The 67407-nt window shown below is 58.8% G+C and overlaps 4 protein-coding genes across 11 annotated transcripts; 1 reads left to right on the top strand and 3 right to left on the bottom strand.

Moving 5' to 3' along the window:
- Window positions 1-8623: 8623 nt before the first annotated feature.
- Window positions 8624-43749, bottom strand: LOC311516864 (uncharacterized protein). 4 transcript variants are annotated; one of them, XM_084621232.1, is made up of 5 exons: window positions 19384-20677; window positions 17708-17821; window positions 17291-17416; window positions 15046-15158; window positions 8624-9039 (listed from the first exon to the last, which is right to left on the bottom strand). In XM_084621232.1, exons 2-5 carry the CDS (start codon window positions 17751-17753, stop codon window positions 8902-8904), a joined length of 423 nt encoding a protein of 140 aa, XP_084477358.1. In that variant the 5' UTR covers window positions 17754-17821; window positions 19384-20677; the 3' UTR covers window positions 8624-8901. The 4 variants fall into 4 exon arrangements, 1 of the variants encoding a protein (XP_084477358.1); XR_014710518.1 differs by lacking the exons at window positions 17291-17416; window positions 17708-17821; window positions 19384-20677 and adding exons at window positions 13543-13954; window positions 43618-43749; XR_014710519.1 differs by lacking the exons at window positions 17291-17416; window positions 17708-17821; window positions 19384-20677 and adding exons at window positions 13543-13954; window positions 16629-16875.
- On the bottom strand, window positions 21606-28248 carry LOC311516863 (uncharacterized protein). Of its 4 annotated transcripts, none has more exons than XM_084621228.1 (3): window positions 28107-28248; window positions 23704-23951; window positions 21606-22746 (listed from the first exon to the last, which is right to left on the bottom strand). In XM_084621228.1, the coding sequence occupies exons 2-3, from the start codon at window positions 23804-23806 to the stop codon at window positions 21755-21757; spliced, it is 1095 nt and encodes a 364-aa protein (XP_084477354.1). In that variant the 5' UTR covers window positions 23807-23951; window positions 28107-28248; the 3' UTR covers window positions 21606-21754. The 4 variants fall into 4 exon arrangements, with proteins under 4 accessions (XP_084477354.1, XP_084477355.1, XP_084477356.1 ...); XM_084621229.1 differs by having other exon boundaries at window positions 27971-28110; XM_084621230.1 differs by lacking the exon at window positions 28107-28248 and adding an exon at window positions 27209-27240.
- Window positions 43750-47740: 3991 nt separating the features above from the next.
- Window positions 47741-59472, bottom strand: LOC311515610 (tigger transposable element-derived protein 3-like). Its single transcript, XM_084618820.1, has 4 exons — window positions 59270-59472; window positions 57500-57626; window positions 56659-56772; window positions 47741-49511 (listed from the first exon to the last, which is right to left on the bottom strand). Exons 1-4 carry the CDS (start codon window positions 59291-59293, stop codon window positions 47914-47916), a joined length of 1863 nt encoding a protein of 620 aa, XP_084474946.1. The 5' UTR covers window positions 59294-59472; the 3' UTR covers window positions 47741-47913.
- A 2986-nt stretch (window positions 59473-62458) lies between these two features.
- Window positions 62459-67197, top strand: LOC311515612 (uncharacterized protein). Of its 2 annotated transcripts, XM_084618822.1 has the most exons (3): window positions 62459-62483; window positions 64396-65929; window positions 66518-67197. In XM_084618822.1, exons 2-3 carry the CDS (start codon window positions 65347-65349, stop codon window positions 67057-67059), a joined length of 1125 nt encoding a protein of 374 aa, XP_084474948.1. In that variant the 5' UTR covers window positions 62459-62483; window positions 64396-65346; the 3' UTR covers window positions 67060-67197. The 2 variants fall into 2 exon arrangements, with proteins under 2 accessions (XP_084474948.1, XP_084474947.1); XM_084618821.1 differs by lacking the exon at window positions 62459-62483 and having other exon boundaries at window positions 62546-65929.
- Window positions 67198-67407: the final 210 nt, after the last annotated feature.

Below are 67407 nucleotides of genomic sequence, written 5' to 3'. Positions count from 1 at the left end.
AGCAGGGCAGTTACTGCCCAAAGCTTGGTTTTTTCCACCTCTAAGGCAAACCAAACCACCCAGACAGAGAGGACTTCGATCTCACCCCACTGGCTAACCAGAAGTCATACAAGCAATTTCCTTAGACACTCCCGTTCCCCAGTATCCCCACCAGGGCCACTCATTATGGGGACGAAAGGTTATGAAAACCAACACCCCAGTAAAAGAACAAAGGTTCTCTCTATCCCAAAGGACCAAGCCCCAGACCCCGGTCAATACACAAGTCAGATCTTACCCACAAATCACGCTGTTGCCAATCCTTTAGAATCTAAAATCTAAAGATTTATTCATAAAAGGAAAAAGATAGATATGAGACCTAGAATTGGTTAAATGGAATCAATGACATCCAGGAATGGCAAAGTTCTTGGTTCAGGCTTGTAGCAGTGAAGGAATAAACTGCAGGTTCAAATCAAGTCTCTGGAGTAAATCCACAGCTGGGATGGGTGTAGCAAAGTCCAGAGGTCAGAAGCAGGACTTAAGACAAGATGGAGGGGTTTATATTCTCTGCCAGGTGGAAGGCCACCCCTTTGTTCTTATTGTGGAAAATCACAGCAGCAAGATGGAGTCTGGAGTCACATGGGCAAGTCACAAGTCCATGCATGACTCAGTTTGCAGGCCGACGCCATTCATAGAATCATACAATATCAGGGTTGGAAGGGACCTCAGGAGGTCATCTAGTCCAACCCCCTGCTCAAAGCAGGACCAATCCCCAACTAAATCATCCCAGCCAGGGCTTTGTCAAGCCTGACCTTACAAACTTCTAAGGAAGGAGATTCCACCGCCTCCCTAGGTAACCCATTCCAGTGTTTCACCACCCTCCGAGTGAAAAAGTTTTTCCTAATATCCAACCTAAATCTCCCCCACTGCAACTTGAGACCATTACTCCTTGTTCTGTCATCTGCTACCACTGAGAACAGTCTAGAGCCATCCTCTTTGGAACCCCCTTTCAGGTAGTTGAAAGCAGCTATCAAATCCCCCCTCATTCTTCTCTTCTGCAGACCAAACATCCCGAGTTCCCTCAGCCTCTCCTCATAACTCATGTGTTCCAGTCCCCTCATCATTTTTGTTGCCCTCCACTGGACTCTTTCCAATTTTTCCACATCCTTCTTGTAGTGTGGGGCCCAAAACTGGACACAGTACTCCAGATGAGGCCTCACCAATGTCCAATAGAGGGGAACGATCACGTCCCTCGATCTGCTGGTAATGCCCCTACTTATACAGCCCAAAATGCCATTGGCCTTCTTGGCAACAAGGGCACACTGTTGACTCATATCCAGCTTCTCGTCCACTATAACCACTAGATCCTTTTCTGCAGAACTGCTGCCGAGACATTCGGTCCCTAGTCTGTAGCGGTGCATGGGATTCTTCCGTCCTAAGTGCAGGACTCTGCACTTCTCCTTGTTGAACTTCATCAGATTTCTTTTGGCCCAATCCTCCAATTTGTCTGGGTCCCTCTGTATCCTATCCCTACCCTCCACCTTATGTACCTCTCCTCCCAGTTTAGTGTCATCTGCAAATTTGCTGAGGGTGCAATCCACACCATCCTCCAGATCATTTATGAAGATATTGAACAAAACCGGCCCCAGAACCGACCCTTGGGGCACTCCACTTGATACCGGCTGCTAACTAGACTTAGAGCCATTGATCAACACCTGTTGAGCCCGACAATCTAGCCAGCTTTCTATTCACCTTCTAGTCCATTCATCCAGCCCATACTTCTTTAACTTGCCGGCAAGAACACTGTGGGAGACTGTCAAAAGCTTTGCTAAAGTCAAGGAACAAAACGTTCACTGCTTTCCCCTCATCCACAGAGCCACTTATCTCAACATAGAAGGCAATTAGGTTAGTCAGGCATGACTTGCCCTTGGTGAATCCATGCTGACTGTTCCTGATCACTTTCCTCTCCTCTAAGTGCTTCAGAATTGATTCCTTGAGGACCCGCTCCATGATGGCACTGAGGTGAGGCTGACTGGCCTGTAGTTCCCAGGATCCTCCTCCTTCCTTTTTTTTAAAGATGGGCACTTCATTAGTCCTTTTCCAGTTGTCTGGGACTTCCCCCAATTGCCATGAGTTTTCAAAGATCATGGCCAATGGCTCTGCAATCACATCCGCCAACTCCTTTAGCACTCTCGGATGCAGCGCATCCGGCCCCATGGACTTGTGCTCGTCCATCTTTTCTAAATAGTCCCGAACCACTTCTTTCTCCACAGAGGGCTGGTCATCTCCTCCCCATGCTGTGCTGCCCGGTGCAGTAGTCTGGGAGCTGACCTTGTTCGTGAAGACAGAGGCAAAAAAAGCATTGAGTACATTAGCTTTTTCCACATCCTCTGTCACTAGGTTGCCTCCCTCCTTCAGTAAGGGTCCCACCCTTTCCTTGACTTTCTTCTTGTTGCTAACATACCTGAAGAAACCCTTCTTGTTACTCTTAACATCTCTTGCTAGCTGCAACTCCAGGTGTGATTTGGCCTTCCTGATTTCACTCCTGCATCCCCGAGCAATATTTTTATACTCTTCCCTGGTCATTTGTCCAATCTTCCACTTCTTGTAAGCGTCTTTTTTGTGTTTAAGATCAGCAAGGATTTCACTGTTAAGCCAAGTTGGTCACCTGCCATATTTACTATTCTTTCTACACATCGGGATGGTTTGTCCCTGTAACCTCAATGAGGATTCTTTAAAATCCAGCCAGCTCTTCTGGACTCCTTTCCCCCTCATGTTATTCTCCCATGGGATCCTGCCCATCAGTTCCCTGAGGAAGTCAAAGTCTGCTTTTCTGAAGTCCAGGGTCCGTATTCTGCTGCTCTCCTTTCTTCCCTGTGTCAGGATCCTGAACTCGACCATCTCATGGTCACTGCCTCCCTGGTTCCCATCCACTTTTGCTTCCCCTACTATACATTGTTTACATGTTAGTTTGAAGGTTCCCAGGAAAGCTCAGATGTGGATTGGCGTCTCCCAAAGTCCATTGTGCGTTAAGTGTTTCTTGACTGGGCACTTACTGAGAAAAGGAGGACTAGTGGCACCTTAGAGACTAACCAATTTATTTGAGCATGAGCTTTCGTGAGCTACAGCTCACTTCATCGGATGCATTCAGTCCCTTCTCAAGAAGCTGACCAAATGCTTCACTGAGGTTACTTGGAATCAAATACATTTGAGATACAAGGACATAGCCAATATTATTAACTTCAACTACAGAAATGATTCACCCATACAGACAGCATAATCATAATCAGCAAACCATAACCTTTCCATAGACACCTCACACGACAACCTTTGTAACATCACAAATGGTCAGCCAGCAAAGGCTCCAAGTGCACGGCCGTGGGCTCCATGGCCCCCAACAAATGCCGTCGGCTCGCAGGGTGGGGCAGGAATCCAGGTTTCCGCTGCGTGTTCCCCCAGTGATAGAAAACTGGGGCCATCTTCAAAGCAGCCTTTTCCTACCTCTGAGCAGCACTACTGAGCAGCCAGCAGCTATGTGCCAGGGGCCGCTCTCCAGCCTACGGGCCCATTCGAGTTGGTTGGAGGGCCCATGCGCTGGGGCTGACCTACAAGGCCTAGATCAGCCCGGAGAAAGTAGAAACATGAGGGTGGGCCAGAGAAGGGGGGGTCTGACATCCCTGCAGGTAAAAGCCTGAACCCCACACGGGTGCCCACGGGGCAGGGCCAGGGAGGGATTGCCAAGATTGCGGAGGGGCAGGGCTGGAGGGCAGCATGCTCCCTGACTAAACCATGGTCCTGTAATAGCTGCAGTGTGCTGAGTGCTGCGCCTTTGGGGGCGGGGGTAACCGGGATGTCCTTGCACACTGGATGGGGGCTGAATTAACTGGAGCAGCCCCAGCCAGGGACCTGGAGACCCTCGTGCAGCCACAGGCCAAGGGACAACTTGATGTTGGGCACCTGCGACAAAGGGGGCATTGTTTGTAATAGTTTTATGAGGCCCATGTGTGCCTCGGTTTCCCCTATACTGTGCCTGGCTGCCCAGCAGGGGAAAAAGAACCAAGTTTTCTCTCAGGGCAGACTAAGAGATGTGGGGAAGGGGGTTGCTGAGCAGGCTGAGCCAACTGGACGGACCCTTACAAAGGACTGGCCGAGGCCGACCCAGATCAATGGAAAACGGGAGCAGACAACAGCAGCCCCAGCTCCTGGACGTGGGCACCGAGCGTGAGGAGGATCCCCTGCCCCCCACAGGGAAGCAGGCACCGACCCAGCTCCAGAGCCAGGGGCTGGCTGCGGGAAGGACCTTGGAGCTCTCTCACCGGGGAGCTGAGCAAGGAAGGAGTTGGCGAGGGACAGAGCCTAGCCATGGGGTCACAGCACCTGAGCTGGAAGACGGGCTCTGCGTTAACTGTCCTTTCTCCAGGGGTCTAGGCCAGGGGGGCTCAAGCAGGAGTGCGTGTGTGCAAGGGTCTCGGGATACACCCCTGCATTTTCAGTTTAAACCAAGTTTTACCAAAAATGTCCTGGATTTTACAAAACGTATTACTCCGTTTTTTCATATTTACACCCTACTTCTGTGTCATTCAAACATATTAAAAACAACTTGTTTTGTTAGGAAAATGCAACCCCTGGCCTGAGCTAGATGCATTGGGATAATACGCTAGTCTGTGCGGCTGCCTCTTGAAGTCAGACTCTGCGTTAGTCAGACGAGACTCACAATGGCCAGGCCTGCAGCAAGCTCGGCCGTGCGTGTGCATCCGAACGTACCGATGAATCTCACGCCCAACCCCGTGCACGTTTCAAGCTGTTAGCAGGGGCTGGTTTAAAGATGTGATCCACTAAACTGGGAATAAAACAAAAATCTGTCTCCGAACGCGCTTCAGACCACAAGGAAGCATTCAAAAGGTTAAAAAACAAATCAGGAGACAAGGAGGAAGTTGAGCGTCTGCGCTGCAAATGGGGCTGCCCACTTCTTGAATGTAAATATTTATAGGCTAATAATTCTGAGTCTACAACAGGCAACTGGTTATTCAAATGAAAAGTTTCATTTGGGGAGTGGAGATCTAATGGTTTCCTAAGCTCAGCGGTGGCCTTGCGGGTTCAGTTCAGTTTTAGCTCTGCAGCAAACCACGTCGATGAATGGAATTCAAAGCATTAATTTACTGACTACTTCCCCCCGTGTCTTTACACCCACCAAATAAAATCCTGATATTTACCCAGAAGAATTATTTAGTTTTTTGCACCAGTTTTCACCCGGTTTTGTTGTTGTAGTAAACACCGATCCATTCCCAGGGAACATTAAACAAAACAAAGCCTGAAAAGGAAGGGCCCTGTTGCTGTACTATCCCTGACATGTAAGTGCGATATTTCTATTCCAAGGGATTTATTTTATAATTATAGGGTAAAAATACAGGAGTCAGCCATTGCTCAGTAACAGCGCCGTGCCCCTTTGCAGTTGGAGGCCTGAGTTTGTTAGCAAGTAGCTTGTAAGTGATACTCGGGGTACACAGACCAAGCAGCCTCCTGCAAGTGGTGCAGCTGGTTGGGAACGGTGGGCTTGGGGCTTCCCTCGGCTGTGGCCGAGCAACGGACAAACCCGCCTGCGGGGCCCGTGCGGAGGGTCGCTGCAGGTCCGGGCTGGTGCCTGGGGAGCAACCAAGGCTCCCCCAGAGCCCGGCTCAGTGCGACTCGACTCGCTGGCGGGGGAAGCTGGGGCTGAGGCTGCCTCTTGGAGGTGGGGCAGCTGCGTGGCAGGCCTGGAGCGGGATCGGGCGCACTGCAGAGCTGGGGGTGTGGCCCCACCCCCGTGTGCAGCTGTCATGGGGTCCCTGGGCGATGCTCTGGACCTGCTCCCTACGAAGCCAGGCAGGACTCTGGGGAAGTCTCCTCTCGGGGAGCAGCCTGTCTGCAGGACACACAGCTCACCCGGCTTCCCCCTTCCTGGGTCTGACCTCGGAGCATTCAGCCTCCTCTGCCCCTCCGTGCGCTTCCCACAGCGAGTCCGCCCAGGCGGGGTCCTGGGGAAGCCAGAGGGTCCTGCCCCACAACTTCGTGTCAGACGGGACTCTCAGCCGGCCAGTAAAACAGAGGTTTATTAGACAGGAACATGGTCTAAAACAGAGGGTATAGGTGCAGAGAATGGGACCCCTCAGCTGGGTCCATTTTGGGGGGCAGTGAGCCAGACAACCCTGTCTGCCCTTCACTCCTTGTCCCCAGCCAGCCCCAAACTGAAACTCCCTCCAGCCCCTCCTCCTCTGGGCTTTGTCCCTTTCCCGGGCCGGGCCAGGAGGTCACCTGATTCCTTTGTTCTCCAACCCTTTAGCTCTCACCTTGCAGGGGGGAAGGGCCCAGGCCATCAGTTGCCAGGAGACAGTGTCGGCCATTTACGTACCCCGGGCCCTTTGCTCTGCAACAATTACACCCCCTTATCCCACCCCTTAGAGACTTAAGAAATGCCTAAGGGAAACTGAGGCACCCCTACAGTATTCAGAGAGAACATTCAGAACAGTCCCACTTCATCACAGCGGCACTGGGCTCCCAACCTGAGACAGGCGGGTGCAGAGCTCGCGTGGTCAGAGGAGGGGGATCGAAAGCCTGGAAAAGCCCAGTGAAGAGCGGCTGGGATCATGACCTTACACAGCAGATGACAGGAGGGGACAGGCCAAGGGCTGTTCAGTAAAAACTGGGCTAGTGCAGGCAGGTCAGGGCCGGCTCCTCGTCCTGCTGCCGAACACACCAACAAGGGGACACGCAGGGACACTACACAGTGGGAAACTCACAACTGAAAAAAAGGAACATTTTCATACACTGATTAGCCTGGGGAACTCTCTGCCGCAGGAAGTTGCTGAGGCCAGGGGCTTAGCAAGATGCAAGAAGGGCTGGGCGTTTGTGTTGCTGCCAACAATAGAGTCAGCTGCTCATTGACTCGAAGGCAGCAGGGACCATTAGTGCAGCCAGGTCGACCTCCGGCACATCACAGGCCAGGGCATTTCCCCCCGGTACCCCTGGGCTGAGCCCAGCCATGTGCGTCTGGCCAACGGACCCCCCGCCCCAGGCACCAAGCTGGATTTAAAGAGGGGGCTGGCTGACCCCTCCAGTGTCAACATGGGTGCCAGCAGGGCTGGGGGCATCCCCTTGCCCAGGCCTGGTGGGAGTGGGGCTGCAGGTACCAGCCGCTAGGGTCCCAGCAGAGGGGGATGCAGACAGCTGAGCTGACAGGAGGGAATGAGCCCCCACGCATGGCCCAGCCCAGCTCAGAGCTCCCCACCCAAATCCCACCCTGCCAAGGAGGGAGGGGGCCCCCCCGGCCTACCCTAGGGGCCAGGGTGAGAGTGATCAGACGCGGCTCAGGCATGGCGGGGGGCAGGGGTCTCTGGGTGCCCAGCAGGTCCATGGCCCCAGTGAGGAACCTCTCTGGAGGGCATTTCTGATTGGGCAGAGCTGTGGAGACACCCCGTAAGGCCCACTCTGGCCCGGGTGGGGAGCCGGGACCTCCCAGCTCTGCCAGGGACCGTGAGGAGCGACCCAGGTGCAAACGGCCTGCAGGCGTCAGGGGGCCCCTCCCTAGAGCTTCAGGGCAGCAGGGACCGTTCCAACAGCTAGTCTGAGCCCCCGCCTGGTACCAGCCTAGAATCCCTCACGGCCCCAGCCCTTTGGCCCTGGTTTGTCCCCTCCCCAGGAACACATGGGGCCTTTGCTCCCATTGCAACAGGGCTGGTTCAGCCTTGAGCCCGGGGGCTGGGCCAGCCCCACTCCCCCAGCAGCAGCTGGCCCTGTCTACCCGGAGGGCCCCCCCAGCCCCTCGCCCGGCCCCCTCGCTCTGCTGCGAGCTGGAGCTGCTCCCGGCCAGGCGCCTCCCCCAACGACAACGCACCTTGGGGCAGGGCTGCAGCCACGGTGTCTGGCACCAGCAGAGACAGGACCCCGAGTTCCAGCGACCCCGTGGCTGAGCCAGCCGGGCCACTCCCAGGGCATGGCCCTGCCGCGTCCAGCACTGGGAAAGCAGGGGCCCTGCGGCCCAGCCCCACAACCCCTCTCAGCAGGAGCCTGCTGCCCCGCCACGTGCTAAGTCTCTGGAGCGCAGCCCCCCATGGCCGCCCTGACCCCAGGGAGGCCTGGAGGATTCAGCCCAGGGAGGCAGTGTCCTTGGGGACGAGGAGCCCTGCCCACAGCTCATGGATGCCCACCGAGGGATGGGGGCAGCCCCCGTCCCGACCAGGCCCAGAGCTGGCTGGGCACCAGCAATCAGTGGCCTCTGCTCAGCAGCAGCTGCCAGCCCCAGGGGGTGCCCGCAGGGGAACACTCCAAGCTCTCGGTGATCCCACCGCTGCCAGAATAGGCCCCAGCCTGACAGCCACGGCCCTGCCCAAGCCCTGTGTTACGGGGCCAGGCCAGCCCCTGCCCCTCACTCGATACAGGTGACCCCACCAGGGCACACAGCTGCCACAGCACCCGCAGGGCAGCTGCCACTTGATTTATTAAGAAAATTTAAATAAAAATTCAGAAGCCCCCAGTGCCCCAGCAGAGTGGAGGGTCCCAGCCCACGTCCCCATCCCCACCAGCCCCCCGCAGGGTGCCCCTCCTGGGTGGGTCCCCAGCCCACAACCCCATCCATGCCATCCCTCCCCCGCCCCCAGCATGCCCCGCCCATGGCCCCATCCCCCCAAGCTCCGGCCCTGGCAAGAGGAACCTGGCCAAGGGGCTGGGATGCCTTGTGGGGCAGCTGCTATGGGGCATATCTCCGCCAGCGGCTGGGACACCCCCACATTACATCACACCCCGCCAGACAATCAGCACACCCACGTGGCAGCCCCTCCCAGCTCAGGGTAGTCCTGCCCAGGGCAGGGCTGAGGGTCTGTGTTCGAATGGCGCCGTCTCCTCACGGGCCAGGCACGGGGCTAGGCGCAGGGCAGTGCCCCCGCCCACCCCTCAGCAGTTCCGCTGGCCCCACTCCTCGTTGCTGACAAATACCAGGCTGCTCTGGCCACCCCCTGGCCGAGGGGCCGAGCCAGGTGAGCTCCGGAACGTCTTCATGCAGCTCCCGGCAGCTGGCACCCGCCCAGCACCCTGCAGCCACAACAGAAGGAGGCATCAGGCCCTGCCCTGAGCAGGCCCCTGCCCCATTGCTCCAGGCACTGGGGCAGGGGAGCTTCCCCCGAGCCCAGACTCCCCCCCCCACGCCTGCCCCAGGGGGGTGGTGCTGACTCAGCACAGGGCTCCCCAGTGCCAGAGCTGGTGCCAGGCCCCTGCCCAGGGCTCACCCCACCCGCACTCACCAGGCTCAGCCTGTCCCCGCAGCAGGGATGTACCCAGCTCCCCAGGCTGAGCTCTGGGATCTCCACCTCCTCCAGGGGCCGCGGGGGCGCACCCGGGGCAGGCTCAGCTGCTGGGGCTGGAAGGGCGGCACGACCGGCTCTGCCAGGCTGGGGCTCTGTGCCGGGGCCCTGGCTCTCCTGAGAGGAGAAGGGGGTTACCAGGCCAGCTGCCCCCGCCATGAACCCCATCCATCCCCCAGCCTTCCCAGGCCCAGGCCAGAGACCCCAGCCACCTCTGGGGGCCCTCCCACCACAGAGCGGGGGGGCGGCCTGAGGAGGGCAGGGGCAGGAGAATCTGCCCCAGCCCGTGGCCCCGGGCCAACGGTGGTGTCAGCACAGGGCACCGCACCCCTGGAGCAACGGCGCCAGCCAGTCCGAAGTGCTCAGCCCCCAGGGCCCTGCACCCCCACCCACATGCCCCCTACCCTGCCCCAATCACCCCCAAGGACAGCCCCCCACTCGGGCTCTGCCCCCAAGTACCCCCCAACCCCCGACGCCACCCTGCACCCCCACGCCCAAGTCTCTCCCCCCCCACACCCCCATGCTCTGAGCAAGGTGGCGGGGGGGGGCAGCCTCACCCCAGGACAGGAGTCAGGCTGCGCCTTGGCCTAGGGGCTGGTGCCCTCTAGTGGCTGCTCCACACCAGAGCCAGCCGCTCTCCCAGCGCTTGGCGGGTGGGGGGAGGGACCGGTGCCAATTCAGCTACTGCTGGGGGAGGGGGGGCCAATTCCATCCCCCCAAGCAGGGTCCTGGCTTGTCCCCCCTACAGCTCTGCCGGTGCCCCTCACTCCCGACCCACAGCCCTGGCTCCCCCCGCACAGGTGGGGAGGGAGGGGCACCTGTCTGCCCCTGCATCAGGGGGTGTTTGCACGGCAGCCGCCTTACCCCAGGCCAGCAGCAGGCCGCTCCCCGCGCAGGACCCCCCGACCAGCGGCAGCAGGAAGAGAGCTGTCAGCAGAGCTGTCAGGGCCGGCGCCCGCCGTAGGGCTGCCCCCCAGCACCATGCGCTGCCCTGGGCCCGGGCCCAAGTAGAGACCCCGCACCGTACCCCCCCTCCAGCCCCGTGGGCCATGCAGGCTGGTGTGAGCCCCCCAAACCCAAGGGTAACCCACCCACTGCCCCATATACAGGGAGAACTGAGGCCCCGGGGTGGCACCGGCTCCCCCGATGAGGGGCTCAGCCAGGAGCCGATGCCCTCAGCTGCACGGCCCCAGTGAACGCACACGCGCTGCTCCCAGGGCATGGGCGCTCCCCCGGCGGCGAGCAGCCTCCCGTGGGACCCCAGGGCTCACCCGGCACAGACGCCATCCTGCAGCCAGAACCCGCTGCCGCAGGCTGCAGGCAGAGACACAGTGAGATGTCTGCAGGCCAGGTAAGGCCCTGGCTGCTCCCCGGACACAGCCCGGCCTTGGCACGCAGCCTCGGGTCTGTGCAGGGGGCACAGCTGGGGACAGCCTGGCGCTGGGACCAAGACCACAGCACCAGGGCAGCACCCCCTGCACCCTGCCCGTACCCCATCCCCCCAGCCTGGCACTAGTAGGGTTTCCATATTTGAACATTTAAAAAAAAAAAAGAGGACACACCCGGGGGGGGATTTGCTTGTGCCCCCTGCCCCAACTCCGCCCCCGCTCTATTGGACCCCTTCCCCAAATCCCTGCCCCAGCCCCGCCTCCTCCCCTGAGCGTGCCGCGTTCCCCCTCCTCCCTCTCCCTCCCAGTCACGCTAAACAGCTGTTTCGTGGCGCACGCGCTGGCAGCCGAGGGGAAAAGCGGGCACGGTCTCAAGTGATCACTGTTCACTCTCCTTCTCGAATGATCAACTCTTCTCTGGGGAAAAATAATGGCGGCAAAATCCTGGACGTTTTCAAATATTTAAAAATTCCTCCTGGACGGCGATTTAAGAACCCAAAAGCCGGACGTGTCCGGGAAAATGCGGGCGTATGGTAACCCTAGGCGCTAGGGACACTGTGCGGGGGGCTGTGAGGATGCTGGGCGTGTTGCTGCCCGGGTCAACAGGGCTCCGGCCTGGGGGCAGCCTGGCTCATGCTGCCCATTCCCGTAGCAGATCAGCCTGGAGCCGCTGGGCCGGGCAGGGCAGCTCGGGGGGAGCACAGGGAAGCTGCTTTCCGGGGCGACCCGACCGCACAGGAGGAGTTTCCTGGGTGCTGAGCTCTGCAAGCTGCTCCCTGCCCAGCCCCTGGCACCCTGGCCCTTGGCGGGGCTTGGGCCACTGGGGGGGCAAGTGCCATCTTCCCACCCCTGCTGAAAGCCTTCCCCTCCCCCACCCAGCCCCCTCCACCCCACAGCCGGCCCCATGGAGCCTCCTGCCCCACCTGTGCAGGCCCGGCCCATGCCATGTCCCGTCCTGGAACATGCAGGCTATGGAGACGGGGTTGCAGGGCTGCAGCTCACAGACATTCAGGCCCGGGGGGGGCAGGGGCAGGAGGGAGAAAGAGAGAGAGAGAGAGAGAGAACACAGCCTGGTCAGAGTCCCCCCCCACCCGAGACCTCCTGGCCCCATCACAGCCACCTCTCACCCATGCCCAGCCTGAGACACCCCCCAACCTGGCCTGAGCTCCTCCAGAGACACCCTGCCCAGCTCCGTACCAGCCACCACCACCACCCCGGTCAGAGCCTGCCGTAAAGTGGGGAATTTTCTTGATGCTTTGTATGAGAGCTGTGCGCCCCTCAGTTTCCCTGTGTGCTGTGTGGGTAAAGAGGGGGTGGGAGGGGGGTTTGCTGTTGCAGGGGACCAGGTGTGACCTCAAAGAGCAGCCAGGACCCCCGACAATGGCCTGGAGATGGGGGACCCAGCAACTGGTGACAGGGAGCAGCCGGTTCTGGCCAGTGAGAGGACAAAAGGCTGAGGAGAGAGGGGCCGAGTGACCTGATCAGCTGGTTGTGACTTGATCAGCTGGTTCCGGGGAGGGGGAGGGGGAAGGGGGGACAAAGGACAGAAGAGAGAGGGGGCTCCAGTGGCCCTGGGACTGAAGACAAAGGGGGGAGGGGATACAGGATCGGCTGGATAGAATCATAGAATATCAGGGTTGGAAGGGACCTCAGGAGGTCATCTAGTCCAACCCCCTGCTCAAAGTAGGACCAACCCCCAACTAAATCATCCCAGCCAGGGCTATGTCAAGCCTGACCTTACAAACTTCTAAGGAAGGAGATTCTACCACCTCCCTAGGTAACGCATTCCAGTGTTTCACCACCCTCCTAGTGAAAAAGTTTTTCCTAATATCCAACCTAAACCTCCCCCACTGCAACTTGAGACCATTATTCCTCGTTCTGTCATCAGCTACCACTGAGAACAGTCTAGTCCTCTTTGGAACCCCCTTTCAGGTAGCTGAAAGCAGCTATCAAATCCCCCCTCATTCTTCTCTTCCACAAGCTAAACAATCCCAGTTCCCTCAGCCTCTCCTCATAAGTCATGTGTTCCAGCCCCCTAATCATTTTTGTTGCCCTCCGCTGGACTCTCTCCAATTTTTCCACATCCTTCTTGTAGTGTGGGGCCCAAAGCTGGACACAGTACTCCAAATGAGGCCTCACCAATGTCCAATAGAGGGGAACAATCACGTACCTCAATCTGCTGGCAATGCCCCTACTTATACAGCCCAAAATGCCATTGGCCTTCTTGGCAACAAGGGCACACTGTTGACTCATATCCAGCTTCTCGTCCACTGTCACCCCTAGGTCCTTCTCTGCACAACTGCTGCCGAGCCATTCGGTCCCTAGTCTGTAGCGGTGCATGGGATTCTTCCGTCCTAAGTGCAGGACTCTGCACTTCTCCTTGTTGAACCTCATCAGATTTCTTTTGGCCCAATCCTTTCATTTGTCTAGGGCCCTCTGTATCCTATCCCTACCCTCCACTGTATCTACCTCTCCTCCCAGTTTAGTGTCATCTGCAAACTTGCTGAGGGTGCAATCCACACCATCCTCCAGATCATTTATGAAGATATTGAACAAAACCAGCCCCAGGACCGACCCTTGGGGCACTCCACTTGATACCGGCTGCCAACTAGACATGGAGCCATTGATCACTACCCATTGAGCCCGACAATCTAGCCAGCTTTCTATCTACCTTCTAGTCCATTCATCCAGCCCATACTTCTTTAACTTGCTGGCAAGAATACTGTGGGAGACCGTGTCAAAAGCTTTGCTAAAGTCAAGGAAAAACACACCCACTGCTTTCCCCTCATCCACAGAGCCACTTATCTCATCATAGAAGGCAATTAGGTTAGTCAGGCATGACTTGCCCTTGGTGAATCCATGCTGACTGTTCCTGATCACTTTCCTCTCCTCTAAGTGCTTCAGAATTGATTCCTTGAGGACTTGCTCCATGATTTTTCCAGGGACTGAGGTGAAGCTGACTGGCCTGTAGTTCCCAGGATCCTCCTTCTTCCCTTTTTTAAAGATGGGCACTCCATTAGCCTTTTTCCAGTCGTCTGGGACTTTCCCGTATCGCCATGAGTTTTCAAAGATAACGGCCAATGGCTCTGCAATCACATCCGCCAACTGCTTTAGCACTCTCGGATGCAACGCGTCCGGCCCCATGGACTTGTGCATGTCCAGCTTTTCTAAATAGTCCCGAACCACTTCTTTCTCCACAGAGGGCTGGTCACCTCCTCCTTATGCTGTGCTGCCCAGTGCAGCAGTCTGGGAGCTGACCTTGTTCGTGAAGACAGAGGCAAAAAAAGCATTGAGTACATTAGCTTTTTCCACATCCTCTGTCACTAGGTTGCCTCCCTCCTTCAGTAAGGGGCCCACACTTTCCTTGACTTTCTTCTTGTTGCTAACATATCTGAAGAAACCCTTCTTGTTACTCTTAACATCTCTTGCTAGCTGCAACTCCAGGTGTGATTTGGCCTTCCTGATTTCACTCCTGCATGCCCGAACAATATTTTTATACTCATCTCTGGTCATTTGTCCAATCTTCCACTTCTTGTAAGCTTCTTTTTTGTATTTAAGAGCTGCAAGGATTTCACTGTGAAGCCAAGCTGGTAGCCTGCCATATTTACTATTCTTTCTACACATCGGGATGGTTTGTCCCTGTAACCTCAATAAGGATTCTTTAAAATACAGCCAGCTCTCCTGGACTCCTTTCCCCCTCATGGATGGAGGGGGCTGGGCTGGGACAGGGAGCAGCCTGGGCCTATGGGGACGGGGACAGACCCAGCTGGATGGGGTGAGACTGGCCAGGCCGAGGGCCCGGAGAACGGCCCAGGCTGGGTCCAGACGCTCCATAAGCTTCCGGTGTGAGGCTGGCCGAGAGACGCTCCCTCTGGCGTGGGGAGATTGGGGGGGGGGGCTGTGTGGGGGCACAGCTGGGTCCCTCCTGTCCCAGGCTGCAGGGAGAGGAGGGAGCGGAGCGGGGATTTGGGTCCCTCACTCCCCAGGCACATCTCTTTGGGGGCAGGGATCGGCCCCCCCTTCCTGCCCCGGGCCCCGCCCAGGAGAGCCCCCCCTGCTCCCTCTGATAGGAGATGGCGTCCTGCAGGAAGCTGCAGGCGGGGTTGCTGGCCTGGCACCGCACCCAGAACCCCACGATGGCCCCGTCCACCTGCCGGGCCAGGACGGACGAGAGCGCCGAGAAGCTGTGCAGGACGGTCATTGCCTGGCTGTGTGGCCTGGGGGGGACCCACGTCTCCGGTCAGTGCCCAGGGCAGGCAGCGCCCCGGGCGAGCAGGACTCCCCGGGCACAACCGCCTGCAAACCCAGCGCCCCGTTCCCACCATCCCCGACAGCCCTTCCCAGCTTACCCGTACCCCGCTCTGGCAAGGTCCAGTCCCCTTCCGACCAGCCCCGGCACTCACTGCAGGTCCAGGATGGACAAGGACAGATAGGCGTCCAGTTGCCCCAGGATACGCTGGAACTGGGGGCAGACAGAGCGCTGGGTGAGGGGCTGGTGTGAGGAGTCCCCCGGCCCTGCCCGGGCAGCTGAGAAGAGAAACCAGAGCCAGGGGGCTGCACAGAGCACGGCCCCGTAGGGCAGAGAGGGGGCTCCTGGGCCAGGCCTGCCTTGGACCCCCCTCCCCTATGCACATGCCTGGGGCCTGGCAGAGGAGCCCAGAGCCAGGGCCCAGGTTGTGGGCAGGGAGCCCTCAGGGTCGGGTTGCCAACTTTCTACTGGCACAAAACCGAACACCCTGCCCCTGCCCCTTCCCCCTCCCTCTGTTGCTCCCTCTCCCCACCAGGCTGGCTGAGGGCTCCAGCTGGGGCTGCAGGCTCTGGGGTGGGGCCAGGGATGAGTTCAGGGTGCAGGAGGGGGCTCCGGGCTGAGGCAGTGCATTGGGATGCAGATGGGTAGGGCTGAAGGGAGGGGGTGCCAGCTGCTCCCCAAGGAGTTACCCTTCCCACCGCAGCTCATCTACCCAGGGGTCAGCAGGGCCCACCCCCCACCCTCAGGTCATCAGCAGGGCCCCACTCTCAGCACCCACTGCCCACCAGCGGGTGTCAGCCGGGCCCCCCACCCATACCAGGCTCTCCAGCTGGGCAACGATCCTGAGCAGGTCTGCAGGTGGCAGGGGGCCTGGGGGGCCCGGGCCGGGGGCCCGCAGGGAGAGGCACCCTGGGAACATCCTGGCTTCAAACATGCAGGAGGCAGGGGAAAGACGGGCCAAGGGGTCTCAGAGCTGGTAGGGCCAGGGGCTGCCCACAGGGGTCTCACAGCCAGACTCCATCCCTGCCCTGAACGGAGCCCAGGTGCAAGGACCCCTCCCTTCCCCCACATACTATACGCTCCCCCTCTCCTCCAGCCCAGCCACCCCCACCCCAGAGAACCTGCCCCCCCACTGCCCCAGCCCATGCTGCACCCTCAGCACCAGCCCGAGGGGGTGTCACGGGGTCCCCGGGGGATGCTCCGGAACTGCTCCCTACGAAGCCAGGCAGGACTCTGGGGCAGTCTCCTCTCGGGGAGCAGCCTGTCTGCAGGACACACAGCTCACCCGGCTCCACCTTCCTGGGTCTGACCTCGGAGCATTCAGCCTCCTCTGCCCCTCCCGGCGCTTCCCACAGCGAGTCCGCCCAGGCGGGGTCCTGGGGAAGCCAGAGGGTCCTGCCCCCCAGCTCCGCAGTCAGACGGGACTCTCAGCCAGCCAGTAAAACAGAGGTTTGTTAGACAGGAACATGGTCTAAAACACAGGATACAGGTGCAGAGAACGGGACCCCTCAGCTGGGTCCATTTTGGGGGGCCATGAGCCAGACAACCACGTCTGCCCTTCACTCCATGTCCCAGCCAGCCCCAAACTGAAACTCCCTCCAGCCCCTCCTCCTCTGGGCTTTGTCCCTTTCCGGGGCCAGGAGGTCACCTGATTCCTTTGTTCTCCAACCCTTTAGCTCTCACCTTGTAGGGGGGAAGGGCCCAGGCCATCAGTGGCCAGGAAACAGGGTGTCAGCCATTCTCTGTGTCCAGACCCCTGCACACACCTGCCCTCTAGAGCTCTGCAACGATCATACACCCTTATCCCACCCCCTAGATACTTAAGAACTGCATAGGGGAAACTGAGGCACCCCCACACTATTCAGAGGAAACATTAAGAACAGTCCCACTCCATCACAGGGGGCTCCAGTCAGGCAGCTGCTCCCTTGTCCCAGAGCCCCCCTCTGCCAGCAGGGGCCCAAATGGGGGTCAGTGTGGGACATGGGGGGGGGGGGGAGTCACAGGCAGAACGGAAACTGGAGCCCCAGTGGGAGCAGAGGGCTCAGCCCAGCAAGGCGGGGGCCACATGGCAGCGTGTGACACAGGGACCTCCCCTCCCCCCACCAAGCTGTGGGGCCAGCCTCGCCAGCAGCATCCTGGCTATGGGGTGAGAGGGACACAGGCAGCCAGCGCCAGCCCTGGCCCCTCCCCCTCACCAGGCATTGCCAGGGCCCGGCAGGCCTGGGGGCAAAGTAGAGAGAGACAGAGCCCTAAGGGTGAGGGGGCAGGTACCCCCATGCAGCAATGGCAGGGGACCGGGGCATGGGACCCCCCTTCCCCCAGGCCCAGGGGAGCAGCCCCCTTACCTGGCACACAGCCCATGGTCCAGCTGAGATAGAAGCCCAGGGTGCAGCGGCAGGAGAGGTGCCCAGCCCAGGACACGCAGGTGCTCCAAGGGGGGCAGGGCTGCCCCCTGCCACAGCTGGGCACATCTGGGGGAACAGCCCCCCTCCCGAGTGAGAAAACCTGAGCTGAGACTCCGACCCAGGAGGAACCTGGACAGCAGGTACCCAGGGCAGGAGGAGTGACCCAGCACCGGCAGAGCAGGGGCTGCGGGTTGGGAGTGAGGGGCACTGGCAGAGCTGGTGGGGGGCAGGGCTGGGCTAGCGGGGGGCCGTGGCTCGGGAGTGAGGGGCACTGGCAGACCAGGGCAGGGCAGGGGGTTGGAAGAGTGATTGAGGGGCCAGGGCTGAACTGGGCCCTGCAGCTGAGTTGGGCCATACCTGGTGCGGTGGCCCCCTCTGTGGGGGTGCCAGTCCCTGCTGGCATCTCAGCGCTTGTAGCCCAGGTGTGAGGGGTGAGGCCAGATGCTGCCAGCCAGGGGTGTGTGCTGGACCCTAGAATACAAGGGGGTTGGGCAGCCAGAGGGTCACCCCCATTGGAGCAATTGACTGGCGATGCTGGAGGGGCAGTCAGCTCTGCTCTGGCTCAGCTGGCCAGGTGCAAGTCCCTGGGCACGTCCCTGGCAGTGCCGGCCCCTGGGGCCTCATCTTCTCTGCTCGCAGCTTTGACCTCTGTGGCTAACAGAGGAGCCCCCGGCGAACAGCTGCTCTTGAGTTCTGCCACCCGGGGGGCGCCGCACCTCCACATGGGGCCACCCCAGCGTGGTCATCACCCAGCAGACCTGGAGCCAGTCGGGGGGGGGGGGGAGGGCAGCACCCAGAACCCCACCTTTGCTACAGACAGCACCTCTGCTGGGGCATCCCCTAGGCCAGGCCAGGAGGGGAAAGAGGAGGCACCTGCATCTCCCCCTTTGTTTGCTCCTAGCTGGGGCACAGGGGAGCCCGGCACATTGGCTGGGAGCATGGGGAGAGGCAGCCGTGAACTCACCTACCCCCCCTAGCCTGCCCGGCACAGGAAGCCTGGAGCTGCAGCAGGAGCCCAAGGAGGAGAAGGAGGCAGCCCCTCCCCATCCTGCCAGGCCTGGGCTGGGCCTGGGCCCCAGCTGCTCTCAGCCTCCAAGGGGCAGGGGCTGGGCTCCCCCTGCGCTGGGTTAAGGGCGATCCAGGGGCTTGTTAATGATTCCTGGGTGGGGGCAGCTGTCAAGAGTCCAGGCAGCCACTGAGGAGCCCCTGTGCTGGGGTGGCTCTGACGTGCCCAGCTGCCACTCGTTACCCCAGGCAGGGCTGGTCTGGCCAAGGAGGACAAAATCCGAAGTGCAGCAGGGAGGTGGGGCTGTTCCCAGGACTCTGGGCAGCTGGACCCACACCAGGGGCTGCTCAGAGCTGAGCAGCAACAGAACAGCCCTGCTCAGGCCAGGCTGTCGACAGAGGCTGCCCCAGGGCTGAGATCTGCCCCGCTGGGCTGGGCTGGATGTGGGAATTCTTTGTAATATTTTCATGAAGCCTGGTGTGCCTCAGTTTCCCCTACATGCTGCCTTGTTACCTGGGGGGTGGGAAAGGTCTGTCTGCTCTCTGGGCAGGCTAAGACACAGGTGCGAATGGCACCTACCTGCCTTGGGCCTTAGGCCCCTTATCGACGGAGCTGTTGAGAAGATCATGGTGAACTCAGTAGCTGGGACTTTCACATCCAGCAACCCTTGACCAGAGAGATCTGGACCCCCTGACCCCCTGCTCTGCATCTCCCCAGCTCGGGAACAAAGGACTGTGGGAGGCAGTCGGGGCTCACCTGGGAGTCTGACAAAAGACAGCAGATGGACGGACAGACAGACCCGTATAGTCTGAGGCCTTTCTCTGCAGCCACATTAGGACAGCAGCACCACGTGCTAAGAATCCTTTACATCCTCATGTGCCACCTAAATTGCATTAAACCCAGGTAATACTGGGCCGTTGAAAGCGATCCTGTGCTAACGGCACCCACCACCACCAGAGAAAGAAACAGCTTCACTGGTTACCGCGGACCTTGGTTGGTTGAATCTGTCTGGCAAGAAATCACTTACCAACAGTCGTGGGTGTGAAATCTTGACTTCTATTGTTGTGTCTTTATGGTCCCCACTTCTCCACGGTTTATCTGTCTGGTCTCTGTCGGGTTCTTTGATTGTTTCTGTTACATCACTAATTTTGCTGGGTGTAAATCAATTAAGGTGGTGGGCTCTGATTGGTTAAAGAATTGTTTTACAATACGTTAGGATGGGTTAGAGAATTGTTTAGTAATAATTTAGTAAAATGATAGGTGAAGATACAGCTAAGCAGGACTCAAGTTGCACTATATAAACTGGGGTCCAAAGGGAAGTTCTTTGGGAACCGACTCCAGGACCCAGCCCCAAGATCAGAGCTGCCAGACCTCAACACCCTGCCAACCACACCGTGCGGAAGCTGGAGTCCCCCAGATGACCTGATCCCGACTGGCCAGCAGGAAGATTGTCCATCTTCTTGGGAGTGGGGAGCATTGTAGGCTTAGTGTGTGCTTTCTGGTTTTGGTGATTGTTAATAGAGGCTCAGAATATTATTGTGTAAGGCTCTTTCACTGGGGAAAGGCCCTGCAGACCTTGGGAGGGCGTCATGGGGAGGTTGGAGCCTCAGCTGCTGAGGCTGCAGGACATGCAGGTGGGGCTGCGGTGACACCACTTCCTCCGGTGTCAGCCCTTCCCACCCAGCTTTGGCCAGGTCAGTTCCCCACTGGCAGGGCGGGGCCTCGGGGGAAGGGGCAGGGCAGGGCATTCGGAAGTCAGTCGCCCTCGCCAGGCTTCATGGGGACGGGACGGGCCACCATGCCCATACCGGGACCTGCAGAGGGCAGGCAGGGCAGCTCCTGGCAATACAACAGGCAGGGGAAACCCACGCCTGGCCGGGAACAGCGGCCAAGGCAGCACCACGGTCCCGGCTGCCCGGGTTCAGCGTGGGGCTGGAACAACTCGTGCCCACCCCTTTGATCCTGGGAGGGCTCTCCCCCGCAGTGGAACGGCTACCATGCACCCCCTTGCAGGGAGCCCGCCCCGCAGGCCTTTCTCCTCCCCACCCCCAGTATGTTTTGCCTTGGCTCCCACTCATGGGTTTCTTGCTTCTTGATTAACCCCACCTCCTACCGCCCCCTGTGCCAATGAGCTGCTGCCACCTCCCATTGGTACTCGCCCACCCGGGCATTCAGGAAGGGGCAAGCAGAGACCTCCAACCAGGAGGCACTGAGGCAGTAGCTCACCCTGTGTAGGAGGGGATCAGGGGCTGCCCAGCTGCCTTGAGTACTAGGGTTGCCAACTTTCTAATCACACAAAACCAAACACCCTTGCCCCACCCCCTGCCCCATCTCTGAGGCCCTACCCCCACTCACTCCATCCCCCCTCCATTGCTCACTCTCCCCCACCCTCACTCACTTTCACCGGGCTGGGGCAGGGGGTGGGGGTGAGGGCTCTGTGGTGGGGCTGGAGATGAGAGGTTTGGGGTGTAGGAGGGGGCTCTGGGCTGGAGCGAAGGGGTTCTGAATGTGGGAGCAGGCTCAGGGCAGGGGGCTGAGGTGCAGGAGGGGTTGCGGGCTCCAGGAGGGAGTTTGGGTGCAGGAGGGGGCTCAGGGTGGGGTTGGGGTGTGGGAGGATGTGAGGGGTCCAGGAGGGAGTTTGGGTGTGGGAGGGAGCTCAGGCTGGGGCAGCAGCTGTAGGAGGGGGTGTGGACTCCAGGAGGGGGCTGGGAGTTGGGGTGTGGGCTCTGGGAGGGAGTTAGGGTGCAGGAGGGGGTTCAGAGTGTGGGCTCCAGCTGTGTGGCGCTTACCTCAGGCAGCTCCCAGTCAGCGGTGCAGTGGGGCTAAGGTAGGTTCCCTGCCTGCCCCGGCTCTGTGCAGCTCCCAGAAGCAGCCAACCAATGGGAGCTGCGGAGCTGGCGTTCGCGGTGGGGGCAGTGCGCAGAGCCTCCCTGGCTACCCCTGTGCCTAGGGGCCACAGGAACATGCTGGCCGCTTCTGGGAGCCACGCAGAGCCAGGGAAGGCAGGGAGCCTGCCTTAGCCCCACTTCGCCGCCAGCCGGACGTTTAACAGGCCAGTCAGCGGTGCTGACTGGAGCCGCCAGGGCTCCTTTTTGACCGGGCGTTCCAGTCGAAACCCGGATGCCTGGCAGCCCTACTGAGTACTTATGTAGGGTCAGTTGTCAGCATGAGTTGGCGTGGGGCCGGGTCTGGGCTGTGTCATGTCCTCTGGCGGCCAGAGGCTAACACACAATGCCAGTTAGGCTGGGATATGGGGAATGGTTTATTTCAGAGCACACTGAAGTCAGTGTGGGGCACAATGCCCAAGGCTCAGGGAGGGGCTGGGCCCAGCCACACCAGCCTGCAGTAGAGCACACAGCAGGCATGCCCAGCCCACCCCTGTGGCCTTTCACTTGTGGCTAGCAAGTCCCTTGGCCAGATGCTCCCTCGGTGCCTTGTGCTCCAAGCAACTCCCTGTTGAGAGTGAGGGCTAGGTGTGGAGGGGGGCACGTGGCTTTCCCTGGCCCAGCGGCCTGCTCTGTGCTAGTCCCAGCAGGCGCTGGGCAATGGGTCCGCTGGTGGATGATAAGGAAGCCATGCTTCTTGAATCCTTTGCCGCACTCGGCACACACGAAGGGCTGGTCGGCCGTGTGGGCTCTCTCCCTCTCTCGCCGCCTGGCTGCCGGCGGCTCCCGTGGCCCCTCCTGCTGCCTGTCGTGGGTGATCTGGTGCATGATGAGGTTGGTGCTGCAGGTGAAGCTCTTGCTGCACTGCGGGCAGGGGTAGGGGCGCTCGCCGGTATGCCTGCGCTGGTGGATCAGCAGGTTGGTCTTGTACTTAAAATGCCGGCCGCACTCGGAGCAGGGGAAGGGGCGCTCGCCGGTGTGCGTGTGCTGATGGACGGCCAGGCTCGACGTGTAGCGGAAGCGCCGGCCGCACTCGGAGCAGGGGAAGGGGCTCTCCTGGCTGTGCACGCGCTGGTGGACCGTCAGGTCTTGCTTCTGCAGGAAGCGCTTGCTGCACTGGGCACACGCGTAGGGCCGCACGCGGGCGTGAACGCGCCGGTGCACCGCCAGGTAGGTCTTGCTCTTGAAGCTCTTCCTGCAGGAGGGGCACATGAAGGGGCGCTCGCCCGTGTGGGCACGCAGGTGCACCCCCAGGCTGGTCTTGTAGCTGAAGGTGCAGCCACAGTGCGGGCAGGCGTAGGGCTTCTGCAGCGTCTCCCGGCTGTGCAGGCACTGGTGCAGCATGAAGCTGTTGGGGCAGGAGAAGCTCAGCCGCTGGTGGAAGCTCTCCTCACACCTCGTGCACTCACAGCCCTGCTCCACCTTCGCCTCCCTGGGCAGAGGCAGCCAGCACGTGGCGTACGCCTCCTCCAACGGCTCCTCTTTGACGGGCTGCTCTGCAGCTGCTGTAGGGACAGAGTCAGGAATGAGCTCCTGAGATGCCAGCTCCCCAACTGCTGGGGCTGAGTCACACGAGTCCCATGGATCCTGGCCCCCGTGTGCAGGAATAACTGTAGGTACGTGTGTGCGTGCATGGAGAGACCCCAGGAGAAAAAACTCCTGATCCTACCTAGCTTTTATTGACACTTTCCAACCCAGAGCTCAAAGCGCCTTTCCTAGATTGCAGAAACGAAGGCAGAGGGAGATGACTTGCCCAAGGCAGAGCTGGGAACAGATGCTACATCTCCCAAGTCCCAGGCCAGTGCTCTGGCCACGAGGTCTCACCCAGGTCAGTTTCATCTAGTCCAGAGCACAAAGTGGATCGTGTTAATCATAGCCCATGATTACTGCATGGCTCCACTCCGGGACAGAGTTAAGGCTCTCTGGGTGTCCCTACATTAGCATGCTTGGATTTCAGGCATGGGTTTGTAGTACCTGGTGTGGGGAGAACGGCATCATGCTGGGGTGGATTTCACCCTGGATTACTGATGCGCGCTCTCAAGCTCAGCTCCAGCTTAACAGCATTTTCCATGCCTGCACTGGGAGCTCTGGGACACACCCTGCACAGCTCCAGTGGCTTCCCACCCAGCCCCGGGACACCCTGGTGCTGGAGGAGTACCTGCACATGCACAAACAGAGGTGGGGCATGGCACGTCAGACCCAGCAGAAATCACACAGAGCATGAGGCTCCCATGTTCTCTGAAGCATTGCCGCTAACTGGGCACAGCCTGCCCAAGCCTGGCCCTCTGGGGTACCAAGTACCTCAACTCCCAATGAAGCCCACAAGGGACAAGCGTGCCCAGCAGGATGAGGCACCATTGATTGCTCTGCACTGGGGGGTGTCACCCTTTCCAAAGCAGCAAGCAAGTGCCTTTCCTGTGTCCCGCCCCGTGCCTGGCTCCGAGCAAGGGACCAGGCCGTACCTGCGAGAGCCTTGGCTGCTCTCGCAGTCTCCTTGGGCAGGTCGTAGTAGTGGCGCCGTTCTGTGCGTTTCTTGCGTGCATTGAAGCGGCCCCTCCGTCGCATGGCTGCAGCTGGGCGTTACAGTGCAGCGTGGGAACAGCAGAAAGCAGAGCACCCCAGCTCCCTGAGCAGCAGCTAGGAGACTCCCTGGCACGGCAGGCTGGGGCTGCCTGTGGGTCCAGAGCAGCTTTCGGCCTCACTGAACATCCTGTAAACGAACCAAATGTTCCCAATGATCCCTTACACCAGAGACAAACAGCCATGAACTGGCCCCCCTTCAGCACACAACGGGCTCCAAGGATGGGGAGCTAATCACTGAAGTCTGCTCCTGGGGCACAGGGGAGAGTGGCTGGTGTAGCAGGGGAACGGGTTCCTGGGATCAAGGACTGGGGTTGGGCAGGCTTGCTTTGAGTTGTTCCCTTCGGAAGCTTCCTGCCTCTTCCTCACCCCGCAGAGTGTGTGAGCGCTGCAAGGCTGCTGGCTCCCCCGCTCCGAGAATCTCCACAGCCTGTGCCTTCCTGGTACAAACTGCGTGGGAAGGGGGCAGGAGGAGGCCTGGGTTGTGTTGCACACCTACACTCTGCGAGCAGGGCTGGATTAAGGCATAGGCAGTACAGGCCCTTGCCTCAGGGTCTGGTTCCTGGAGTCACACGCTGGCATCAGAATCATGACTAGTTGTTTGTGTGTATGGCTGGTTTTTTAAATTGTGTTCCTAGCCCTCACTGCTGTGAAGAAAAACTTGAAAACATGAAGAGTGTAACTGGTCCAAATGTCTGCCTGAGCCTGCAGACAGCCTCCAGAAGGGGGAGGAGTCGCTGATGCGTGCTGGGGAGGGAACTGTGGGCCTCACCACCACCACCAGGGCTGAGCAGGCTCCTGCTGACGGGCTTGGACCAGGCCTTCTTGTATATGAGGGGCTCCCAGGAGGAGATGGGCTGAGGGCCCTGGAGTGCCTTAAGCCAGCCCCATTGGTGCAGGAATGTCAATCAGGTGAGAATGGTGGCAAGGACTAAGGGACCTAATTGCATGGTTTCTGCCTTACTGGCTCCAGTGGGTTCTGTGGCACTCGGACAGGGTTTTGAAAGACTCCTGCGTTCTCCTAGCACAAACAGCGATGGGTTTTGTGTGAAGGGGATTTTCCATCTTCCTCCAACAAGACACCCTCTACTAGTCCAACAACATTTCCCCCTATGTAAAGATGTTACAAGCTGCTTTGTGTTGCCTCCCACTGGTGGCAAACTCTGCAGAGCAGGCGTGAGGTGCTTGGAATCAGACACCCCATATCCCAGGGAGGCCCTGATCTGTACTGAAGTGTTATAGGGATGCTCACACCCTGCTGCAGAGCACCATCTTGGCCAGTTACACATACCCACAACAATGCTACTTGAACCAGTAACACAATGGAGTTAAAAGTACAGAATATTTCACCAATGATACAGAAAAACCAGGGAGGAAGAGGAGTTATTTAAGTTAAGCGCCATTGTGGACATAAGAATAAATGGATTCTAACTGGGCATCAGTAAGTTTAGGCTTGAAATCAGGCGAAGGTTTCTGACCATCAGAGGAGTGAAGTTCTGGAGCAGACTCCCAAGGGGAGCAGTGAGAGCAAAAAATGGAACTGCCTTCAAGACTGAGCTTGGTCAGTTTATGGAGGGGACAATATGACGAGACTGCCTACAATGGCATGGAGCCGATCTGCAACTGCTAGCAGCAAATATCTCCAACAGCCAGTGACGGGACACTAGCTGGCAAGGGCTGAGTTACTACTGAGAATTCTCTCCCACGTGTCTGGCTGGCGGGTCTTGCCCACATGCTCTGAGTATTTGGTGTCAGGAAGGAATTTTCCCCTAGGTTAGACTGGCAGAGACCCTGGGGGGTTTTCACCTTCCTCTGCAGCATGGGGCCCAGGACACTTGCAGGTATAAACTAGTATAAATGGTGGATTCTCTGTAACTTGAAGTCTTTAAATCATGATGTGAGGACATCAGTAACTCAGCCAGAGGTTAGGGGTCTATTACAAGAGTGGGTGGGCGAGGTTCTGCGGCCTGCAATGTTCAGGTCAGAGCAGATGATCATGATAGTCCCCTCTGGCCTTAAAGTCTATGAGTCTATTGTATAAGTAGGGGCATAGCGAGCAGATCGAGGGACGTGATCGTCCCCCTCTATTCGACATTGGTGAGGCCTCATCTGGAGTACTGTGTCCAGTTTTGGGCCCCACACTACAAGCAGGATGTGGATAAATTGGAAAGAGTCCAGCGAAGAGCAACAAAAATGATTAGGGGTCTGGAACACATGAGTTATGAGGAGAGGCTGAGGGAGCTGGGATTGTTTAGTCTGCGGAAGAGAAGAATGAGGGGGGATTTGATAGCTGCTTTCAACTACCTGAGAGGTGGTTCCAGAGAGGATGGTTCTAGACTATTCTCAGTGGTAGAAGAGGACAGGACAAGGAGTAATAGTCTCAAGTTGCAGTGGGGGAGGTTTAGGTTGGATATTAGGAAAAACTTTTTCACTAGGAGGGTGGTGAAACACTGGAATGCGTTACCTAGGGAGGTGGTAGAATCTCCTTCCTTAGAAGTTTTTAAGGTCAGGCTTGACAAAGCCCTGGCTGGGATGATTTAATTGGGGATCGGTCCTGCTTTGAGCAGGGAGTTGGACTAGATGACCTTCTGGGGTCCCTTCCAACCCTGATATTCTATGATTCTAAGAAGCATCAGGTGCATTCCCTGAACTGCTGTTTGCCATCTGCAGTGACCACACTGACTTCACCTGGACATAACACGCTGCATTCCAATTTAATCAGAATTATTCTGAACTTCAGCTCCAAGCAAAATACAGTTCTTTCCTCTGACCTAGCATCTGCTCTGGGCAATCCCCACTTTGCAGGGTATGCACTGGGCCAGGTCTCTGCAGCCACATGGCTGATCAGTGCGGTGACACTTCCGCTGCGTGCTGGCTCTACCACCCGCCTCGTTGCGGGGTTTCACCGCACATGTCTAGGGTGCCTGTAGTGGCTAATCTCACGGCACCCCGTGGAGCAGGGCGGGGGCTCAACCCCTGCAGTTGTCGCCCTTGGTGCCCCTGGAGCTGGGCTGGCGTGGGCAGAATCTCCAAGATGACCCAGTGGTGGGGCCCTGGGGGGATACAGAACTGGGCCAGGCAACCGCCATGACAGCGCCCCGGGGAGGCGCTGCACATGGGGTACGGCCTGGATGGCTCCACGACAGCGCATTGCTAGGAGAGCCAGGGCGACTCCGAGTGATCAGCTGGAGCCCTGTCCCTGCCTGCGCCCCGTCCCCATGGCAACGCCCCAGGCGCCCCCTCACCTGAGCGCTCCCCCGTCCCCATGGCAACGCCCCAGGCGCCCCCTCACCTGAGCGCTCCCCTGTCCCCATGGCAACGCCCCAGGCGCCCCCTCACCTGAGCGCGCCTCCCGTCCCCATGGCAACGGCCCAAGCACCCCCTCACCTGACCGCTCCCCCGTCCCCATGGCAACGCCCCAGGCGCCCCCTCACCTGAGCGCTCCCCTGTCCCCATGGCAACGCCCCAGGCGCCCCCTCACCTGAGCGCGCCTCCCGTCCCCATGGCAACGGCCCAAGCACCCCCTCACCTGACCGCTCCCCCGTCCCCATGGCAACGCCCCAGGCACCCCCTCACCTGACCACTCCCCCGTCCCCATGGCAACGCCCCAGGCGCCCCCTCACCTGAGCGCGCCTCCCGTCCCCATGGCAACGCCCCAGGCACCCCCTCACCTGAGCGCGCCTCCCGTCCCCATGGCAACGCCCCAGGCACCCCCTCACCTGAGCGCGCCTCCCGTCCCCATGGCAACGCCCCAGCCGCCCCCTCACCTGAGCGCTCCCCCGTCCCCATGGCAACGCCCCAGCCGCCCCCTCACCTGAGCGCTCCCCCGTCCCCATGGCAACGCCCCAGGCGCCCCCTCACCTGAGCGCGCCTCCCGTCCCCATGGCAACGCCCCGGGCGCCCCCTCACCTGAGCGCGCCTCCCGTCCCCATGGCAACGCCCCGGGCGCCCCCTCACCTGAGCGCGCCTCCCGTCCCCATGGCAACGCCCCGGGCGCCCCCTCACCTGAGCGCGCCTCCCGTCCCCATGGCAACGCCCCGGGCGCCCCCTCACCTGAGCGCGCCTCCCGTCCCCATGGCAACGCCCCGGGCGCCCCCTCACCTGAGCGCGCCTCCCGTCCCCATGGCAACGCCCCAGGCGCCCCCTCACCTGACCGCTCCCCCGTCCCCATGGCAACGCCCCGGGGCTCTGCTCGCCCCCGGGTCTCGCGCTGCCGCGGGTCGGACTCGGCCCGCGCTCTCTGCGATGCCCGCGAGACGCAGCGGGGCCCCGACCGCCAACCAACCTCGGATCCCAGGCGGCCAGCGGCGGGCGCGGGCCCCTCAGCCCCCCGCGGCGGCTCAGCTCTGGGGTCCGAGGCGGCCCCTCTAGCCCGCCCAGCGCCGCTCTATGGCTCGGGGCCGCTCTGCTCCCTGGCGGAGCCCGCGCTCTATAGTTAATCCGCAGCCCCTCTAGCCCGCCCAGCGCCGCTCTATGGCTCGGAGCCGCTCTGCTCCCTGGCGGAGCCCGCGCTCTATGGTTAGTCCGCAGCCCCTCTAGCCCGCCCAGCGCCGCTCTATGGCTCGGGGCCGCTCTGCTCCCTGGCGGAGCCCGCGCTCTATGGTTAATCCGCAGCCCCTCTAGCCCGCCCAGCGCCGCTCTATGGCTCGGGGCCGCTCTGCTCCCTGGCGGAGCCCGCGCTCTATGGTTAGTCCGCAGCCCCTCTAGCCCGCCCAGCGCCGCTCTATGGCTCGGGGCCGCTCTGCTCCCTGGCGGAGCCCGCGCTCTATGGTTAGTCCGCATCCCCTCTAGCCCGCCCAGCGCCGCTCTATGGCTCGGGGCCGCTCTGCTCCCTGGCGGAGCCCGCGCTCTATGGTTAGTCCGCAGCCCCTCTAGCCCGCCCAGCGCCGCTCTATGGCTCGGGGCCGCTCTGCTCCCTGGCGGAGCCCGCGCTCTATGGCCGTTCAGGCAGCTGCCCGGGCTGCTGCGGGCAGAGCCAGCGCCACGTGCCCGGCGCCTCCCGCCCCTGCGCCGGGCCCAGCTCCCGGGGCCCCCGCGTCCCCCCTCCCCCGACGGGACGGGCCCAGCTCCCGGGGCCCCCGCGTCCCCCCCCGACGGCACGGGCCCAGCTCCCGGGGCCCCCGCGTCCCCCCCGCACGACGGGACGGGCCCAGCTCCCGGGGCCCCCGCGTCCCCCCCGCACGACGGGACGGGCCCAGCTCCCGGGGCCCCCGCGTCCCCCCTCCCCCGACGGGACGGGCCCAGCTCCCGGAGCCCCCGCGTCCCCCCCCCGACGGGACGGGCAGCCCGTGGCCGAGCCAGCTCCCGGGGCCCCCGCGTCCCCCCCCCGACGGGACGGGCAGCCCGTGGCCAGGCCCAGCTCCTGGTGCCCCCGCGTCCACCCCCCCGGCCGAGACGGGCCCAGCTCCCGGGGCCCCCGCATCCCCCCCGCACGACGGGACGGGCAGCCCGTGGCCAGGCCCAGCTCCTGGTGCCCCCGTGTCCCCCCCCCCGGCCGGGACGGGCAGCCCGTGGCCAGGCCCAGCTCCTGGTGCCCCCGTGTCCCCCCCCCGGCTGGGACGGGCATCCTGTGGCCAGGCCCAGGGCTTGGGCGGTGTCACCACGCCTCTACCCAGCCCTGCCGGGGGGGGCGTTCTCCAGCCCGGACCGGTTTTACGTCGAGACTGGAGGTGTTTCTAACGGCTCTGCTCTCGGAAGCATCGTGGGGCAGGTCTCTGAAGTCAGACGTGAGGATCGCAATGGTGCCGTCCGGCCTTGGGGGCTACCTGATGTTAAAGGCAGCGTATTTTCCGCTACCCCAGCCTTCCCCGTTGTCACTGTCCTGGGGGATTGTGTGCTAACCCCACCGGACGGCGCTGCTGGGCTAGGGTGGAAGTGGGAGCAATGGGAGGTTGGGAAAAGCAGGAGGCAGGTTGGGACTGTAGGAGAAGCACGTTCGATGGATGTTCTTGTTAAAACGATGAGCCACAAGCAGCTGCCACTGTTGGCATGCAATGGCCCTCCTCAAGTTTCAAAGTCAACTCCCCATTGGGATGAATGCGGCTGGGTGCCCCTCTCAGGGCTACTGTCTCAGGCGACCCGCAGCCTCAGACAGACAGCACCGAGGCAGTTACGCCTGGCTGATGGACTTCTTCACATGACGTCCGCAGCCCTTGGAGCTGTGCTGATTTACCCAAGCTGAGAGCCTGGCCCTGAGCTGCGATACAAGAGCTTAGCTGCCAAGCGCTCTTCTGCAGCAAGGGGTGGAGCCTCACAATTCCTCAGCTGTGACACAGACCCCAGCCTCTACAGTCTCCAGTAGGGGCAGCCAGGAGGCCCCCCAGCCCAGCCTCAGGCTGTGGCTCTCGGGGCTAGGGTCCCACCAGAGAACGCTCCCGGGGTGTGTTTCCATCTATTTCATCCTCTCCCCCCGTAGTCTCTGCTTTAGGAGGGTTATTGACCCTGAATGGCTCGGGGGGAGTTCAGCATCAATTGCCCATGCCCGGGGCATCTGGGATTCCTCTCTCTCCCTTGGGATCCCTTCACTCCAGCTTAGACACAGTTCCCAGGTTGGGGCCTGCACAGCCTGCTTTGGGAAGAGAATCACAGTCTGGGGTTAACAGCCAGATCCTCAAAGTTATTTAGTTACCCAAGTCCCACTGGGAATTAGGCACCGAGACATCGTGGACGATCTGGGGCTCAGTGCCCAGCTGTGATGCTGACAAAGTCCCTCTGCCCTGTGCGGGATGGGGCAGGGGCAGAGGGCTCCCCAGGGAAGGATTTGGGCTCAGCCTCCACACTTGAATCATTTTTAAAGGTTCATTTCAATCTGTGTGTGAAGTTACACAAATACTGAAAACTGGACTGGCTGGAGGGGAGAGGATGGCCTGTGTCTGAACCGTGGTGATACCAAGGCAGCGTCTGAGTTCTCAAGGTGACATATGTTCTCATAAAAAGCAAATCTAGACACTCTAATGATATCCCCTTGCTGCTGCACCGCACCGCACCCCCCGCCACTCCCAAATCCTCCTGGCGGGTCCCTGCCAGACAGGGGCTCTAACGGCAGAGGACTGGAGGTACGCTGGAGGTATGAGAGCTGGAAATCTCAGATTGGAAGTTACTGGAGGCAGGGACTGACTTTTTGTGCTGTGTTTGTACAGCACCTAGCACGTGGGGTCCCGGTCCATGACCAAGGCTCCTAGACACTACGGCAACAGAAATTAAATAATACAGGAACTCCTCACTTAAAATCATCCCGGTTAACGTTGTTCCATTGTTACCTTGCTGATCAATTAGGGAACATGCTTGTTTAAAGTTGTGCAATGCTCCCTTATAACGTCATTTGGCAGCTGCCTGCTTTGTCCACTGCTTGCAGGAAGAGCAGCCCCTTTGAGCTCCCTGGTGGGGGCTTGGAACCAGGGTGGGCCGGCAGCCCCACTCTCAGCTCCCCTAAGTTCCCTGTGTGGCAGCCCCCCTGCAGGTTATCCATTGCTGGCAGTTCAGCTGTCCCTCTTCCCACTGCCCTGTGCTGCTCCTGCCCTCTGCCTTGGAGCTGCTCCTGGGAGCCTCCTGCTTGCGGGGGTGTGTGTGTAATGTCCCCCTTCCCCCGCTCCTGCACCCCGCTTACCCCATCTTCCATAGAGCAGGAAGGTGGGGGGACACGACAGGGCTCAGGATGGAGGGAGTTTGTGGGCAGCAGCTGTTGTCTCAACTTGCTGATCTACTTAAAAAGGCAATGTACTTAAAGGGGCAATGCCCATCCCTCTCTCCCCCACACAGGGTGTGTGTCTCTGTCTCTCTGCCATGCTGTCTCCCCTCCCTCCATGTGTGCTGCCTCAGTAGAGTGTGAGGCTACATTAACAATGTGTTAACCCTCGAGGGCTCAGCTGAGTGCTAGTTCACCATTTAGCAGTAAGGCATTCCCTGGGAAATGAGCCCAGTAGTTTGGGTTTGGCTACACTATCCTCCTGAAGGAATCCAGTCTGGATTTGAAGACATTGAGGTGGAGAATCAGTCACTTCCATTGGTAGTTTGTTCCAGTGGTTAGTCACCCTCACTGTTAAATTTGTGCTTTAGTTCTAAGTTGAATTTGCCTGGCTATACCTTCCTGTCATTGGTTCTTGTTCTGCCTTTCTCCACTAGATGAAAGAGCTGTTCACTCTGTGAGCAGCGAACAGCAGAGAGGCTAACAGAGGGAGTTTGCCTGGGATCTGCCTGAGAGGAGGTACGCTAAGGGCTGCATTAAGGAGGCTGTGTTGGTGAGTATCTGAGTGTTTGTTTGTTGTGAGTATCTGAGTGTTTGTTGTGAGGACAGTTTGACCATGTGCTTGATTGGTTGTTTGAAAAGGGTGGGAATTGGGAGTGCTTTGTTCCAGGTGAGCCTTAAGTGGGCCTGACTGTATAAAAAGCCAATCAGCAGCTAACAGCAGAGCAGCTAACAGCAGGAGTTTGCCTGGGGAGAGCCCACTGACGCTTACATCTTGCTGGATTCTCTGAGTAGTTACTGCATCTCCTGAGGAAGCTCGTAGAAGGAAGGTAATATGGATGGGGATTGTTCAGCTCTTGTGACCTGCACTGGATGTGCCATGTTTGTCTTTCTTCCACAGGACAGAAGCGACTTTGTCTGTACAAAGTGCAAGCTGGTCTCCGTTATTGGAAGAGAAGGTTCAAGGTCTGGAGCAACAGGTATTGACCCTGCGTTGCATAAGAGAAACTGAAGATTTCCTGGACGGATGTCAGGATATGCTTCTACGGGCACAAGGTTCTGAAGATTCAGAGCAGGCTGCGCAGCGGGGACAGGAGAATGGTGAAGAAATTTGGCATCATGTGACCTCCAGAAGAAGAAAGGGAACGTCCATGTACCAGCAACGCAGATACAGATAAGTAACTGTTTTCATGTTCTCTCCACAGGTACTAATGCGGAGAGTGGACCAGATGATACTTCTGAGGGAAGGGAGCAGAAGGAGACTCCGCCGATTGGAAGGCATGAGATGCACTGTCCTAGGGATGGGGGTTCCACGACCACCGCTCCCAAGAGAAGGAGGCGGGTGGTGGTGGTCGGGGACACTCTCCTCAGGAGGACTGAGTCATCTATCTGCTGCCCTGACCGGGAAAAACGATAAGTCTGCTGCTTGCCAGGAGCTAAGATGCACGATGTGACGGAGAGACTGCCGAGACTCATCAAGCCCTCGGATCGCTACCCCTTCCTGCTTCTCCACGTGGGCACCAATGACACTGCCAAGAATGACCTTGAGCGGATCACTGCAGGCTACGTGGCTCTGGGAAGAAGGATAAAGGAGTTTGAGGCGCAAGTGGTCTTCTCGTCCATCCTCCCCGTGGAAGGAAAAGGCCTGGGTAGAGACTGTCAAATCGTGGAAATCAACGAATGGCTACGCAGATGGTGTCAGAGAGAAGGCTTTGGATTCTTTGACCATGGAATGGTGTTCCAAGAAGGAGGAGTGCTAGGCAGAGATGGGCTCCACCTAAGGAAGAGAGGGAAGAGTATCTTTGCAAACAGGCTGGCGAACCTAGTGAGGAGGGCTTTAAACTAGGTTCACCGGGGGAAGGAGACCAAAGCCCTGAGGTAAGTGGGGAAGTGGGATACCGGGAGGAAGCACAAGCAGGAGCACGCGAGAGGGGAGGGCTCCTGCCTCATAATGAGAAAGAGAGATGATCAGCGAGTTATCTCAGGTGCCTATACACAAATGCACGAAGCCTGGGAAACAAGTAGGGAGAAGAATTGGAAGTCCTGGCAAAGTCAAGGAATTATGATGTGATTGGAATAACAGAGACTTGGTGGGTTAACTCACATGACTGGAATACTGTCATGGATGGATATAAGCTGTTCAGGAAGGACAAGCAGGGCAGAAAAGGTGGGGGAGTTGCACTGTATGTAAGGGAGCAGTATGACTGCTCAGAGCTCAAGTATGAAACTGCAGAAAAACCTGAGAGTCTCTGGATTAAGTTTAGAAGTGTGAGCAACAAGGGTGATGTTGTGGTGGGAGTCTACTATAGACCACCGGACCAGGGGGATGAGGTGGACGAGGCTTTCTTCCGGCAACTCGCAAAAGTTACTAGATCGCAGGCCCTGGTTCTCATGGGAGACTTCAATCACCCTGATATCTGCTGGGAGAGCAATACAGCGGTGCACAGACAATCCAGGAAGTTTTTGGAAACTATAGGGGACAATTTCCTGGTGCAAGTGCTGGAGGAACCAACTAGGGGCAGAGCTCTTCTTGACCTGCTGCTCACAAAACAGGAAGAATTAGTAGGGAAAGCAAAAGTGGATGGGAACCTGGGAGGCAGTGACCATGAGATGGTTGAGTTCAGGATCCTGACACAGGGAAGAAAGGAGAGCAGCAGAATACGGACCCTGGACTTCAGAAAAGCAGACTTTGACTCCCTCAGGGAACTGATGGGCAGGATCCCCTGGGGGGAATAACATGAGGGGGAAAGGAGTCCAGGAGAGCTGGCTGGATTTTAAAGAATCCTTCTTGAGGTTACAGGGACAAACCATCCCGATGTGTAGAAAGAATAGTAAATATGGCAGGCAACCAGCTTGGCTTAACAGTGAAATCCTTGCAGCTCTTAAATACAAAAAAGAAGCTTACAAGAAGTGGAAGATTGGACAAATGACCAGAGATGAGTATAAAAATATTGCTCGGGCATGCAGGAGTGAAATCAGGAAGGCCAAATCACACCTGGAGTTGCAGCTAGCAAGAGATGTTAAGAGTAACAAGAAGGGTTTCTTCAGGTATGTTAGCAACAAGAAGAAAGTCAAGGAAAGGGTGGGCCCCTTACTGAATGAGGGAGGCAACCTAGTGACAGAGGATGTAGAAAAATCTAATGTACTCAATACTTTTTTTGCCTCTGTCTTCACGATCAAGGTCAGCTCCCAGACTGCTGCACTGGGCAGCACAGCATAAGGAGGAGGTGACCAGCCCTCTGTGGAGATAGAAGTGGTTTGGGACTATTTAGAAAAGCTGGACGTGCACAAGTCCATGGGGCCAGATGCGTTGCATCCGAGAGTGCTAAAGGAGTTGGCGGATGTGATTGCAAAGCCATTGGCCATGATCTTTGAAAACTCACGGCGATCGGGGGAAGTCCCCGACGACTGGAAAAAGGCTAATGTAGTGCCCATCTTTAAAAAAGGGAAGAAGGAGGATCCTGGGAACTACAGGTCAGTCAGCCTCACATCAGTCCCTGGAAAAATCATGGAGCAGGTCCTCAAGGAATCAATTCTGAAGCACTTAGAGGAGGAGGAAAGTGATCAGGAACAGTCAGCATGGATTCACCAAGGGCAAGTCATGCCTGACTAATCTAATTGCCTTCTATGACGAGATAACTGGCTCTGTGGATGAAGGGAAAGCAGTGGACATGTTGTTCCTTGACTTTAGCAAAGCTTTTGACACGCTCTCCCACAGTATTCTTGCCAGCAAGTTAAAGAAGTATGGACTGGATGAATGGACTATAAGGTGGATAGAAAGCTGGCTAGATTGTCGGGTTCAACGGGTAGTGATCAATGGCTCCATGTCTAGTTGGCAGCCGGTATCAAGTGGAGTGCCCCAAGGGTCGGTTCTGGGGCCAGTTTTGTTCAATATCTTCATAAATGATCTGGAGAATGGTGTGGATTGCACCCTCAGCAAGTTTGCAGGTGACACTAAACTGGGAGGTGAGGTAGATACACTGGAAGGTAGGGATAGGATACAGAGGGACCTAAACAAATTAGAGGATTGGGCCAAAAGAAATCTGATGTGGTTCAACAAGGACAAGTGCAGAGTCCTGCACTTAGGACGGAAGAATCCCATGCACCGCTACAGACTAGGGACCGAATGGCTCGGCAGCAGTTCTGCAGAAAAGAACCTAGGGGTTACAGTGGATGAGTAGCTGAATATGAGTCAACAGTGTGCCCTTGTTGCCAAGAAGGCCAATGGCATTTTGGGCTGTATAAGTAGGGGCATTGCCAGCAGATTGAGAGACGTGATCGTTCCCCTCTATTCGACACTGGTGAGGCCTCATCTGGAGTACTGTGTCCAGTTTTGGGCCCCACACTACGAGAAGGATGTGGAAAAATTGGAAAGAGTCCAGCGGAGGGCAACAAAAATGATTAGGGGTCTGGAACACATGACTTATGAGGAGAGGCTGAGGGAACTGGGGATGTTTAGTCTACGGAAGAGAAGAATAAGGGGGGATTTGATAGCTGCTTTCAACTACCTGAAAGGGGGTTCCAAAGAGGATGGCTCTAGACTGTTCTCAGTGGTAGCAGATGACAGAACAAGGAGTAATGGTCTCAAGTTGCAGTGGGGGAGATTTAGGTTGGATATTAGGAAAAACTTTTTCACTGGGAGGGTGGTGAAGCACAGGAATGCGTTACCTAGGGAGGGGTGGAATCTCCTTTCTTAGAAGTTTTTAAGGTCAGACTTGACAAAGCCCTGGCTGGGATGATTTAATTGGGGATCAGCCCTGCTTTGAGCAGGGGGTTGGACTAGATGACCTCCTGAGGTCCCTTCCAACCCTGATATTCTGTGATTCTATGATATCTTGTCTCTGTGTAGGTCCTTACGTTCAAGTCTACAGCTTGATCTTTTTTGTTAAACTGCAGAGATTGAGCTTTTAAGGGATTTTTTCCAGCCCCTGAATCACTTGTGACTAGTGTTTGTAGAATGTAAATGGGAAATTAGAAGGGTGACCCAAACTACCCTTCTTAATCCAAAGTACTGTTTAATATCAGCCACTTGGGCTGGGCTATCACAAAAGAGGGGAAGATGATTTTCAACTCTCCCGCACAATTTGTTCTAGGAACAAAGAACAACATAACAGAAAAAGGATTTTAAAGCAATAAGGAGCCCACACATCTCTCACCTAAAGCCTCATCGCACTGGGATGAAAGGTCAAGCTTCTTCAGAGTGACGCACGCAAACATTTGTTTGGTGGGCAGAGATTTTTTAATGTCCTTCTGATCAATGGGTTCTTCATGTTGGCAAAACAACCCTTTGTAACTTGGCTAGAGACAAGGAAGCAGAAGCTTCCCACTTAGCAGCTGAGGTGCTGTCTCTTTACCCCTGAAGTGTCTTCTCTGAGGTATCTTATCTCCAGTCTTTGGTCTTCCTGCTGGTTTCCTCAACAGTAAATGTCCCAATGTAGTGAATATCACCACACCCATGTCACATACAGTATTCATCAACTACAGAGCAGTCCTAAATCCTTCATAACTATTGCAGATGGTATGTAAAAGGGAAACCAGAAGGGTCAGAAAATTTTTTGAGGAGCCAAAAGCTAAAGGTGTAAAAACAAATGAGATTTTTAAAATATATCAGTAGCATGAAGGCTGCAAAAAAATCGGTGGGTCCACTGAATGAGCAGGGGTTAAAAAGGAGCAATTAAGAAAGAGGAGGATATTGCTGAGAAACAAAGTGATTTTGTCACATCAGTCTTCACAGAGGATGTTGGGGAGACTCCTACCCTGACGAGTTCTGAGGGATTGCTAACAAAGATACTCTCTCATTTAAAACAGCCACTGTTCCAGGCTGTAGGGATGATTCTGGGAATTACAGACCAGTCAACCTTACGTCTGCATCTGGCAACTTTGCAGAAATGATCATTAACAGTAGAACACCTGGAAGATCATGATATGACAGGAAAATCATGCCTTACCAATCTACTAGAATTCTTTTAACATATTAGTAAATTAGTGGATAAAGGAAAATGAGTTCATGTAATTTAGACATTCAAAAGGCTTCTAGCAAGGTCCTGCATAAAAGGCTATTAAAGAAACTAAGTCATCATGAGGGGAGAGGCCAAAGTATTGTCAGGGATCAAAAACTGACTAAGAGACAAAAAAAGAAAAATAAGGATTAAATAGTCAGTTTTCATCATGGCAGAAGGTAACAGCCAGGCTTCAAGGTACTCTACTAGGTCTCTTGTTGGATGGTATTTATGAATGATCTGGGAAGAGTGGCAAGTCATGAGGTAGCAAAATTTGCAGATGTCACAAGGTTATTTGGTTTCAGAGTAACAGCCATGTTAGTCTGTATCCGCAAAAAGAACAGGAGTACTTGTGGCGCCTTAGAGACTAACCAATTTATTTGAGCATAAGCTTTCGTGAGCTACAGCTCACTTCACTGGATGCATCTGATGAAGTGAGCTGTAGCACACGAAAGCTTATGCTCAAATAAATTGGTTAGTCTCTAAGGTTATTTGGGTTAGTCACATCTCGAGAAGACTCTGAAGAACTTGGAGAGATGTAAACAAGCTCGGTGAGTGGGCAACAGAGTGGCAATTGGAGTTTAATGTTGATAAATGCAAAGTAGTGCACTTTGGAGGGGAAAAACTGAACTACTTGTATACCTGACAGGACTCTAAATGAACTGTAATCAACCCCAAAAAAGGGACCTAGATGTCATTGTAGACAGCTCAATGAAGACCTCCGTTTAATGCCCAGGTACGTTCCACAGGTTAACCAAGACATTTAGATGCATAATGAATGGAGAAAATTATGGAAAAATATTCTGATGCCTTTATATAAATCAATGTTGCAACCTCATCTAGATCCTGAGCGCTGCAGTGGGCACCCCATCCCAGAACTAGAGAACGATCAAGGATCTGAAAATTCTCCTCTGAAGAGAAATGGAAAAGACTGGACTTGTTACCTTCGAAAAGGGATAGAAAAGACAGGGAGCATGATAAGTCTATAAAATAATGAATGGGATGGAGAAGGCAGATCAGGAATGTAGTAGAAAGATATACTATAAGGTGTGTAGAAAGTTGGCTAGATTGTCGGGCTCAACGGGTAGTGATCAATGGCTCCATGTCTAGTTGGCAGCCGGTGTCAAGTGGAGTGCCCCAGGGGTCGGTCCTGGGGCCGGTTTTGTTCAATATCTTCATAAATGATCTGGAGGATGGTGTGGATTGCACTCTCAGCAAATTTGCGGATGACACTAAACTGGGAGGAGTGGTAGATACGCTGGAGGGCAGGGATAGGATACAGAGGGACCTAGACAAATTGGAGGATTGGGCCAAAAGAAATCTGATGATGTTCAATAAGGATAAGTGCAGAGTCCTGCACTTAGGACGGAAGAATCCCATGCACCGCTACAGACTAGGGACCGAATGGCTCGGCAGCAGTTCTGCAGAAAAGAACCTAGGGGTTACAGTGGATGAGAAGCTGAATATGAGTCAACAGTGTGCCCTTGTTGCCAAGAAGGCCAATGGCATTTTGGGCTGTATAAGTAGGGGCATTGCCAGCAGATTGAGGGACGTGATCATCCCCCTCTATTCGACATTGGTGAGGCCTCATCTGGAGTACTGTGTCCAGTTTTGGGCCCCACACTTCAAGAAGGATGTGGATAAATTGGAGAGAGTCCAGCGAAGGGCAACAAAAATGATTAGGGGACTGGAACACATGAGTTATGAGGAGAGGCTGAGGGAGCTGGGATTGTTTAGCCTGCAGAAGAGAAGAATGAGGGGGGATTTGATAGCTGCTTTCAACTACCTGAAAGGGGGTTCCAAAGAGGATGGCTCTAGACTGTTCTCAATGGTAGCAGATGACAGAACGAGGAGTAATGGTCTCAAGTTGCAGTGGGGGAGGTTTAGATTGGATATTAGGAAAAACTTTTTCACTAAGAGGGTGGTGAAACACTGGAATGCGTTACCTAGGGAGGTGGTAGAATCTCCTTCCTTAGAGGTTTTTAAGGTCAGGCTTGACAAAGCCCTGGCTGGGATGATTTAACTGGGAATTGGTCCTGCTTTGAGCAGGGGGTTGGACTAGATGACCTTCTGGGGTCCCTTCCAACCCTGATATTCTATGATTCTATGATTCTATACAAGCGTCATCAGACACCTGCGGTGAGGATAAAGAAGGGGTTGGAAGGAGGCCATGGGGAAGTAGCCCAGGGAGTTTAGCTGTCACAGAGCTGTTCCAGGAGGCACTCTAGACAGCTGCATCCCACAGGGCCCTGCACTGGAACCCCAAGTAGAGGGCGGGCCCAGGTTCCCCCAAACCTACCAACTCCTGGTCAGACACAGGAGGAGTCGACCTGGACTGGGGGGTTCAGAAAAACGTGCAAGCTGAGGGCTGCCGTGAAGCTCCAAGGTGAGCAAATCCACCAATAAGCGCAAGACCCATCAAGGTAGAGCAGGAATTTTGTCACAATACACACACGCAGCCAACAACGGGGAACTTGTTCTCCCTCTTGTCATAACATAACAAGGGACATTCAAAGAAATTAAAAAGTGGCAAACTGAAAACTGATAAAAAGGAAAGACTTTCATACAGTGGGCAATTAAACTGTGGAACTCATCACTACAGGATGTTAAGGGCAAGAATTTAGAAAAGGTTAAAAACATTTATTGAATAAAAATATCCAGAGTTATAATTAATGCTAACAGATATTTTGAAGGGATATTAAACCTTGTACTTCAGGGTTTAAGCAACTTCCTAATGATAAGGGATTAGGATGAGACCTAATATTGGCAGGGGCAGATTATCCTACATTTGCCTAGTTTGCAATTCTTACTCCTTCCTCTGATGCATCTGGTGCTGCTCACTGTCAGAGCCAGGACCCTGGGCTGGCAGGACCTTGGGTCTGATTGAGCGTGGTCATTCCTGCCTCACTGGGAGTTTTGCTGGAGTACAGGTTGGGAAAGCCCTCCCAGATTCGGGCTGGCACACACAAGCTGCTTCCACCTTGTGTGGACTCTGGTGTTTTTGCAGCGTCCCCTTGACAGTGAAGCTCTTCCCGCACTCAGTGCACGTGGCGAGCCGCTCCCCCGTGTGGATCCGCTGGTGCGCTTTGAGGTTGCCCTTGGTGGAGAAGCTTTTCTGACAGTGGGCGCAGGTGAGCGGCCGTTCCCCTGTGTGCACTCGCTGGTGTGCAGGAGGCTGCCCGGCTGCGTGAAGCATTTCCCACGCTGGCTGCGCGTGTATGAGCGCTCCCTGGTGTGGATCCTCTGGCGCATCTCGAGCTCCCTGGTGGAGGCAAATCTCTCCTTGCACTCAGCACATGCAAAGAGCCTCTCGTGCACGTGGCTCTTCTGGTGCGTGTTGAGCATGGCCTTCTGGGCGAAGCTCTTCCCGCACGGACAGCTGGTGAGCGGGCGCTCCCCCGTGTGGCACCGCTGGTGTACCAGGAGATTCACCTTCTGAGTGAAGCTCTTCCCACGCCCCGCCCGTTGGAAAGGCCGCTCCCCGCTGTGCGCCCTCTGGGGCAGTTTGAGGATGTCTTTCCTGGTGAAACGTTTCTCACGCTCAGTGCACGGGAACAGCCGCGTCCTGCCGTGCGTCCTGCCGGGCACCTTCAGAATGGCCTGACTGATGAAGTGCTTCCTGCATTCAGGGCAGGGATCGGGGTCACTGTGTCCCCCCTGGACACGTGGGCTGGGGGCAAGGATCGGGGTCACTGTCCCCGTCCCCCCCAGAGACGTGGGCTGGGGCTGCCCGGGGCCAGCGCTACCTGAGCAGAGCCACCTGCAGCCACTGCCCGGGCCTGGGCCCTGCCCTCCGGCTCCCACTGCCCGGCCGGGCCGGGGTTTGTCTCCGCTGCTCCCAGCGGCTCCTCCGGCAGGAAGGGGTGGGCCGGGGAAGGGGGTCGCTGAGCGGAGTCGGACCCAGCCGCGTCGGGCTCTGGGACCAGGCTAGTGACCCATGCCTCCCCCATACCCAGACACTGCCCCCACACTCCTCCTGCAGGCAGGGGCTGGCCTGGGCACGGATTTACACCGCCCCGCGAGTGCCACACAGGAGTCACTGGTGCGCTCCACCCCAGAGCTGGCTGCTTTCCAGCAGGGCACCACTCGGCTTGCAAAGTGCTTCAGGTAAAAGGCCTCCCCACCTCCGTGTACAAAGCAACCGGAGATGCAGCATCCCTGCCCACAAGACAGGGCCCGCACCACGCCCCTAGCATCACGGAGACCGTTGTTGCCTAAAAAGGGGGAATGGCTGGAACCGGTCGCCTCGCACCAAGCGAGGCTATAGCTGCATATCCTGCAGCTGCTGCCCTCATCCTCCCTCCCCCGGCTCTTTGGGTCACGTGCTGTGTGGCTGGGAGCTGAGCAGCAGGGATCAGGGCAGGGTGAGTGGGTGAAGCTAGGCAGGAGGTCAGACTGGATGAACCCGGCTAGTCCTAAATTCAGGCAGCAGAGCACTGGCTAGGCAATCTGGGGGTTGTAAGATCAGGGCCTTAGATCATAAGCTCCTCAGAGCAGAGACTGTCTCCTTCTGGCTTTGGGCTGGATGCAGGACACCGGGGCCAAAGCCCGACTGGACCCACTGGGGGCTCCTCCATCATCACTGCTACCCGTGTGATCACTGTAGCACAGGCGAATACACCCGTATTAATAACCAGCAGGGGCATCGCCCTCCGCTCCCCGCCCCAGCTGCCTGGGACGCGGGACACAGCAGATATTAGAGTGGAACCTGCCCGTTCCCATCCTTGTCTGGGCGACGCGCTGGGCACACATGTCCCTGGGAACAAATGCAACTCGCAAAGAAGGACGACGCATCACAAAGCATATGTTGCACACAGGGCCCGGGGAGTCAATGGAGGAAATAGGGGACTTTCAGACTTAGCGGCTGATCCAAGCAGGACCAGGAGCTGTGTCTGCTCTGGGGGCGGGGTCCCAACACCCGCACCACTTTGGATACAGGCTGCAGATTTCTGTTCCCCAGCAGCTGAGTCCAGCAGCGATGAACGCAAGGCTGGAATGCTGCTGGGGGCCAGGACTTCAGGCTGGGGTTTGCTGACGAGGCTCAGAAGTGCTTGGAAAAGGACTGAGATGGAGTCCAGGTGACCAATCCTGCAGGCTATGGCGTCCCTACAGAGTCCAAGACCTCATCTCGAGAAGATCCCAGGGGAATGCACGTCCTGCAGGCAGAAGGGTTTGGTTGAAACTGTGCACTTCAGTATCTGGAAGAGCGACACAGTGGAGAGGTTTGTATAAAGACCAGTAGATTTACTAGCTACCAGCCTTTGTCTGAACGTTATTAATACATATTCCAAGTTTTGCTGGCACGGCCAGGGTCACGCAGGATGGGTCCTGGGGCATATGCTCTCCACCATGGAGCCCAGCCCCATTCTCAGCCCAAAGCCCAGGTGCCAGGCAGGGAAATAGTCCTAGTGGGCTCTGGAGCTACGTCCACACAGCACAGGGCAGCGACTCAGAGCCCAACTGCACAGGCTCAAGCCGACAGTGCTAAAAACAGCTGTCGATGGTGGGGCTCAGGCTGGAGCTCAGGCTCTGAAGCCCACCTGCTCCCCCAAGCTTCAGCGTCTGCCCTGCAGCCCGCCATCTCCACTGTCAGTTTTAACACCGCTGCGTGAGCCCAGCGAGCCCCAGCCTGTTGGCCCAGGCTCGGAGTCGCTGCTGCTCAGGGTAGACATACCCAGGTTTCTCCTCGAGGGGTACGGATGATGGGCCAGGCTCCCTCCGGGAACAGGCCAGCCCGAGCCTGCTTGGCTGCAGCGTGAATGGAGGAGCCGGGTTCTGCTGTGGTATTAATGCAGCAGCAATCAGCGCTGCCGTGGGGGTGAGGAGATGGGGAAAGGGTCCTTGCACCTACAAAGCCCGAGGCATGGAAAGGAACAGGCAGCTTCCGGTGCTGTTTATTGGACCAGCCAGGGTCTGAATGGGGAATCCCCTGCCTGGCTGTATCCGTGCAGGGGAGCTGCCTCTGCCTCACCATTGTGGGGAGCCAAGACTCCCACTGAACCCTGTCACGGGGTCCCCGGGCGATGCTCTGGATCTACTCCCCATGAAGCCAGTCAGGACACTGGGGGAGTCTCCTCTCTGGGAGCAGCCTGTCTGCAGGACGCACAGCTCACCCGGCTTCCACCTTCCTGGGTCTGACCTCGGAGCATTCAGCCTCCTCTGCCCCTCCGTGCACTTCCCACAGTGAGTCCGCCCAGGCGGGGTCCTGGGGAAGCCAGAGGGTCCTGCCCCGCAACTCTGCAGTCAGACTGGACTCTCAGCCAGTGTAAAATGGAAGGTTTATTAGTCGACAGGAACATAGCATAGAACAAAGCTTGTTAGCACAGAAATTAGTAACTTTCAACCAAGTCCATCTTGGAGAATCCCAGGCCAGACACGCTGGCCTCCCTTCTCCAGTCTCCCACCGCAGACTGCCCTGGACCCAGCTACCTGGCCTCCCTCCGGTCTTCGTCCTGCTTCCTGAGCGAAGTATGACCTGGTCACATTCCCCTCCTGGGTCTCAGGTTAGGAAGGGCACCGGCCATAGCCTACATGCAGGCAACTGGAACCACCTCACCTGCCCCAAGGGCCTCGGCAAAAGTCACACACCCAATTCCCACCACCTAGGCATTGGTGCAGCACACAGGGAAATTGAGGCATGCACAGTATTAGTAAAGTACAGCAAGACTTACATGCAACACAAGGTGAAAAACCCGTCACACCCCGGCTGTTGTCTGGCTGCCTCCCCCCACCCCCGTTTGTCTAACTTTGCGAGCCCTGGGCTGACCCTGGGGCAGGGATTGCCTTTGTTCCCACTCTGTCCAGTGCTTAGCCCAACAAGCCCGGGGTCTCATCTGGGACTGGGCATTGCCGCCATGCGGATAACCAACACCACTGCTGCGTACGCACTGATTTGGGTCTTCAGCCTTGTGGGTAGCTGCTCCCCTTGCCCCCCCGGGACCAGCCTCTGCCAGCTCCCAACCTTGACCAGCATGTACACTCGTAACGGCTGCGGAGTCGCAAACAGCCAGAGCCGCGAGGAAAGGGGCTTCCCTTCTCCACCCCGCAGGGGAGCGTCACCAGTTGCGGGCAGCCGTAGTGCTCAGCCAGCACGGTGATGGGGCCAGCGAAGAACCCAGAGACCCAGGCCGCAAGGGGCACCCCCAGAAACCAGGCACCCAAAGTCACTCAGGCCTCTTGGCCTCAGAGTGTAAATGAACCCCAGAAAAGCCTCAACAGGCAGAACCCCCATCAGAGCGTAACACCCACCCCTTGGGGCCCGAGCCTGCTCAGCTGGGACAGGCCCTGTCTCACAGCCTGGCTCTCGCTGGCAGAAGGTAACTGAAGCCAACAGGGTCCAGGTGAGACGCTGGAGGGAAACAGAAGAGTTTCAACAGACATGAAGCCCACTAAGTGCAGGAGACCGATCAGGAAAAGAGGGTTTTGAACCAAAGCATGAACTATGCTCACTGCAGTCATCCTCTGCAGAGCCAGCCGCAAACCTGCACTGGGATCTCAGAGTGCATGGGCAGAAGGGACCATTGTGATCGTCTGTCTGATTGTCTGCAGGCCACAGAACCTCCCCCACTCACTCCTGTAATAGCCCCTCACCTCTGGCTGAGTTACTGACGTCCTCACATCATGGTTTAAAGACTTCAAGTTCACTTGCAAGTTTAAACTAACCTGGGCCCCACGCTGCAGAGGAAGGTGAAAACCCCCCAGGGTCTCTGCTAATCTGACCTGGGGGGGAAATGCCTCCTGACCCCAAATACCGTGATCAGTTCGATACTGAGCATATGGGCAAGACCCACGAGCCAGACACCTGGGAGAGAATTCTCTGTAGTAACTCAGAGCCCTCCCCAGCTAGTATCCTGTCACCGGCTGGCAGGCTGGGGTGTCTGACTGCAGTGTTGCAGGATCAGAACCAAGCAAAGCTACAGGCCTAGGACAAGCTGCCACTGGGCTCTTGGCTGGCAATGCTCGGACACCCCTGCGGTAAGGTGCAGCAAGTTGAACAGAGAGCAATGCAACACACGGCACTGACTGTGTCCAAGAGCTCTGCTTTATTTCACTGTTACAGTTCCATGTTTCTGGTCTATGGTCACAGGCACACACAAGTCAGGCTGGCGGCAGATACCCCTGTTCCCAGGGACTCATGCTGCATAACCAAGAAGGGCAGAAATCCACGTGGGATTTTGGCCAAGGCAACAGGGATAGCAACATTCGAGTCTACACGAAGGCTATATTTGAACACTAGATGTTGCATTAGGACAGACGAAAGGGTCAATGGATACATTAGTTTAGGAGGATGAACAACCTCCCCCCTGCAGAATCAAAGCCCCAAGCCCCAGGGCAGGTGTCCCATAGGGCTGGAAGGACATATCTGACATCCCTTTTTCTTCTACGCTGGGAGAGTCGGCAGCAATCAGCCCCAACGTCCAAATCACTGGGCAGCTATTTTACTTTACACAGTCGACGCTCACAGCCGTATTCCCCCTGGACAGCCAGCCAAAGCAGGGGCCTCACTGCAGGGGACTGGGATGTTTCTCATCAGAGGAGCAGCAGATAAAGGGTTAAATGTGCTTCTGTAACCACCATGCACCTCTGTCTGCTCTCAGACCTAGTTTCGCTCTCGAACAGAACATGTCACGTCAGGGCCACATGCTGCCGAGCCTGCCCCCTGCCCCCCCGCTATGGGCAGGGCTAGGAACCAGCTCAGCCTCACTCAGCGTGTTTCAACCTTCTTTCATTTGCAGACCCTACAAAGTTTCAAATGGAGGGGCAGCCCCCTTGGAAATCCTAGACAGTCTGAGGACTCCCAGGTGTCCGCGGCCCACAACCTGAAAGCCCCTGGCTTAGGGCTGTGATGCTGCTGAGGACAAAAGCGATTGGAGTCAGCCCAACTGGGCCCTTCCGTGGCTGGCTCACAGCACGAGAGCTCCCAGAGCCGCTGCGTCGGGGAGCCACGGCCCAAGCAGAGCCCAGTACGACAGGCAGCGCTCGGGCAGCTCTCTGATCCAGCGGGGCCAGGCCGGGCGTGCTTTGTGCAGCAGCCCAGCCACACAGGCCCCCAGCCTGGCTGCTGGAGCCCAGTCATACGGGGGGGAAGGATCTCGGCTCCTGGGCTGGGCTGCGACGTTCCCCTCGCAACCAGAGACCGGCCATTGGCCAGGGATTTCCGTTGGCCTGGCCGGGACCCGAGGGACGCCTGTTCATGGCTGCTCTACGGATGTAGTGCTTAGCAGCTGTAGTGACAGGTAACGAGACCACAGACACTGCCCGGGCCCGGCCTCAGTCACCTGGACCATGCAAAGGGTGCGTCAGCAGCTACCTCCGCCCTGCACACGGGAACTGGCATTCCGACAGCTCGGGGGCAGCCTCACCCCAGGGTCCAGCCCAGCTGAGATCTGCAGCCACCCGCAAGCTCTCGCCTGGGCTGGAGCCTGCTGTTAGCCCCAGTTCTACTGGCCAGGCCACCTGCACATCTCTCCGCCGGGCGACGCCTGGGAGCCCCTGGGGCAGCGGGTGGGATTCCCCTGGGGCAGGGCTGCCGGGGGAGCTGGGGGCGGTGGCAGAACTCCCAGCAGAGCCCTGGCACCGACCTGCGGGAGTGGGGCAGAGGAAGGAGAGATGCCAAGGGCAGAAACATCCCCCCACAGGGCAACCCCTGCCCCTTAGAGCCAGCTGTGCGGGTGTAAGGGGACGCCCACGGCTCCTTAGGCAGAGGGAGTGCTCAGAGCAGAGACACCATCACGTGACAGGGTCTGTGTCCACACAACGTCCATGGCCAGCGCTGGTAGAGGGGTTAAACCCACCAGCAGGGCACCAGCCACCCCATGGAGCAGCTAGGAGACACAGAGGGCCTGGGAAGAGCCAGCCAGTCACAGGCACGAAGATATCTCCTCCAAGGACAGACCTGCCAGGGGAAACCATCTTATTAGGAGAGACCCAGCGCTGGGCCACCCTACCGGGGGAGGGGAATTTGTCCCCGGGCACCCTACAGGGGGAGACAGAGTGGAGAGAGACCCATCCCTAGGGCACCTGGCCACCCTACTGGGGATGTGGGGAGGGAGAGTTCCAGCCCCGGGGGGCGGGGCCATCCTGCTGGAGGGGGGTTGGGGGGGGGACCCATCCCTGAGGAATGACCAGACCACTGGAAGCCTCGTCTCTCCCCCACACCATGCTGTCCGTCCTTTCCTCCTCTCTCCTTCCCCTCCTCTGCTCCCCACCCCCAGCCCCGGTGCCCCCCCAGCCTGATCTACCCGCCGTCTGGACACTGAGCCCTGGAGAACCCCCGGCCCCTCCCCTCCCCGCACTGCGGGCAGCCTGCGGCACTGGGCTTGCCCTGCCATGTGGCCCCTGCTGCTGGAGCACCCCGTGCCCACCGGGGGGAAGGGTGGGGTGTGGGTCAGAGGACAGCAATGCAGGGGTCAGAGCAGGGCCGAGCCCAGCCCGGGCGGAGCCCGCAGCCCCACGCCGGGCACGTAGCGGGAGCAGCCAGGGGCCCGGCTCTGGCTGGCCTCGGCCACGGCGGCCATTTGCATGGCGCTCTCCGTCTCCAGCAGTCTCTCCCAGTGGTAGACCAGGCCGTGCAGCTGGCACCACTTCATGGCAGCAGACAGACCGGCCAGGGCCTCGGCAGCGGTGACATGGCTCCCCGGGTCCAGGTCCCCATCCTCCTCCGAGCACTCGGTGGCCTCGGCCCACTGGCTCCTCTGGGCCAGCGCCCACTCCTCGCTGGTCATCTCGCCCACGGCCGGCTCCTCCGCGTCCATGCCGACGAACTCGCTGAAGTCCTGCTCACTCATGAAGGCCGGCCGGGGCACGTCGGCCAGCGGCCGCAGGTCCAGCTCCTCCCGCTCACAGGGCACCAGGTGGAAGCCGGCCTTCCGGAAGCAGCTCTGCACCGTGGCCGGCCGGACCAGGCTCCACGCCTGGTGCAGCATGTAAACGGCGTCCAGCAGCGTGACCCGCCCGGCGATCTCGGCCGCCCGCCCCGCCCGCCCCTGCTCCGGGCTCAGCAGGGCCTTGGCCGCCACCAGCGCCCGGTAGTGCCCCTTCAGGTTGCGGGTGACGCCCATGTCCATGGGCTGGGTGATGCTGCTGGTGTTGGGGGGGAAGAAAGCCAGCTTGATCTGGCGCAGCTTGGCCTGCAGCTCGCGGGGGTGGGCGCTGCTGTGGGCCAGGAAGAGCAGGACCTGGCGCTGGTCGCGCCGCAGCTCCTGCTCCCACTGCAGCGCCCACTCCTGGAAGAGGTGCGCGGTCACCCAGGCGTTGGCTGAGCTGGTGTAGGCGACAGGCAGGGCGCCCAGGTCCTTGGGCAGGCACCGCGGCCGCTGGCTCTTGCCCACCACCAGCAGGCGCCTCTTCTCCGTGCCGGCACGGTTGGCGCAGCAGAGGACGGAGACGCGGTCCTTGGCCTTCTTGCCGCCCAGGAGCGGCGGGTCCCGGTCGGGATAGCCGCGGTACAGCAGCCCGGTCTCGTCGGCACTGAAGATGTTCTCGGCACTGTAGCCGGCCAGCAGGGAGGGCAGCACCTCAGTCACCCAGCTCTGGGCGCTGCTGACGTCCGCCTCCTGCTTCTCGCCGTGCTGCCGCTTGAAGACGATGTTGTGGCGGGTCTTCCACCGGCAGAGCCAGCCGTCCGTGGCCTCGAACTCCCGGCCTGCATGCAGGGCCAGCTCCTGGGCCTTGGCCTTCAGGATCGGGCCTGAGAGCCTCTCCCCCCTGGCCAGGGCCTGCTGGAACCAGAGGAACAGTGCGTCCTCCACCTCCCCTCCCTTGCCCTCCCGCTTGCGCTTCCGCAGTGGGTTGGCGTTGGTGCGCCAGTCGGCCAGAATCTGCTCCCGGCTGCGGCCGATCCGGCCTGCCTGGCTCTTGGAGATCCCAAACAGCTTGGCCACGCTGGACAGGGAGGCGGTGGGTGACTCCAGGGCCTGCAGCAGCTTGACGCGGTCAGCCAGCGAGAGCTCCTTCCTCTTGGAAATGATCGTGGTTGTGCAGCATGAGATCCGGCGCTTGGAAGGGTCTGCGGGGAAAGAAAGACCCTGTCAGCTCTCCACAGCCCGCCCAGCACCTCTCCCACGCCTCGTTCCCAGGGCAGCCCTCAGCGAATGGACCCCACACACCCCGCATCTTCCTTGAGCAGTCGCACCCCTCCAACCCCAGGCACTGAGCCTTGCAGCCCTCCTGGGAGAAAAGATCAACCCCAGCTACCAATGGGGAAACTGAGGCTGTGACTTGCCCAAGGTCTCAAAGCACATCACTGGCAGATCTCAGAACAGAACCCAGGCGTCCTGGCTCCCAACCTCCCAGCAGATTCCATTCCCCTCCCAGAGCTGGGAATAAGAACCCAGGAGTCCCAGCTCCCAGTCCCACTCGAAACCCTCCATGTGCAGCCCTGAATGAGTCACCTGTGATGAGCGGCTGTGACCCAGGAGTGGGGGAGCCCACCCCCTTCTCAACCCCTGCTCTAGCAGCTGGTCTCCCTCCCCACCTGGGGGCTTTGAGCAATAGGAAACCAGGAGACCAGAACACACGCCCAGACCATGGTGCTGCAGTGCCGCCGGCTGGCCAGCAGTGCCTATTAAAGATCTGCCAGTCCCAGCACATCACACACGTGGGTGCCCCTTGCTGGGTCATGGGCACCAAACCCTGGGTGGGGAATCGACCAAGAGCTGCCCGCAGAGAGCGTGGGACACGCTCCCCAGCAGCAGGGAGAGGCACTGGGAGATCGACAGGGGCACGGAGCGGAGAGACGGGTCAGACGTGCTAACAGGACACACGATGGCGTGAGGCGCAGGGCGGAGCACAAACCGTGAGCAGTAGTGCAGAGACAGCGTTTGCACGTGTGATAACTGGACGTGCCCATTACACCAGCTCCACAGGGACCTGGCCATTCACACCTGCAGTCACTACAGCAGCGCCCGGGCAGGCTAGAAACTATGGGCCTGGAAGTCTCCAGGCCTGATTCTCCCGTCTCGGGCCATGTGTTGCTGTTTGCACCTGGGCCATCGGACGCCCATGCTGCTCAGTCAGTGACGACCCGGGGCAAAGCGGGGCGGAGCAGGGGGGCACGGCCTTGGAGTGGGCAGGTGTGACGATGTGACTCAGCAGGGAGGGGGGAGTGTTGACCTGGGAATGTGTCCTGGGGATGGGAGACCTGAGAGCCTGTCACCTGAGCCAGGAGGGGGAGGGGGAGGTGACACCTCTGCCCAGGAATGTGAACAGAGGCTGCAGCAGGGAACCTGCGGGGTGGGTTTAGTTTCAGTTTGGGGCTGGGTGGAGGAACACAGGGAACCCCAGGGCTGGGGTCTAAGCTCCCTGCTCCCCCAGAAGGACGTGATTGAGGGGTCCTGGTTGTACCCACAAGCTCTGTTTTTGGACTGTGTTCCTGTTGTCCAATAAACCTTCTGTTTTACTGGCTGGCTGAGAGTCTCAGTGGATCCCAGGAAGAGGGGTGCAGGGCCTGGACTCCCCCACACTCCGTGACAACTGGTGGCAGCGGTGGGATCTACTGCACCCCGTGAACGGCGCTTCCTGCAGTAAGTGACTGGGGAGCAGTAAAACGAAGGGGAATTGACGGGGACCAGGCGTGCTGAAGATTCAGAGAGAGACGGTTTCGGGGGGCGGTTAACCCCTGGGAATGTGTGACCAGAGAGAAAGACTTTTGCAGTAACAGGGTCCCCCGGGGGATTGCAGCGAGCGGTCCCAGGGGCGGAGGAATCTGCAGCTCGACCCTGGCAAAGAGGTGGTGACCTCGAGAAGGACTGGCACACGAGGGGCTTTTCCTGGAAACCGTGGGAAGCTGCCCGGCCTGCGAGGGGCCAGCAGGGAGATGTACGCTAAATGCCTGAAGAGCGACCTGGTGGAGCTGTGCAGGCAGAGGGGGCTGCGCATCGGGAGGTCCACCAAGGAACAGCTGATTGCCCAGCTGGAGGAGAGGGATCGCTTGGATGACCTGATCCCTGTCCCTGAGGGAAGCCGCCCGGCAGACGCAGCGTGGGCCCTGGGGCCTGACCGGGCTGGGAGGGGTCAGACTGCTGCTGAGGACATCCCGAGACCCTTCCTACCTATGTCCGGGGGAGGGGTTGGGGGAAGCCCGGCGAATACCGAGGGCACCCTGACCCCGGCACCCAGCAGGGGATCCTCCCGGCGGAGCTCCCCATCCCTGGAGCGGAGGCGGCTGGAATGGGAGAGGGAGATGAAAATGAGGGAGCTGGAGGATCATGAAAAACAACGTCAACATGAGCGTCAGGAGAAGGAGAAACAACGTCAACATGAGCGTCAGGAGAAGGAGAAACAACGTCAACATGAGCGTCAGGAGAAGGAGAGGGAGCGTCAGGAGAAGGAGAGGGAGCGTCAGGAGAAGGAGAAACAAAGACAGCATGAACTGGAGCTGGCCAGGCTGAAGAGCAGTGGGGCCCCGGCTGCGGTGTGTGCGGGGGGACCCAAGACTGCAAGGAACTTTGATAAGTGCTTCCTGGCCCAGCGGAAGGAGGGGGAGGACATAGATAGCTTCCTGACGGCCTTTGAGAATGCCTGTGAGCTGCACAGGGTTGACCCTGCAGACAGGCTCCAGTTTCTCACCCCCTTACTGGACCCCAAAGCCGTGGAGGTGTACAGCCGAATGACAGGGCCGGAGGCAGGGGACTATGAACTGTTCAAGCAGGCCCTGCTCCGTGAGTTTGGGCTGACCCCCGAGATGTACCGGAGAAGGTTCCGGAGTCAGCGTAAAACGCCTGAGGTCACCTACCTACAACTGGCCAACCGGATGCAGGGGTATGCCCGCAAGTGGACAGCTGGGGCCCGAGCTAAAGAGGACCTGCTGGACCTAATCGTACTGGAGCAACTGTATGAACAGTGCCCGTCCGACCTGAGGCTGTGGCTGGTGGACAAAAAGCTCGAGAACCCCCAGCACGCAGGGCAGCTGGCCGACGAGTTTGTGAACAGTCGGTCAGGGGGTAGCCGGGAGGAGTCCCAAAAGAACAGGCCCCCCCCGATGCAGAGAGAGAGTCACCACGGGACCTCCCAGCGGGGAAATAGGGAGAACCCCCTCCCACGGGGAACGCCTGGCGTCGGGCCCCTCCGACCCGCTCGAGGGGACCAACGTGACCTGAGCTGCTATCACTGTGGCCAGAGAGGCCACGTACGGTCCCAGTGCCCCGGGCTCAGGGACAAACTGAGCAGACCCAACCTACCCAGGGTTAACTGGGTAGGGACCCAGCTGGACGAGGGGCAGACGACCCAGGAAAGGGGGCCTACCAGTTTACCACCTGCCCCGGAGGGAAGAGTACCCCAGGCCAGCTCCACCAGAGGGCTGGAGGCTCTGGACTCAGGGTGCTCAGTTTACAGGGTGGGCGCGGGGCTGTCCCTCCGGAGAGAGTGCCTTGTTCCCCTGGAGGTGGATGGGAGGAAGGTCAATGGATACTGGGATACGGGCGCGGAGGTGACGCTGGCCCGGCCCGAGGTGGTGGCCCCAGATCGGGTGGTGCCCAACACCTATCTGACCCTGACAGGGGTGGGCGGGACCCCATTTAAGGTGCCCGTGGCAAGGGTACACCTGAAATGGGGGGCCAAGGAGGGCCCCAAGGATGTGGGGGTACACCACCATTTGCCCACTGAAGTTTTGATGGGGGGAGACCTAGAGGACTGGCCAAGCAAGCCCCAGGCCGCCCTGGTTGTGACGCGTAGCCAGAGCCGGCGAGGGGCACTGCGCCCTGACCTCGGGGAGGGTATCACACCGGAGGCGCAGGACCCTACCCTGGTGGGGAGGGAGGGCCAAGGGGCACGGCTCAGAGAGGCGGAGGCCTCGGACCTGGCCAGCGAGAGGGAACCGGGCCCCATCCCTTCCCCAGCCGCTGAGTTCCAGGCCGAGTTGAGGAAAGATCCCTCCTTGCGGAAGCTCAGGGACCTGGCCGACCTCAGTGTGGTACGGACCATGAGGAGAGGCTGCCAGGAGAGGTTCCTGTGGGAGAAGGGGTTCCTGTACCGAGAATGGGCTCCCACAAGGGAAGTAGAGTCCTGTGGGATCAGGAGGCAGCTGGTGGTCCCCCAGAAGTATCGCCGCAGGCTCCTGTACCTGGCCCATGACATCCCCCTCGCAGGGCACCAGGGAATCCGGCGCACCCGGCAGAGGTTGCTACAGAACTTTTACTGGCCCGGGGTATTTACCACGGTCCGGCAGTATTGCCGATCCTGTGACCCTTGTCAGAGGGTGGGGAAGGCCCGGGACAAGGGGAAAGCGGCTTTGAGACCTTTGCCCATCATAGAGGAGCCTTTCCAGAAGGTGGCCATGGACATCGTGGGGCCTCTCAGCAAGACGACCCGGTCGGGGAAGAAATACATTCTGGTGGTGGTAGATTTTGCCACCCGCTACCCCGAGGCAGTGCCCTTAGCTTCCATTGAAGCAGACACCGTGGCCGATGCGCTCCTGTCCATTTTCAGCCGAGTGGGGTTCCCCAAGGAAGTCTTGACAGACCAAGGCTCCAACTTCATGTCGGCCCTGCTCCGGTGCTTGTGGGAGAAATGTGGGGTCCGGCACGACTGGGCCTCAGCTTATCACCCCCAGTCCAATGGGCTGGTGGAGAGGTTTAACGGGACGCTAAAGATGATGCTGAAAACCTTTATGAACCAGCACCCACAGGATTGGGACAAGTACTTACCTCACCTGCTGTTCGCGTACAGGGAGGTGCCCCAGGAGTCTACCGGATTTTCGCCTTTCGAACTGTTATATGGCAGGAGGGTGAGGGGCCCCCTGGACCTGATGAGAGACGAGTGGGAGGGGAAGGCCACTCCCGATGGAGAGACAGTGGTGGAGTATGTCCTGATCTTCCGAGAGAGACTGGCTGAACTCATGGGCCTGGCCAGGGAGAATCTGGCCAGAGCCCAGAGGAAGCAGAAGGTCTGGTATGACCGCACGGCGCGGGCCCGTGCCTACGCCACCGGGGATCCGGTGATGGTTCTCATCCCAGTGAGAAAGAACAAACTACAGGCCGCCTGGGAGGGTCCTTTCAAGGTCGTCAAGCAGCTCAATGAGGTAAACTATGTGGTGGAGCTGTCAAACCGGGCGCACCACCGCCGGGTGTACCATGTGAATATGATGAAGCCATATTATGCCAGGGGGAATGTGGTGTTGGCCGTGTGTGGACAGTGGGAAGAGCAGGGAGATGACCCTTTAGTAGATCTATTCCCTGGGACCAGAGCTGGTTTCCCCCTGGAAACAATTCCCCTCTCGGATCAGCTAACCCCTGCCCAGCAAGCTGAGGTCAGGGAGGTGCTGCATCCGTACCGACAGCTGTTTTCCAACCAGCCTGGACGCACTAATCTGACTGTCCACCGGGTGCAGACAGGGTCGCACCCACCGATAAGATGCTCCCCCTTCCGAGTCACAGGGAAAACTGCTCAGGACCTGGAAAGAGAGGTCCGGGACATGCTGGCTTTGGGGGTGATCCAGCCATCTGCCAGCCCTTGGGCCTCGCCGGTGGTGCTGGTCCCCAAAAAGGACGGGTCGGTCCGGTTCTGTGTGGACTATCGGAAGCTCAATGCCATCACTGTATCTGATGCCTACCCCATGCCCAGGCCGGACGAGCTCCTAGACAAGCTGGGAGGAGCTCGGTACCTTACCACCATGGACCTTACAAAGGGCTACTGGCAAGTGCCGCTGGATGCAGATGCCCGACTGAAATCGGCCTTTATCACCCCTCTGGGGCTCTATGAGTTCCTGACCCTGCCTTTCGGCCTCAAGGGAGCACCGGCCACCTTCCAGCGCCTGGTGGACCAGCTCCTGAGGGGGATGGAGAGTTTTGCCGTGGCGTATATTGATGACATCTGTGTCTTTAGCCAGACCTGGGAGGACCACGTGTCCCAGGTTAGACAAGTGCTGGACCGACTCCAGGGGGCTGGGCTGACTGTAAAAGCGGAGAAGTGCAAGGTGGGGATGGCGGAAGTATCTTACCTGGGCCATCGGGTGGGGAGCGGCCGCCTAAAGCCGGAACCAGCCAAGGTGGAGGTGATCAGAGACTGGCCCGCTCCCCACACCAAAAAGCAGGTCCAAGCCTTTATTGGGATGGCAGGATACTACCGAAGATTTGTGCCCCACTTTAGCGCCATCGCCACCCCCATCACGGAGCTATGCAAGAAGGGGAAGCCAGACAAGGTGGTCTGGACCGAGCAGTGCCAGGTGGCTTTCCGGGCGCTGAAGAAGGCTCTGGTCAGTGGCCCAGTTCTGGCAAACCCAGACTTTGACAAGCCCTTTGTGGTGTTCACCGACGCCTCAGACACGGGACTGGGGGCGGTGTTAATGCAGGAGGATGAAAATGGGGAGAGACACCCCATCGTGTACCTGAGCAAGAAGTTGCTACCCCGGGAGCAACACTACGCGGCCATCGAGAAGGAGTGCCTGGCCATGGTGTGGGCCCTCAAGAAACTAGAGCCCTATCTCTTCGGGCGACACTTCACCGTCTACACCGACCACTCTCCCCTGACCTGGCTGCACCAGATGAAAGGAGCCAACGCCAAACTCCTGAGATGGAGCCTGCTCCTGCAGGATTATGACATGGACGTGGTCCACGTGAAGGGAAGTGCCAACCTGATAGCGGATGCGCTGTCCCGGAGAGGGGGCCCCGAACTTCCCCAGGTCACTGGTCAGCGTGACCCCGCTCAGTTCAGTCTCAAAGGGGGGACAGATGTGACGATGTGACTCAGCAGGGAGGGGGGAGTGTTGACCTGGGAATGTGCCCTGGGGATGGGAGACCTGAGAGCCTGTCACCTGAGCCAGGAGGGGGAGGTGACACCTCTGCCCAGGAATGTGAACAGGGGCTGCAGCAGGGAACCTGCTGGGTGAGTTTAGTTTCAGTTGGGGGCTGGGTGGAGGAACACAGGGAACCCCAGGGCTGGGGTCTAAGCTCCCTGCTCCCCCAGAAGGACGTGATTGAGGGGTCCTGGTTGTACCCACAAGCTCTGTTTTTGGACTGTGTTCCTGTTGTCCAATAAACCTTCTGTTTTACTGGCTGGCTGAGAGTCTCAGTGGATCCCAGGAAGAGGGGTGCAGGGCCTGGACTCCCCCACACTCCGTGACAACAGGGAGCTGGGAAACGCCCAGAGAAGGCACACCAGGCCATCCAGCTCTGGTCCAGGCTGGGAACTGGGTCTGCAAAGGTGTCTGCATCACTCACCTGGGACGGGGCCTTTGGGGCTCTCCCTTGCTCGCAGGTCCTGGCCATCCCCGACAGGCGGCTCTTCCCCCCGCTCCAGCTTCGAGACGAGCTCAGGTTTGGGGCTTGCAGAGCCTGGGCCCAGGGGAGAAGCACAGTTGGTTTCTGGCACTGCCCCAAGACCCCGGCTCAGGCTCTCCTGGGCTGCTCTGGCAGAGGGGCGGGGTGTCAGGTGTGAAACAGTCATCAGAGTTGGCGCTAAAGGGCCTTCTTGTGTGAGGCAGTCAGAGCGGTTAATTCCCCCAGGGGCCAGACAGCATCTCCCCCCAACCCTCCATCATCCCCCGCCAGGGCTCCCCACTCCACCAGCACCTCGAGCCCTCAGACAAGCCTGCCCAAGCAATGCATGGACCAGGGCTACGAGGCCAGACCTGGGCATAAGCCATTCCCCGGGGTGGCTCAGTGCCAGGCACCAGGCACAACCGGGGTGAAACAGAGACAGGGACCGAGTGAGACCCACAAGGGGTCAGCAGGGATATCGCAGGTCACAGATGAAGTGCACGGACAGGAGCTTATGCAGCCCCACACTACCCTGCCCACGCCTTGCCCGCACTGGTGCCAGCCCACTCCACCCCAGTGCCTGACCCACGCCTCGCCCACCCTGGTCCCAGCCCATCCCATGCCTTGCCCACCCCAGTGCCCACCCCACGCCTTGCCTGCCCCAGCCTGCCCTGGTCCCAGCCCACCCCACCCCACGCCATGCCCGCCCCACATGGTTCCATGATTGTCACATTCAATCAGATTTCCCCACAGCAGGAACATCCGAGTTGGGGGCTGCTGCCCACGGCCGAGGGGGGCTCACCCAGCGAGGCCACCAGCTGGTAATTCTCCATCATCACGTGGCGGTACATCTCCCGCTGCCAGCCTGCCAGTTTCTTCCACTCCTCCTTGGTGAAATAGACCGCAACGTCCTCGAAGGTCACGGGCCCCTAGGAAACAGGGCGCCCCTGCTCAGAACCACCTGCTCCCGCGGCCTGCGGACACTCGCAGCCCAGGCTCAGGGCCCTTCACTTTGACCACGTCGCCCCCTCTTGCTGACCTCCACCGGCTCCTTCTCTGCGAGTCTTCACCGTCCGTCCCACCCACCCGCCATCTCTCCCTCCTGCTACGCTGCAAACAAGCCCCTCGGAGCCGCCACAAAACGACCAGATTATCCACCTTCACACCGAGCCCGCGGCCTGCCCCGCTCAGCGCCGCTGCATTGGCCCCGTGCGCCCCCGTCCACCCGCCTGGCTCTTGGCTGGTACCTCCGTTATCAGTGCGTGGGCTCCCGGGGCCACAACGCGAACGCTAGCGAACAACGGCCGAGCCGAGGCTGGCCGGTTCCCGCGGCCCCGCGGGCTCTTCGCAGTGTAACTCCCAGGAGGCAACATGTGGTTCCAGCATCCCAGGGCCTCTGCCCCCTTCACACCAAGCCCCGCCGGGCTCCACGGGAGGATGCAGGAGTCACCCTTTGCTGCTGAAGGGAAGTGAGCCAGGCACAAGCTTGGCTGTTCCAAGCGGGGTGTGCTGGGGAGCCCCTGCTCCGGAATGGCAGGGACTGCGGCTGGGGGGGCCTCTGCAGAGGTGGGGAGCAGCCGGGTTTGAATGGCAGAGATGCTGCCAGGTGACCTGGACTGAGATGCCCTGACAGGAGGAGGGGAGAAAATTACCCCTTATCTGTCTGCACTGCCCTGCACCATGTGCAGTTATTCACTTATCCCCATTTTACGGAGGGGAAAACTGAGGCACAGAGACAGGCAAGGACTAAAAGAGATCCCACAGCAAGTCAGGAACAACACCCAGAAGAGCTAACTCCCAGCCTCTGGCCCCTCATCCACTAGGCCCCATTCTTCTCCCAGAGTTGGGGATGGAACCCAGGTGTCCTGGCTTCCCCCGGGCCCAGCTGCCGCACAAACGAAGCAGCAAGTGGCTGCTGGCTGGAGGCTCCGCTAACTCTCGGTGCCTCCCCATGGCACCGCCCCTCCCTTCCCGAGGTGCACCCCCATAGCCCCCCGTGTGCCCCCCGGCCTGGCCCCGCCGTGCGCCCCCAGAGTCCCCCCCGGCCTGGCCCAGCCCCACCGTGCGCCCCCAGAGCCCCCCGTGCACCCCCCGGCCTGGCCCGGCCGTGCGCCCCCAGAGCCCCCCGTGCACCCCCAGGTTCCCCCCCGGCCTGGCCCGGCCCCGCCGTGCGCCCCCAGAGCCCCCCAGGGTCCCCCCCGGCCTGGCCCGGCTGTGCACCCCCAGAGCCCCCCGTGCACCCCAGGTTCCCCCCCGGCCTGGCCCGGCCCCGCCGTGCGCCCCCAGAGCCCCCCAGGGTCCCCCCCGGCCTGGCCCGGCTGTGCACCCCCAGAGCCCCCCGTACACCCCCAGGGTCCCCCCCCGGCCTGGCCCGGCCCCGCCGTGCGCCCCCAGAGCCCCCCAGGGTCCCCCCCGGCCTGGCCCCGCCGTGCGCCCCCAGAGCCCCCCAGGGTCCCCCCCGGCCTGGCCCGGCCCCGCCGTGCGCCCCCAGAGCCCCCCAGGGTCCCCCCCGGCCTGGCCCGGCCCCGCCGTGCGCCCCCAAACACCCGTGCGCCCCCCGGCCCCGCCCTACCTGCGCCGAAGCCCCTGCAGCCATTTTCCCCGCTCTCCCTGCGTGCGATGGCGCCACGGCCGCCCAGCGGGCACATGCCCGAGCCCGGCCCCGCGGTGCAGCGTCCGGCCCCTCGCCAGGGTCCCCGGGCCCCGCTGGCGGCCGCCTCTCCGCGCTCCGCGCCGGCTGCAGGCGCTGCCCGGCTTAGACCCAACCTGCCCCGGGCGCAGCCGGCTCCTGGCGCACGCTGGGGCTGCCGTCCCGGCCCAGCCTCGCCTTTGTGTCCCGGCAACACCGGGAAGCGGCAGCCCCGCCTCGGGTCCCGGGGGTCCGCGCAGCCCGGCCCGCCCGCCGGCTGGGAGAGGCGATTGCGGCCGGGCCCTGCCCTGCCCTGCGGGCTCACAACCCGGCTGTTCCGGCCCCAGCAGCCGGGCTGGGTTACAAATGGCTCCGGCTCCAATTCAAGCTGCAAAATCACAAGCGTGGCCGGGCCTGGAGCCCGCTGGGTCCTCTCGCGCCGTCCCGCGGCCGGCTGGAGAGGCAGGGAAGAGCCGAGCCGAGCCGAGCCGGTGGAAGTCGCCGGCCGGGCCGCTGGACCCAGGGTTGCGGGGGGCTCGCCCAGCTGCGGACGCGGTCGGGAGAGGGGTTCGTCCGCCTCGCTTCTCCGGCTGGCGCAGCGAGCTCGGGGCCGCGGGCGCCGGAGGCAGCCGAAAAAGCAGGAAAGTTGATTTTCCTCTGGCAACCTACGAGCCCCGAGGTGCGAGAGGAAGAGCCCCGGTGCTGCCCAGTCCGGGCGGCCCGGCTGGTGAGCCGGTCGCTACCCCCAGCCAACGCGGGCTGCGCTCACGGCTCCTGCCGGCCCTCTGGCGTGGCCGGTTCCTTGCGCATCCCGCCCCGGTCGGACGTCCCGTGAGCGCCGGGCTCGGATGTGGAGCCAGGAGAGCCTGACCCAGCTCGACAACACTCGCTTCACGCGGGAAGGCGGGATGTTTCCCTCCCCAGCTTCTAGTACAGATGGAAAACGCCAGACTCGGAAGGGCGCTGAGCCAAGCTGCTCCGGGGAGGCGGCAGGCGCCGGGCGCCCTCGGGCGGCGAAGCATCGCCGGACTCCGCGCAAAGGCCACCTGCAGCTGGAGCCCAGCGGCTACCAACCCGCCGGACCCCGCCCGGCTTCAGGGAAAGGAGCGAAAGGGGCAAGGCCCGGGGCCTACAGTGGTGGTTTAAGCTGAGGCTTTAAATGAAGGTTTCCTATCTGCTGATTTCAGTCGCTCTGATTCAAATCAATTCACCCGACAGCGACAGCTGCCTCTCACCCCCGGCCGGGCAGCTCCCGGGGCAGCTCTCTGGTGACAGGGGTGGAGGCAGAGAAAAGCCACTTTCCCCCTCACGCCGCTCTTCCTGCCCCGGGTTTCTGCCCCCTTCCAGCGCCGGTTGCTTTCCCTGTAACGACCTGCGAGCCTCGCCAGGGCCAGCAGGGGGCGTGCCGGGCCCTGAAGAGCAAGGGCCTCGCACCTTGTCCAACATTCCTCCAACCTGGGGGAGGGTGCAGTGGGCTGGGAGCCTGGAGACGGAGTTCAAAGCTCCTCTCCCATGGGGTGGTGTTAGCAATTCTGTGCCATTCACAACCCATCAGTGACCAGATCCTCAGCCCCCTACCTTGGGAGGCAGCAACCATCATTCCCACGGGGTAATGGAGAAATGGCACTAGGTCACTTCTGGCAGTTGGGGGACTAGAACCCCTGTCCCCAGCAATGCAGCGTGATGCTCCCCAAGGGCACCCAAGGTTGGGCAGCACCTCACCCCCACCTGCCCTTAGCACAAAGCAGTCTTGTCTGGTCCTGCTGTGGATCAGCTCCCTGAACCCACCAGCCTCTGACAACACAATCACTGCCTGCCAGGCCCCCACAGGCCTTGTCCTCTCTGTATCGGTAACACCAGGCCCACACCAACCCCGAATCCTCAGAGCGTTCCCCGCCACGTCCAGCCCCTGGCCCCCCTCAGACTGACCATGCTGGCTGTTCCCTGAAGGACCAGGACACCCCCGTTGAACACACAGCCCTTTGATACGTTACTAGTGAAAACAAGGGCACGTTTATCACCAGAGATTCAGGGGATGGTGATAAGAACCCTGGAAACAAATGGTTACGTGTAAAACAAACCGTAAGGTGCTTTCTTGAGACTGAGCCTGGCAGGTTACGCACTCCCTGAAGAAGTTCATCTCACCCCAAATCCTCCGCCGTCTTCTCAAGCCAGGTTGGCTGAGACCCTGCTTCCAAATGCGCCTCCATCCCCGTCCTGGGCGCAGAACCCCCGTGTGTCTCCTCTGCCTTTGAGACACACACCCCGAGTTCACCGGCTTTACCCATGGCCCGGACAAGCCCCCTGGGCCGGGTGTTTCCTGTGTGCTCCGTTCCTACTGACCTCGGGTCTCCTCAGTAACATTTGACTTCGTATGTGAGTGGGCAGAATTTACAGCCCAACAGAGAGACAGGATCCTCTCCTCCTGCCCAGAGGCGGCACCTTTTGGAGACCACTTTGACCTCACCACCTTAAGAGCACAATTGGCTGGCCCAGACCCATAGCTCCTGCGCCGTGTGTGTGAGACACTTCACAGGGATGTTGACCGGTGTGACCCCGGCTTTCGGGTAAGACCGCGCCTGACATTCGTCTGTGCCCCAGAATGTTCACACCTGATGCAGGAGCTCTCGGTAAGGCCCCCCCCCCTTGTCAGTTGGGCTAAGCAGTTTTGGGGTCACAGGCTGACCCTAGCACCAGGCACAATCGTGCTACTAAGGAATCTTAGCAACTGCCCCAAGCAGGAGAGCCGGTGAACGGCCCCGGCGCGGCCCCCAGAGCAGCAGGCAGTAGAGCCGCTGTAACTACTGTCTAGTGGCATCGTGGCCCAGACGTGAGAGGAGAGATAGGACACGGAGCTTCCCCACAGCTCTCCTGCCCTCCCTGTGCGAGCAGGGCTGGGTCGCGTCAGGGCTAGCTGTTCTCCCCGACAGGCCGGGACAGAGGGACGACCTTTCGCATGTAACACCCCTGTAACTACTCACCGTCCTCGACACCTACCAGATCCCAGAGCTGCCGCAATCCAGCAGCTGGTTCCAGGGGACACGCACCAGCCAGACGACTGTGGGTCGCTGGCTCTGCAGCAGGAATCGCAGCTGGAAAAGCCCCTCGGACAGGAGAACGGACAGCCTGAGTCCACTGCCCACACTCTCGTTATTGGGTGAGTTTTTCACAGCCCAGCAGCCCGGCCCAGCAACCCAAGATGGCTGCCGTGACTTGTTATTTCGGGCCATCGGTGGGTCCCGTTCAGAGGAAGGCAAAGCAGGGAGGCGGGCTTGGAACAGTCAGCACAGGGGAGAGGGGCCGTGTCAAACCTGCAGAGAGCAGCTGGGGACACCAGGGTTCCCGATTGCTGGCAGCTGCCAGGCTGGCTTCACCCAGGGGCCAGCGCCTCTGTCATAGAGTCCCCGGGCGATGCTCTGGATCTGCTTCCCATGAAGCCAGGCAGGACTCTGGGGCAGTCGCCTTCCTGGGAGCAGCCTGTCTGCAGGACACACAGCTCACCCGGCTCCACCTTCCTGGGTCTGACCTCGGAGCATTCAGCCTCCTCTGCCCCTCCGTGCGCTTCCCCCCAGCGAGTCCGCTCAGGCGGGGTCCTGGGGAAGCCAGAGGGTCCTGCTCCCCAACTCTGCAGTCAGACGGGACTCTCAGCCAGCCAGTAACACAGAAGGTTTATTAGACGACAGGAACATGGTCTAACACAGAGCTTGCAGGTGCAGAGAACAGGACTCCTCACACCCCTGCACACCCCTGCCCTCTAGGGCTCTGCAAGGATCATACACCCTTACCCCACCATGTAGATACTTAAGAACTGCATAGGGGAAACTGAGGCACCCCCACACTATTCAGAGGAAACATTAAGAACAGTCCTGCTTCGTCACAGCTTCCCTGTGGGTTCATTCCCCCAGCCTGCATGTCTGGGGGAGGGGGCGCCCTGGTCCTAGCACCCTGAGGCCTGGGTCTCCCATACACCATGCTGGGGGGACACAGCCCACACAGGCTAGTACAGTATCTACTTAAGCGGCTTCTGCAGCTACTGGGCCAGCTTCAGCCCAGCTCCCAGGCTCGGGCAGTTCAGAGCTCTGCCAACACCTTTGCAAACCAACCCTCGGCTTTGGGCCCCACAGCCAGGAGAACGGCATTGAAATGCGCTGGCTTTCTGCTTCCTGTTCCTCTGGAGGGCATCTTCCTGCCCCAGCAGACTCCACACACGCCCCTTGGAAGCGAGACCTCTGTCCTGTCCCCGCCCCAGGGGGTTTGGTGGAGTGGAACACGCGCCCCGGGAGGCCTTGCTCAGGGATGCTCGTTTAGACAGTGTCGGCGAGCGCACATTTCCCAAACCACCCAGCGGGGTCGCTCTTGGATTGCTGCAGCACACTGCCACCGCTCACCATGTGGGCACAAATCGTGCAATATCTGGTGTTTTACATAAAGCCCCAGCTCCTGGAGTCATGTGAATATATGGGAAGCACAGGATCATTGAACTGCAGGACTGGAGGAGTCCTCGGTAGGTCATCCAGTTCAGCCCCAGTGCTGAGGCAGGACTAAGTATTACCTACACCATCCCTGACAGTGTTTATCCCACCTGCTCTTAAAAACCTCCAGTGACAGAAACTCCACCACTTCCCTGGGCAATTTACAGGCAGTCCTAACTTTATGACGTTCAACTTACAACGAACAGCACGTACGTTTCTAAACGGACACCCTGATTCGACTTATGACAGTGGTTTCGACCTGACGATGCCCGGTCTCGCAGTGGAGTTGATTGTGGTTCCGAGTTACAACGTTTTGACTTACGACACAATTTTCAGGAACCGATTGTGTCGTAAGTCCGAGGACTGCCTGTTTTCCAGTCCTTAACCACCCTGGCAGGTAGGGAGTTTTTCCTACTGTCCAACCTAAACTGCCCTGGCTGCAATTTAAGCCCATTGCGTCTTGTCCTGTCCTCAGAGGTTAAGAAAAACATTTTTTCTCCCTCCTCCTTTTACATACTTGAAGACTCTGATCATGCCTCCTCTCAGTCTTCTCTTCTCCAGACTAAACAAACCCAATTTTTTAATCTTCCCTCGTAGGTCATGTTTTCTGAGACCAACCTTCGGTGCCTTCAGCACCCCTGTATCACACCATGAGCCCCCGGCAGGGAATCCCCCTGGACTGGACGCCTGGGAAGGACTTACACATCCAAGGGAATAATGCACCCCCCCCAATTTCCATAGATTGGAGTGACTCTCAGCCAGCGCTGTAAAACAGAAGGGTTTATTAGATGTCTGGAACACAGTGTAGGAAGTTCTTAGTTCACATACAGAGTTACAGCATAGTCCATCCAGGCCAGTCCTGAGCCCTCTGACCTCCAGTCCAGAAGAAGGAATCCTGCTTCCAGCCTACACTAACAACTCAACTGACCCCTCCTTCATCCTTTGCTCTCCAGTTGGTCACTGCTGTCTGGCTTCCCCGCAGAGGGTGGGCCACCCATGGTCGTTAGTTGCCAGGTACCAAAGGGCTGTGCAGTTGGAGTGGCCATTGTCCTCCCCGGGCCCCAGAATCATAGAATATCAGGGTTGGAAGGGACCTCAGGAGGTCATCTAGTCCAACCCCCTGCTCAAAGCAGGACCAATCCCCAATTAAATCATCCCAGCCAGGGCTCTGTCAAGTCTGACCTTAAAAACCTCCCTGGTCTACACTAGGACTTTAGGTCGAATTTAGCAGCGTTAAATCGATGTAAACCTGCACCAGTCCACACAATGAAGCCTTTTATTTTGACTTAAAGGGCTCTTAAAATCGATTTCCTTACTCCACCCCTGACAAGTGGATTAGCGCTTAAATCGACCTTGCCGGCTCGAATTTGGGGTACTGTGGACACAATTCGATGGTACTGGCCTCCGGGAGCTATCCCAGAGTGCTCCATTGTGACCGCTCTGGACAGCACTCTCAACTCAGATGCACTGGCCAGGTAGACAGGAAAAGAACCGCAAACTTTTAAATCTCATTTCCTGTTTGGCCAGCATGGCAAGCTGCAGGTGACCATGCAGAGCTCATCAGCACAGGTGACCATGATGGAGTCCCAGAATCGCAAAAGAGCTCCAGCATGGACCGAACGGGAGGTACGGGAACTGATCGCTGTTTGGGGAGAGGAATCCGTGCTATCAGAACTCCGTTCCAGTTTTCGAAATGCCAAAACCTTTGTGAAAATCTCCCAGGGCATGAAGGACAGAGGCCATAACAGGGACACGAAGCAGTGCCGTGTGAAACTGAAGGAGCTGAGGCAAGCCTACCAGAAAACCAGAGAGGCGAACGGCCGCTCCGGGTCAGAGCCCCAAACGTGCCGCTTCTATGATGAGCTGCATGCCATTTTAGGGGGTTCAGCCACCACTACCCCAGCCGTGTTGTTTGACTCCTTCAATGGAGATGGAGGCAATATGGAAGCAGGTTTTGGGGACGAAGAAGATGATGATGATGATGAGGTTGTAGATAGCTCACAGCAAGCAAGCGGAGAAACCGGTTTTCCCGACAGCCAGGAACTGTTTCTCACCCTGGACCTGGAGCCAGTACCCCCCAAACCCACCCAAGGCTGCCTCCTGGACCCAGCAGGCGGAGAAGGGACCTCTGGTGAGTGTACGTTTTAAAATACTATACATGGTTTAAAAGCAAGCATGTGAAAGGATTACTTTGCCCTGGCATTCGCGGTTCTCCTAGATGTACTCCTAAAGCCTTTGCAAAAGGTTTCTGGGGAGGGCAGCCTTATTGCGTCCTTCATGGTAGGACACTTTACCACTCCAGGCCAGTAACACGTACTCGGGAATCATTGTAGAACAAAGCATTGCAGTGTATGTTTGCTGGCGTTCAAACAACATCCGTTCTTTATCTCTCTGTGTTATCCTCAGGAGAGTGAGATATAATTCATGGTCACCTGGTTGAAATAGGGTGCTTTTCTTCAGGGGACACTCAGAGGAGCCCATTCCTGCTGGGCTGTTTGCCTGTGGCTAAACAGAAATGTTCCCCGCTGTTAGCCACAGGGAGGGGGGAAGGTTGAGGGGGTAGCCACGCGGTGGGGGGAGGCAAAATGCGACCTTGTAACGAAAGCACATGTGCTATGTATGTAATGTTAACAGCAAGGTTTACCCTGAAAGAGTGTAGCCACTGTTTTATAAAATGTGTCTTTTTAAATACCGCTGTCCCTTTTTTTTTCTCCACCAGCTGCATGTGTTTCAATGATCACAGGATCTTCTCCTTCCCAGAGGCTAGTGAAGCTTAGAAAGAAAAAAAAACGCACTCGCGATGAAATGTTCTCTGAGCTCATGCTGTCCTTCCACACTGACAGAGCACAGACGAATGCGTGGAGGCAAATAATGTCAGAGTGCAGGAAAGCACAAAATGACCGGGAGGAGAGGTGGCGGGCTGAAGAGAGTAAGTGGCGGGCTGAAGAGAGTAAGTGGCGGGCTGAAGACAGGGCTGAAGCTCAAATGTGGCGGCAGCGTGATGAGAGGAGGCAGGATTCAATGCTGAGGCTGCTGCAGGACCAAACAAGAATGCTCCAGTGTATGGTTGAGCTGCAGCAAAGGCAGCTGGAGCACAGACTGCCACTGCTGCCCCTCTGTAACCAACCGCCCTCCTCTCCAAGTTCCATAGCCTCCACACCCAGACGCCCAAGAACGCGGTGGGGGGGCCTCCGGCCAACCAGCCACTCCACCACAGAGGATTGCCCAAAAAAAAGAAGGCTGTCATTCAATAAATTTTAAAGTTGTAAACTTTTAAAGTGCTGTGCTTAAAGTGCTGTGTGGCATTTTCCTTCCCTCCTGCACCACCCCTCCTGGGCTACCTTGGTAGTCATCCCCCTATTTGTGTGATGAATGAATAAAGAATGCATGAATGTGAAGCAACAATGACTTTATTGCCTCTGCAAGCGGTGATTGAAGGGAGGAGGGGCGGGTGGTTAGCTTACAGAGAAGTAGAGTGAACCAAGGGGCAGGGGGTTTCATCAAGGAGAAACAAACAGAACTTTCACACCGTAGCCTGGCCAGTCATGAAACTGGTTTTCAAAGCTTCTCTGATGCGTACCGCGCCCTCCTGTGGTCTTCTAACCGCCC

Source organism: Lepidochelys olivacea (assembly GCF_965140295.1).
Source record: "Lepidochelys olivacea isolate rLepOli2 genome assembly, chromosome: 2".
Taxonomy (NCBI): domain Eukaryota; kingdom Metazoa; phylum Chordata; order Testudines; family Cheloniidae; genus Lepidochelys; species Lepidochelys olivacea.
This window is presented reverse-complemented; position numbering and strand designations above follow the sequence as displayed.

Coding starts and splice junctions, on each gene's coding strand:
- LOC311516864 (XM_084621232.1), bottom strand. CDS start 17,753: ATGCCAGCAGGGACTGGCACCCCCACAGAGGGGGCCACCGCACCAG. Junction 17,417..17,707: donor AGAGGGGGCCACCGCACCAG/GTATGGCCCAAC, acceptor CTGTTCCCCCAG/ATGTGCCCAGCTGTGGCAGG. Junction 9,040..15,045: donor CTTGCCAGAGCGGGGTACGG/GTAAGCTGGGAA, acceptor TTGTGGCTGCAG/GGTGCTGGGCGGGTGCCAGC.
- LOC311516863 (XM_084621228.1), bottom strand. CDS start 23,806: ATGCGACGGAGGGGCCGCTTCAATGCACGCAAGAAACGCACAGAACGG. Junction 22,747..23,703: donor AGCAGCCAAGGCTCTCGCAG/GTACGGCCTGGT, acceptor CTGTCCCTACAG/CAGCTGCAGAGCAGCCCGTC.
- LOC311515610 (XM_084618820.1), bottom strand. CDS start 59,293: ATGGCTGCAGGGGCTTCGGCGCAG. Junction 57,627..59,269: donor CTGCAGGGGCTTCGGCGCAG/GTAGGGCGGGGC, acceptor CCTGTTTCCTAG/GGGCCCGTGACCTTCGAGGA. Junction 56,773..57,499: donor CCAGCTGGTGGCCTCGCTGG/GTGAGCCCCCCT, acceptor CCCTGGGCCCAG/GCTCTGCAAGCCCCAAACCT.
- LOC311515612 (XM_084618822.1), top strand. CDS start 65,347: ATGCAGAGCTCATCAGCACAGGTGACCATGATGGAGTCCCAGAATCGC. Junction 65,930..66,517: donor AGGCGGAGAAGGGACCTCTG/GTGAGTGTACGT, acceptor TTTCTCCACCAG/CTGCATGTGTTTCAATGATC.